The 72089-nt window shown below is 37.9% G+C and overlaps 1 protein-coding gene across 2 annotated transcripts; it reads left to right on the top strand.

Annotated features, from left to right (window-relative positions):
* Nucleotides 1–29306: 29306 nt before the first annotated feature.
* On the top strand, nucleotides 29307–61456 carry MRPS30 (mitochondrial ribosomal protein S30). Of its 2 annotated transcripts, none has more exons than XM_045903617.3 (5): nucleotides 29307–30144; nucleotides 31508–31653; nucleotides 32814–32919; nucleotides 34224–34400; nucleotides 36272–39297. In XM_045903617.3, exons 1-5 carry the CDS (start codon nucleotides 29550–29552, stop codon nucleotides 36541–36543), a joined length of 1296 nt encoding a protein of 431 aa, XP_045759573.1. In that variant the 5' UTR covers nucleotides 29307–29549; the 3' UTR covers nucleotides 36544–39297. The 2 variants fall into 2 exon arrangements, with proteins under 2 accessions (XP_045759573.1, XP_064452778.1); XM_064596708.1 differs by lacking the exon at nucleotides 36272–39297 and adding an exon at nucleotides 60363–61456 and having other exon boundaries at nucleotides 29325–30144.
* Nucleotides 61457–72089: the final 10633 nt, after the last annotated feature.

Genomic DNA, 72089 nt, shown 5'->3' with positions numbered 1-72089 from the left:
GACCAGGCTTCACAAATCAAGGCCTGGACTTTGACAACAGGAGTAGTTTCAAAAGGTGTTTTCCCTACCTTTAAGAGAAAAGGACTAAGACCTTTTCTAGAGGATTCCTTTTTTCTCTTCTAAAGCTAAACACTGGGAGTGTAGGGGGTTTGATAGGATCAGGGACTTGGTAGATCCCCTTTGTCCAGAAGTAACTGTTGAGCCTAAAGCCTTGAGGTCCTGCGGGTGGAATACTATCAGAGCAATTACGCTTGTTGCTTTTCTATTGGTAAATCAATCCCTATTCTTGGAAGGGAAAAATTAACTGGAGGTCTCCATGAGGCACTTCGGACTGTGCGTCAGAAGATGGAGGGAAGCTATTATTGCTCTGAGGCTCACTTCTCACACACGTAAAATAATAGCAACAACAGCTACCATTTATTGAACAATTAAGAGTGTGAGATCCTTCTCAACTCTATTTCTAATCCCCACAATAGCCCACTTGAGATTCTGAAAGAATTAATTTAGTGAAATGTGTATAAAAATGCCTGCCATGTTATCTAATTTCTTGTGAAAATCAAATGGGACAATTGATATAAAAACCATCTGAAAAATTGAAGTTACCACTCCCACTGGAAAAGATTCTTGGCTACTTTTCTTGAAATCAATTTCATAGCCATTTTTTTTTCATAATTCAGTTGCTCTCAGAGGAAAAAGAAACTGTGTAAAGACTGTAAGTCTTAACAAGGAATGAGTCAAAATAAGAACGTATAGATATACATTTTCCCCTGAGTAACAACTTGGAAAGAGTCTATGTAATCCCTTTGATGGATATTATTAACAGGAAATTGTGGAATTAAGACACTTAAGTCAGGTGAGAAAAATTTTACATTTGTCTCTGGAACTCATTAGATACATCACTAATTCAAGAAAAGTAGCCAAGAATCCTTTCCAGGATACTTCCAAGTCTTGGCTATAGTAAATAATGCTGCGATAAACACGGGGTGCATTTTTTTTTTTGAGCTAATGTTTTCATTTCCTTCAGATAAATACCCAGATGTGGAATTAGTGGATCAAATAATAGTTCTATTTTTAATTTTTTGAGGGACCTCCATACTGTCTTCCAGAGTGGCTGCACCAGTCTGCATTCCCATCACCAGTGCACAAACATTCCCTTCTCTCCACATCTCCTGATATACACACCCTTGTGTATTCCCTATCAAGAACCATAAGAAATGAGATCAGTTAGCCTGCCACAGTTTCACTGATAGTGGTAGAAGGCACAAGAGTCCTTAGAACTAAAAGATAGATTATTATTACTCTTAATGATAGTAGTTGACAGAGAATTATCATTTTTATGCTAGTTGCTTAAGTGTCAATTCTCACAGGGTGACATAACAAGGACCGTATTGCACCTGCACACATAGTAGGTTATGTTACAGGAGAGGAACTCCAAGCTAATAGAACCCAAATTGTTTATTATGGGCAGTAAACTTGCTTACTGTGCTCTAAAGGGAGACATTAGTTTTATAATACTGGCCTTTTGCTTCAGGAGACACTGTATCTGTCTTCTGTGCTATACATTATACAGCTATCCTTGAAAAGGCAGTGCAGAAATGCAAGAGACCCATGGGGAATTTTCTCCCAGAAATGATTTCCAGTTATTAGCCAAGATTCCTCTTTGTTTATTGTGGTACTGGATATATTCCTTTTCGTCATAAAAACTTTAATGTCAGTTCAGTTCAAAGATCATCCCCTTTCCTGATCCACCACAGGCTAAAACCTTGCTTCCACAACACTTGGAGTAAGATGGCAGGTTCTAGCTCAAAGAAACCTCATCCTTTTCCCTTTCTAGGCACTTACTCTCTGCTCTTGGGGACAAGGTGGAACAATAGTGTGGGTGGGAGAGAAATGTCTCTGGCCTCACTCTGGTATTGACTGGTCTCTCTTCTCTTACTATCTTCTGTTAATATGATGCTTAGGTGATGTGCGGGTATATTTTTTTTTCACCTTGTCTCAGAAGACTTCTTTCCTTTTCCAAAGGACAACCCTGACTCCCTTTGACAAGCCAAAGGTACAGAATCATCAATCTTTTCTCTGGTATGGATGCCTAATCACTGGACCTCTATGACCTCTTGAGCAGCCCACCACTAACCTTCATGCTCCTTTGCTTGGAACATCAAGAACCATTGCGATCCTCTCTTACACTCTTAAAAAGCTGCAGAGAACTGAGTCAGCAATAAAGTTGTCCCATCTTCTTCCCAGACACATTTTGCCATGGCCCCTTGAAGACCAGAAGCCATAGCCCATTCCACTAGACCTCCAGGCCTTAGAAATCTCTCTACCAGAAGAGGAAACATGTCTCTATTTTCAAATTTCAGAAGATGCATCTCAGGTATCTCTAATTTTTCCTCATACTTGAAGGAAAACAACTGAAGAGAATGGTATAACATACTCTAAGCTTTTCGGAATGTTATCCTGAGAATTTTCTCTCTGGAATCTTCTCTAATAGTGGTTTGAGTTGGGCCTTTTGTCTCTGTATCTCAGAAAGTCTTGAATTGGGAAAGACAAGATGCCAGGCATCTCTTTGGGCAGGCACTCTCCAGTCTTTATGAAAGATTTTCAGGGCCTAACATGGCTTTTGGATGGAAAAGCAACACTGCTCCTATGTATGTTAGCTAAGCAGTGGTAGTAAGACTGCTTCCAGCTCTTCTCAGCAAGCAGCTTAGAGACTGGGGCCCACTGTAGACATCTTCCTGAACCTGGGAAATGGAATGCCAATAACGACTGGTCTAGCTTTAGTCCTTTACTGAAACTTCTAAAAAAAAGAAAAGTCATATTCAACATTTTGAATAAAAAAAAATTCACAATATAGATATACACTAAGATAATCTATTTTTCCTACATTAATGTTGTATCATGTTTTTTGTTGTGGTTAGAACCTGCCCCAAATGCTTTTTGGAAAAGTGGGTTATTAGAAAATTCCATTCATAAAACAGACATTTGTGTATATAGAGCATGCAGACATTGCCCTGTCCTCCCAAGTTTTCTACTGAACTGAATTACTTCTGGATTGGAGACTCATATGAGAATCATAATTAACCAAAGTAGAACCAACTGAGGAAGGGCTGGAATACAATGTATTCCAGGTATATTTTAGACAACTTCAAATGAAGGTCTTAGTTCTCCTTAGTAGTCCTTTATTTCCCCCTGCCTCATTGATTCTCAGTTTACTGCCATAATGATGTGAAGTTTTTCCAACTGTCCTCAATTCTAGTAGCTTTTGTTCCTTCTTTTTAGTGTGCATGGATCACTTATGTCATTTGTTAAGATTTCCAAGTCTTAAGCATAGAGTTTGTTTCAAGGGCTTCAATTTTTAACAAATTTTTCACATGACTTGATGTAAGTGATACATTGGTCCCTCTGTTTTCCCTCCCATATCAGAATAGATAGAATTTTTTTAAAGTAGTGCAAATACTGTGGACATGGTGTGGAATGCTGGAAAAAGCATTGGCTTTGGAGTCAGCCAGATATGCACTGAGATCCTGGTTCTGTTAGGAAGTAAAGCTTTCTTTTTTTTGAGAGAAGATAATCTTTGGTGATATCTAAGAGGAATTAAGTGGTTGGTACATGCCTTTAATATGATAAGCAGAAGTTTCTAGTTTTCTGTAAAGGGTGAAAGAGTGAATATTTTCAGCTTTTCAGTAAATATTTCAGCTGGCAATATGATCTCTATCTCAACTGTTCAACTAGGCAAGTCAACCATAAACAATAAGCAAATGAGAGTGGCTGTGTTCCAATAAAACTTTATTTACAAAATCAGGCAGTTGGCCAGATTTGGCCTGCAGGCTGTAGTTTATTGAACCCTCTATAGAACATGAAAGTAATTTAATCAAATTAATAAATGTGTAAATTGTGAAACATAATTTGGTGATTAATTTTACAATTATAAATAACTTTTTCTAAAAGAAAAATCAAAAAAGGACTTGATTATGGGGACATGTTATGGAAAGATTAACCACCACTGGGCCACATTTTGCATCTCTAATTGTTACTAATTGCTAGTGCTTTATGATGTGGGGTCAGCTATTTTGAAAAGGGGATTTGTGTTGAAGTGGATTACTTTTTCATTCCATCCACAGTAATTGAATTATAAATCCATATTCTTTAGCATGTAACTTTCAGTGCTTTTCTGTAATTGGAGGAGCAGACTTTCCCACCCCTTGACAAAGGATGTTTTCATGTGACTGACTATCTTTGGTCATATAGGACATAAATTAGCATATTTGGCATAAATAGGTTTGTAAAGCTATAGCGTGATTGACTCTGTAGTTTAGAACTTCTGCCAGCACAATGAGAAGGACATGCTTAAGGTAGCCTCTGGTCTCATGAGGAAGCTATCAACTGTGGGGTAGAAGCACCCCTAGGCTAAACAAGCTGGCTTCAGAAGCATAAGTGAGTCCAGTTATGACCAGTAGTCCATCCAAACAAGCCCAGCTGAGAAAATCTTCAGCCAATGTGCAGATAAGTGAGTACAAGGGATTTAGTGTTTTAAGTCAATTTTGTTTCAAGAATTTGAATTTTTAACAAATTTTTCATATGATTCTGATGTAAGTTATATATTTGGCTCTCTATTTTCCCTCTTATTTAGTTTTGGGATGATTTTTTTAATGCACTGTTATGTTGGTCAGGGTTAACTGGTAAAGGAGTAACATTGTCATATGTATTACAGTCAGACAGACAGACACACAAACATACACACATGCTCACCAATATAGGTCTAACTGGCTTAGAACTTGCATAGACATTTCCCTCTATATCTTTGACACTTCTTTTTTCCAAACTCCATTGCTGGTTTCAGGAAGTGATGCTAGAGAGGTAGGCAAGAACCAAATTAAATTGTATGTGCCAAGTTATAATTTCTAATTTCATAGCCATAGGAGGTCACTGAAGGATTTTTTAAATAACATTTATTTATTTATTTATTTAGAGAGAGCATGCAAGTGGCAGGAGACAGAAGGAGAGAGAGAATCTTAAGCAGGCTCCACACCCAGCTTAGAGCCCAACATGGGGTTCAATCTCATGACCCTGAGATCATGACTTGAGCGGAAACCAAGAGCTGGCCGCTTAACCAACTGAGCCACCCAGGCACCCCTTGAAGTCACTGAAGGATTTTAAGCAAAGATATCTCTTGTTTATATTGTGGTTTAAAATTTGTCATATTATTAATCAGATGTACAGAAGTACAATTTTATTTTCCATAAAAGAATTATTATTGCTCATAGCCCTTATCTGCTAGTAGAGAAAAAACTTGTAAACTTGACCCTGCAAGGCAACCCAGTTTCTTCCAGTTTAGAACTGAGTCTCTTTCAGGTTAGCTGGCTAAATCAAAGACTCTCCCCATACGCTGATTCTCCAATTCCACATCACCCTTCTTTCTTACCTCTCCCTGGAGGATATCTGGGCATAAGGAAAAACTTCTAAGACTGAGATAGAAGGGACTTCTGTTCCATGAGCTGCTCTCTTGACCCTTTCTGGTCTCCACTGTTGATGTATCTGTTCCCTTTGGTCCAGAGCCTGGGCTGCTGTTGCCAACAGTCATGGTCATGTCACGATCCCCAGGAAAAGACCCATGTCCTGACTACTTTCCCTGTCCTAATCCCCTGTAGGCTTCAGATCCCCAGGCTTCTTACTATCACTCTCACATGCCCCCGGCAAACAGGGACTTGTGAACCATTCACATTCACACAGAATCAAGGGTTATCTTGGACCCATGCTCATTGCTTGAAATATACTGCATGACTCGAGGTGCTCTTTGAGAGGTGTCTTCCCAAAGTTCAAACACAGAGGGAAATACAAAACTTCTGCTTTCTACTGGGTTTGAAAGTTATTAGGAAGACAGAATCTAGGACAGTGATTCTCAAACTTTAATATACATATGAATTGCCTAGTAATCTCTTTAAAATGCAGGCTCTTATTCAGTAGGTCTGGATTGGGGTCCCAAAATTCTGCATATCAACAAGCTTCCAGAAAATGCCAATAATGCCAGTCTATGGACCACACTATGAGAAACAAGGATCTCGTTAAATTCCAGAGCATGTGAGGACTGACTGGAAAAAGTTTGGGGTAGCTTACCATCATCTAAACTGACCTTGCCAACTGTCCAGAACTGTTATAACGTTCTTCTCCAGCTCTCTCCAAGCCCTGAAAATTTACTTTCAAGGCACCATTCAACACCCTGAATTGAAATTACTTTCTGTTCCCCTCAATTTCTTGAAACAACTCTCTATTTGTGTCTAAATCTTTGGTGCTGCTTTTGCCTAATCCAGTGGGACATAGAATATTCTCAATAAATGTGTGATGAATGACTTGTGCTCTCAAGTTAGGTGTGCAAAATATGCCAGTATCTTTGCCAAACCGCTAAGAACAAAAAAACAAAAAACAAGACAAATCTTCATCAGCTTGTTTCCTTTCATTTATAACATAGAGTGAACAGCCTGGCCCGTTGCACTTTCTGATTACTGGATTTTAAACAAATATGAAAAAAATGTATACATAATACATAAAATGGAAAGGATTTTTCACCTTCCTCTTCTCTGCCCTCATCCTGCGCCCCCTGCCTCATAATGTCTATTGGCTAAGTGTTAAAGAGCAAGAACTAAAATATTATAATTAATCTGTGATTGAATTTTATTATAGCATATGTTTATAAGATCATAATTCATCTCAAAGTTTTACGTGCTTACTGTTTTTCCTAAAGGATGAAGAGAAGTATGATATAATGGAAAATTCTGGAGTCTGTACTACTTCTAGAAATAGTCTTTTTCAAAATATGAAAATAATTATTATATTCTAGATTTTCTGTACAGCATTCAAACAGCCAGTTGATGAGGTAGTAAGTCAAGTGAGAGAGGAAGAACTGATCAAGAGTGCATTTCCAAAGTAAAATTTGCAACAGAACATGTATAGAGCATGGTTTTAATCTGTGAATGACATTATTATCATTAAACTGTGATTTTCCAATAATGTATGTAAGCTCCCTTTGACTTCTCTCATGCTACATTTGATTTTAAGGTCTAATCCAAAATATAAAATTCTTTTTGCTTTACATAGAAACATCAGTGGCTTTCAAATTATCCCAGACAAATCACCAAAATTCAAACTTGTCTGAATAATTTTTAAGTGATTCCAAGCTACTAATATATAGAATATAGAAAGTTTTAGCTTCAAATTATGAACTTGCAAAAAAATTTGTAAAGGACTAAATATAAATGAGGGTTTATGGAAAATATTTGGTCAGTTTAATTATAGGTTTAAATGCCACAAATGCTATAATAATACTTTGTACTTTATTTTTTTGAAAAATTCTAGGCAAACAAGCCACTTTGCAAACATTAAACCCAGTACCTCCTTAAAGTAGGACTTCTCTTTTTCCTCCTGGGCATCATTTACAGATTGATAAAAGCAGGCAAAAAGTAAGTATGTTCTTGGAGGCAGGTAAGGTCCTCTCCATGCTACAGTAGTTCTGAAAATGGTGACCAATTTTTTACTTTTTCTCTCTATAACTATTAATTATAGTAGGGCATACTGAAATGTTTTTCTTAAATGGTAGCCCTGGTCTGCTATTGTGTTTTTATGAATAGTTTTTCTATATTTCATTTATTATTTATGAGGGTGAAACAATTTGGGGGTCTCTTCCTCCACCACTCAATGTTATTTTCAGCAACAGATTGTTTTCTGTTATTTGACAGTATTCTGGAAATCACCTACTCATTCATGTTTGATGTGGTCAGACCACTGTGGTGAACTAAAGACCATCATTATTCTTTGTTTAGTGTTTACATTTTGTTTAGCAGGGGTTTCATATTAGTGGCTACTCTGGGAGATGTATCTCAGATAATTATGGCAGAAAACAGCAGAAGGACATCGGAATGATGCCACACTAACCTGGAATTCTCAAGCCTGCCTTCAAGTGAACAAGTATGTTCTCACTGCGTTCACATCTTCCTCTACACTGTCGCCTACGGACAGAAAATGTTTTCTCATGACAGACAAAAAATTATGCATGTAGTCTTTAGAGATTTTACTTTTATTAATTTCGCATGTTGTAAAGATATTTTGCCTGAAGACTTGGTTATATTATTCTTAGATTCCATTTGTTTGCAGGTCCCATTAATTTATTTATTTAAAAAAAATACTTTATGTAGACAGAGATGCTGTGGCTCCATCCCAAGATCCTGAGGCAGTTCTCCCATTAAAGTTATCTGTTCTGTGACATGATAGCTTAGCAGGACACAGTAGGCCATTAGGAAAATAAGCAAATTCTTATCTGGAAGTCATTAACTAGAATCACTCATTCTCTTTTTTCTCGTGCCTGGAAGTTGGTTCTTTTCTCATCCTGGAAAAATATTTTGATAGAGAATTAAGTGCTGGTGAAAAGTGACTATGTGGCAGATGGACGGGAAGGGGGAAGGGACTAAAACTACATTTGTCTCTGTAATCCCTGGGGGTTGGGGGGGCGGTAACGAAGATGAGGTCAGCGACTAGCTGCGGCATTACCATAGTTCAGTGCTTGCATTCTGATGTAGAAATAGATCCGTAGCCCATCCATTTTCCCTCATTGAAGGGCTTCTAATCCATGTCATGTAATAGATAGTGTTGATTAACAGAGTTTTAATGTACAGTTTTTGATGATGATCCGTGGAAAGCCTCTAGAACTGCAAATTAAAATGAGCCATTGCAAATCCAATAAGTCGTCTAAACTCAAGACATTAGCTGAAGATTATTCCCAGTTCCAATATCAATTTCAAGGAAATATCCTGATTCAAAGTCATTAATAGCAGAGAGTCCCTCAGCCAGATTCCCTACTGATGTCCATAGTGCATAAATGAGCAGAATCAGAGGGATCTCTGTTCAGCAGGAGGAAAAATATACTTTTCTTTGGAAAACCACATCAGTTTTCTAACATTACAGAGGCATGTGCACTTGAAGAACTTAATCATCATAACCCTTCACGTTCCCACAAATTTATCATTTATAAGCAAATTGTGATGTAATTACCCATTTTATATCCATATGTCAAAGTTTGTAGTTCTTTTGTTTCGCTATCTTATACAGAACAAACATGAAGTCAAGCTAGATCTGTCTCCCGGTTCTAAGTTGGTACACTGTTCCTGGTATTCACTGACCAAGTTTAGAAGCCAAGTTAACGTCATAATATAAATTGCTTAGTGATCCCTTGGATTGCAAAAGCATTGTGTTTAGAACCCATATTATTTCACTTATGTCAAAGAGGACCGATGGAGACTCTGGAGCCATGTAGCCCACAGGCCCAGTGCTCTGTGCTGTTTTCCTGGAATGTTTATGGTCTATAACCACACAGTTGAGTGATGGACTTCCACCAACTCCCACAGAGATTCTGTCCCAAGGCTCAGATTGTGCTGAGCTCCAGTGAAGATACACAGACTCAGAGCCAGCAACCACACTGGCAGATAACTCCCCCCACATCTCCAATTATAAGAAGACAAGTGAAGGGGATGGCTTTTAGAGGACCTTTTGCTCTTCTTGCTGACCATGTCCTGGAACATACATCATTGCTTACCTTAACTGTCCTCTGAGGGAAAAGGCCAGAGAGCGAGGTTTACAGTAATTTGTATTCAGAAAAATCACGAATAATATGTCCTTCAGATAAAATCAATATCATTGAAATTAAATTAAAGATACTTAATGAGGTTGTGCTTATTACTGATAAATGTACTCTTAAGTATTACTTCTCAAGTTAATGTGCAGATTCCTTTCAAAGGGAAAAATTGTTCTCACAGACTGGAGAGGAAGGGGACTATGAATCCAAATTTGAAATTCTCTGAGTTAAGAACATATCTTTCAGTGCAAAGTATCAATGCAAAAAAAAAAAAGTTTTGGCTTTATATATGATAAAATTGTCCTTTTACTAGAGTAAAATCAAAAGAAAAGCAGGGGAAAACTATAGATCTTATAGATCTCTAAGGCAGGACTCTAGTCTGGATATCCATATAAATAACTTGACAATATACTTGTGAATATGGAACTTCTTTAGTAAACTGCTAAAAGAATTCATAAATTTTCTAACATTGCCTAATTTAAACTTGGTAGTACCACAGAGCCTGTAAGTGAATATGGCTCAATCTGCTTTCCTAATAATTCAATAATGTACGTAATTCATAATAGCATATCTATATTGGAATTATGACATAGTCTGGTACCACCATTTTGACAGGAAATCAGTGGGAACAAATCACCAGATTATCAGTGAAGATGAAAGTGTCACTGTGCCAGAACCAAATTGTGTTGGGGCAACATATTGTAAGACCTGTGCCCAGATGATAATTTTCTGTGGAGAGATTGATAACAATGGATAGTGGACATGGGAGGAAAGTCAGTGAATCTTTAGTTTATAATACAGTATTGTGAAATTTATTGCCCGATTTCCTGTTGAGCTGGCCACTTAAAGGCACCCAGGGGATGGAAATGAGGTAATGGTGAAAGCCTTTTGAAATTCTCCAAACTGTCTTCATTTAAAGGAACTAATGCAGAGGCCTTAATTTCCCTGGAGTCATTTTCTAAAAGACTGAGGGCATAAAGTGTGGTATATTATAGGAAGGTTTTTATTTTCCTCCAGCAAGTCTCAGTTTTTGGAGAGCCCCAAGTTAAAAAGGAGATCCAGAATTTAAAGAGGTAGTGAGGAGAGAGACAAAGGAGACGTAGCCACCCTCTCTCTCAGAACCCTTTGCAGACTAATACTTGATGGTCAAATGAACCAGAGCTAAATGCTACTATTGGGCACACTGAGGAAAGGAGGAAGGCCAGTGGGTTAGATTGCTGATGGAGCTTCAGTTAAAAATCGATCCTGTGTGAGACAGTTCTAACCCATCCCAGGAAGCCAGTTCCCCAATTCTTGACAGGTTTTTCATAAGCAGTAACTGGATTACCGAGGGGGCCAGGTATTCTGGGATCTCTGTAAATCCATCAATGTGTTTCTTTAAATATATGTCAATTCTATGTGTACAGAAAGTATGAACGTATTTGAGAACTGTTTGTTATTAATCATAATAGCTGTATTTTACTGAGTGCACTCTATAGACCAGGTGCTATTCTAAGAGCCTATATACCTCAACTCAATTAACCCTTACACTAACACTGGGAGTCGATATCAAACCAAATACGAGGGCTGCCCAGCATGTCGTAACTAGTAAATGGGAGACACAAGGCCTGAAACCAGTCCATCTGTTTCTTATTCTTACATTCTAAGCCACTTTATTATCTTACGATCTCATTGTTTTCTGTTTACTGAGAGCCGTCAAGCCTAGGTGTTCTATTCCAAAAAAAGTTCATTAATCCATAGGTTTATTTAAATCTAGATGACAATTCAAACACGTGGGATTTCAAGTCCAGCTCCAGCTGGCCTGCTTTGGCTACATTATTACACGAAATCTAGCAAATAGAACTTTCCTCTTTTCTGTATTATTGATAATCACATGGAAAGATTCCACATGAATGATTATAAAAACCCATTGAATACACACACACACACAGATAATTGTATCTCAAACATACACATTGCGGCTTGTGTTATTAAAAGAGGAAATGAAGCTGAGAGGACAGACATCTTCTACTTAGTCAGCCGTAGCCTAGATGTAAGAAGCAGTAAGGTTCAGGATAAGGCTAGAGAGGTAGGTGGGGCTCAGACACATGCACACACTCACACACGTGCACACTCACCAGACCACCAGGAACCTAGTGGCAGAGGGTTTACAAAGGGTTGATAAAGTAATAAAGTGAGTGACGTCATTAGGCTACCAAAATGGTCCCGATGCCTTCTTGGCTCCTCCAGCTATGTCTGCCATATTAAATTTCAGTTCTGGGTGTCACATTTTAAGACTCTCGCAAGTCTATAATATCAGAGGGGAGTAGCCAGGATGATGAGGATCTAAAAGTAGTACTAATATTAAAATGGCCAAAAAGTCTGGGTGAGTTTAGGAAAACGAAAGAGAAGCATAGGGAAGTAAACGACAATTGTTACCAAGTATTACAAAGTCTGTTATGTAGAAGCAGGAAAAGATTTAGCTTTGTGTGCTTCCCAAGGACAAAAGTAGGACCAGTGGGTAAAAGCTACAGAGAAGTAGATAGCTAGCTTGACTGGAAGAACTTTCTAGTCATTATTGCTATTCAGCAAATGATGAGGCTAACCTAAATTCACAAAGAATGGAAAAAGTGAAAGGAACTGTCAGGGGCAGAAGAAAAACGGAGGGAGAGAGGATTCTGGAGAAAGCAGGGTGAGGAAGCGGCAAAACCATCAGAGAGTCAGAGTTATGGGATCTGCTTTGGAAATCAAAACTGTTCTATCCAGGAAAGTTTAAATATGAATATGCTGGAAATAGAGGGTTAAAAATAGACTTCTTTCCACTTTACCTGCAGTCACTTTTAAAATTACGTAGTGGAAAAGTAAACAATACAAATTTAATAATTTTGTTTCTAAGTTATTGTTTGGGGATAAGACCAATTCTAGTTATGTCAAGCATCCTGTATGATGCTCTCCTTTCATCTTCTATTGAATTTTTTCTCGAGGAAATGTTCATTAGTGAAAATAACACTATTGTTACTGGTCAAAAGGGTAATACAAACTAAGAGTGATTTCTGTGGATTTTTTTTCTATTTAAGAATAGAGCATTCAACTTCATTAGCTAACCCTATTTTTTAAATTAAATTTCCAAATAAATATACTTGGGTGTGAATTCAAGGAAAAATATTTTGTGAAACTCAAAGAACAAAAAAATGTAGTATCCCAAACGCAAAATATTCTAGTGGTTTTGTAAAACTGAAACATTTGGGGGGTTATTTATTACCAAAATTTTTAAAATAATGGTTTCTAACCACATAGGCCCTGCAAAACCTAACGGCTCTTTGAGGCAACCTTCTTGCTCAAACATTAGTTAACAGCGACATCTTGTGGTCAGTTTTTACTTTTAAAAAAGCCTGTATATGCATCCATATGTAAAGTACAAACATGTATTCTTTTGTGTGTATAACCGTGTGTGTGTGTGTGTGTGTGTGTGCGCGTATGCAAAGTACAGAAGTATATCCTTTTGCTTTACTGCAAAAATACCCAACTTCTCCTGGCACTTCCAAATGTTTTTGTGGTGCTTATCCCCTATGCAAATCTTCAATTGTTGTTAAATTCCTTGTTTAAAATCATCACAAAAATGTGTCATGTTGATAGCATGTGTGCTTGATGTTATTTGATAAGAATGGCACTTTACCTCTGTGGTGTTCTTCCCTGAGACCCATAACCCCAAACTAACCATGAAGAAAATATTAAACAAACCTATTTGAGAGGTACTTTCCAAATAAGCTGACCAGTACTTCTCCCAACTGTCAAGGTCATGAGAATGTAGGAAAATCTGGGAAGCTATCACAGACCAGGGGATGCTAAAGAGACATGAAGACTATGTAATGTAGTATCTTGGATGGGATCTTGGAACAGAAAAGGGACATTATGGAAAGACTATTGGATTCCAAATAGAGTGGAGTTTAGTTAATAGAAATGCACCAGGGCTGGTTTCTTAGCTGTGACATACGCAGCACAGTAACGTAAAATGTTGAAAACAGGAGAACCTGGTTGAGGGGAATACGGAAATAGAGTTCTATAATATCTTTGCAACTGTTCTATAAATCTAAAACTACTCTAAAATGTTTTGAAGTTTATTTAAATTTTAAAATACTCTCAAATTATGAAATATCATTGGATTTATTGGATGGGACATATCACCCTTTCCCAAAATAAGAGACAAATAACAAAAACAAAGATTTACAGAAAGAAAAAGATCTTAGCCCTTTCTAAATGTTCCAGATTTTATGCAGTGAATTTGTATTGCTGTAAATATGCAATTAATAAAAACCTTACTTCTTTACAGAAAGAAGGCTTAGGGCTTAACCCTGGACACCAACCATAAACAAGATGATTTCATTATGGAATTATGAATACAATGGAAGTAATTCCTGCTACCTTTGATATTGTCTCCTGCCCCTCCTCCTTCGTCCTTCTCCTATTCAGGTGAGAACCTTTGCACTTGCTCCTTTGTCTGCCTAGGAACTCCTTCCTTGGATACCTTCAAGGCTCACTCCTTCATTCCCTTCAGTGCTCTGTTCAGCTGTCCCTTAGCAAAGTTTTTCCTGATCAACTTAGATAAAAAAAAGCAACGTCCACCATCGTTCCCTGTTCCCGTGTCTTATATTTTATTATCCTCTGGAGTGTTTATCCACCACGTGAACTATTACACATTTGTTGATTTCCGATCTCCCTGGCTTCAGGACCTAAGCTTCGGGAGAGCAAGAGTTTTATTTTAGTCACAGCTGACTCGCCCGTGCCTAATACAGTGTCAAGCACATGACATGCACTCGGTATTTGTTCGATGAGGCCAAAATTTTCTCATCTGAAACTAGTGTCTACTATTCCAGTCCTTCTAACTAACTGCACGTACAAAGAGGAGACACTGAGGAGATACCTGATCTGTCTTTCCAATTACAGCCTCTATTAGTGACGCCCTCACCTCCCATTTCTCTTCGCACAGGCTTCCCAATATATGCACTGGTCATTCTCCATCTGCACCCGGCTTCCAAATCTATTCTCTGCCCTTCTCTGCCATGCTCCCTGCACTGGGAAGCTGAGTCCTGAGAACTGCCTTCCCCCTGGGGGTCCTTTTCTGACTGGTTTCTAGCTGGCTTGGGTAAAGAGTCTGAAGAGAGAAGTTAGGGTGTTTCTTCCTTATGTCCTCCCTGCTTTGTACCTGGATTTCCCATGATGACAGTTCCCATCAAGTGGTTCCTCCTTCAGAGGACAGGTCTCTCTGGGCTCTGGTAATGAGCCTTCTTTTTTTGCCCCTTCAGAACTTGAGGTGGGCATGTTCGCCTACTGTTGCTAGTCTCTGAGTATTTCACCATCCCTCGTTTGCTCACTTAACCCTGCCCACACCTCTGTAAGTAGCCTGTTAACTGAAATCTATGTGTACCATATGGGGTAAATTCTTTTTCCAACCATGACCCAGAATGACACCCCAAAGCAGTGGTTCTCAAATTTTAGCATGCATCAGAATGAACTAAGGCATTTGCTAAAATATGGATTGCTGGGCATCACCCCCCAGAGTTTCTGTTTTAGTAGATCTAGGGTGAGACTCCCAAATATACATTTCTCATGAGTTCCTAGGTCATGCTAATACTGTTAGTTTGAGGACCATATGTTATAGCAATGTTATCACTGCTCTACCGAATATTTATTATAATCCTAAGTGGCATATGTTGGGGTGTTATAAATGAAAACTTCCCACAAACATAAAATAGATATTGTGTGAGTGTCAGAGGATGAGGAGTTGAGGGCAGGCTCAGGAAAAATAGTGTGGTTTATCTCATTAAGATGTCTGGACTAGTTCATCTTCCTGATCCCTCTCCCAAAGATGACAGGGCGCTAGATAATCATGATAATGGCTAAAATTTATTGAACACTCACAATGTGCTTATCACTCTTTTAAGCATGTTGAAGTATTATTTAAACATAATAATATCATTATCAGGTAGAAATGCTATTGTTTCCATTTTAAAGATGAACTGGATAATTCACATAATTTAAGTCCCTCAATGAAATATACTGATCCTCATAGATTTCTAAGTGCTACCAATTCTAAGGATCTTTGCCATCTACTTTTTGAACTAAAGGTTGAAGTCTCCTCTTTTCTGATGCATTAAAGTTCAAATTCATTGTACAAAAGACAATTTGAGGAATATTAATATTTCCTGAATAATGTACAAAAACCAAAATGAGAATGTTGAGTGTTGCCTGTGTGTACACACACGTGTGTGCTCACGTGGGCGTGTATGAACAGACACCTTCTTCCTGTCCAATCTGGACCCCGTGGTGCATTATTCTAATCACTCAGTCTATAAACCTTAATGTCCCATCGTCTCTTGAAGCTTGCATACCCTTCTGCACTGTCCCCAGCTATCTATTTTACTCCATTGCTTGGGAAAAAATTTAGAATCATCTGGATTATTGCTAGCAAATTCAAGTTTTTACCCTTGACTATTCCCTCAGCGATCTTGTAACACTCAGAGTTCAGCTTGACTGTTTAGAGCAGAATGTTTTAATGCAGAAAATTAGAGGCAGGAAGGTTGCTTTTAGGAAATCCAGAAATGCAGTTATTCATGGTGCAGGATGTCATCCCTGCTGGTCTCAGCTGCCTGTAGTATGGAGAGAAATGACTTCTTAGTCATAAGGAAACACATGGAAAGTGGATCCTTATCTCACACCATCCAGAAAAATCAACTCCAGATGAATTAAAGACTAAAATGTGAAAAAAAATCAATAAAACAGAGATAATATATCTATAACATCAGGGTTGAGAAGTATCTCTTCAATCAGATTTTTAAAATGAGCAAAACATAAAAATGACCACATTAAAGTTAAGAAATTATATTTATCAAATGATACAAAAAAGAAAGTGAAAAGTCAGGCCACAAACTGGAAAAACACTTATAAATCATTTAAAAATAGATGAATAACTCCTGAACAGGCATGTCATAGCAGAGGAAATATAAATGATCAATAAATATATCAAAGTATGTTCCAATTCACCAGTGGTCAGGGAGATGTAAATTAGAACCATACCTAAAAATACCATTTTACACACACCAAATGAGCAAATATTTAAGTCTGACAATATCAAGTGTTGCTGATGATAAACTTCTAGTAAGTGAAAATAATTTCTGTGAAAAAATATTTGACACTTCATAAAGTTGAAGATGACCCAACCATTCCACTTCCAGCATATACCATTGAGAACGTACATTCAAGGAGGATTATTTAGCCAAAAATGAGAAACAATGTGTTGAACAACAGGAGGATTACCCTATTTAAGTCCTTCCATAAAAGATAATACTATATAACATAAAAGCAAACTACAATTATCATATTCAAAATGGATAAATCTCAGAAACATAAAGTTAAATGGTTAGGCTCATCACAGATGAAAATACATATAGTGTGACTCCATTTATAAAAAGTTCCAAACCATCAAAACTAAACAATATAGAACTAGGACTACCTTGAACAGTCACACAAGTTGTTCACCGCACAAGTCCAGGGCTGACATTCAGAAAGTAAATATTTAAACGTGTCCACTCATGATAAAACCATATAGACAAACAAAAGAACTGCAAACACAAAGTTCAGGATAGTTGCTACCTCTGGGTGAGGAGAAGGAGGGATGAGATTGGGGTGTCAGTGGAGGGGGAATTCTTCAAAGCTACTGGTAATGTTCTATTTCCTGAACTGAGTGATGGATACCTGGCTGTTTATTTTGTTTTATTCTTTAAATTTTAGAAAAATATTATCAATATCATCTTGCATGTATTCGTTATTAAATTCAGTTTTTGAAAAGGACTTACAGACTCCACTTCCTCACCTATACAACCCAGAGCAAAGTAGTTTTCAGTTCACCCCATAATTGTGTTCTGACTAATGTCACTCATAGCTTCTTTGTTCTCAAATCAATGGGAATGATCTGTTTCTCATTGGGGTTCTCTTCATGGTTCAACACTACTTGGGATTCTCTAGTATGATTTCTACCAAACTACTCTTTCTAGGCCTTCTCCCTACCTTTGAAGATGTTTCTCTTCCTTTGCCTTGGCAAAGTTTCTCTAATCTGTCAACTCCTAAAATACTGGTGTCCATCAAGGTCCAAACTATTCTCTTCTCATTCTCAATAATGTCTCAAAGCAGTCTCACTGATGCCCATGGTTTCAACCCACCACATATTTATTGACACCAACATCTATATTTCTAGCCTAGTCCTATGTCCTGAGTTCCATTGTCATATATCAAATAGTTGGTAAGAGGCTATCCAAAACTGGATGCATCATCTCCCCCCACAAATACCTTCTTTCCTTCACATTTGGAAAATGATGCTACCATTTGTGTTGTTTCCCTTATGATTGTTCTAGAAGATGTCTCATTTTCCTTTATTTCCCACATACAAGTTTAGTCCATTATACATGCAAAATATCTCTCCTATAGATGGCTCTTTCCACCATCACTTCAGCCAGCTTTGTTCAGAGTCTCAACATTTTTTTCTTGACAATTCTTACACCTCCACTCTGACCCCTTATGTTTACTCTTTGCTACCAGCACTTACTGTTCCATAAGGCATAATGTCCCTGCTCATAGTTCTCCCATAGTTGAACATCACCTCAAAAATCATAGGCAAAATTTACGTTGCATACAAGCCTCTACACAGAAGATATGGTTGTTACAATATAAAGGATAAACTCAGGTCCAAAATCAGCCCACATCAAAGATTTCGTGTTCTGATGACTGCTGGGCTCAGGGAGTCATGGAGGTGAAGCTATAAAAGAAGAAATTCTTCTGCCAAGGGCATCACTTTCTAGTTCATGACGTGTTGTGGGCACAGGTCTAAGATTCTCTTTACTCTCCCACTGATGTAGAGCAGACATGACACTGTGCCTTCTATCTTGGTCTTCTTCCTGCTACCTGTCTTCTTGTGATACCCCTGCAACTGTTCTGTTGTGGTTGTTTGTTTTTGTCAGCTCAAGGTGTAGGCCAGAATTCTACTTTGGGTGAGAATTTTACTATATGATCCAATATATTTAGCAGGTAGTTGGCCATCTGATGGAATAATATGTGAGGCATCTATTGAGATTCTGGTAATATCTTACTTTTTTTCTTAACTTCTTCTAAGTTAAATCTTGTTCTGATTTGTAAAAGAAAGAAAGAGTAAAGAAACATCCCAGTAAAGATAAATTAGAAATTACAGGGAAGAAAAATGCCAATAATTTCATTGCCTGCTTTCAACTTCTGTCAACATTTTAATTGTACTTCTTTCCTGGATTTCTCTATGTGTCTTTGTGTGCATATATTTCTTATTAGATCATGCTGTTTCTGCAGGGTTTTTTTAATTTTGGTTTTTAAATGTGTCTTTATTTCAAAAGCATTTTATTATTTTTATAAATTTTATTTTAATGGTTTCATAGGATTTTTTAATGTAAATATACTACAACTTACCTAAACAGTCCCCTGTTGTTCGATATTGTGTGTATGAGTGCTATTTGCTATTAGAAATGTCTACTATTTACAATCACAAATTTCCTATTACAAATAATGAAGATTATATTGCCAAGTGCCAAGCAAGTTATTCTTGACATCTTTCTCTCATCCCCTCTTTCACTTTTACCTGGAGACCATTTGCTCCACCTCAGAGTTTACTGAAAGATAAACAGTGATTGGATTCCTGTAACCCCCAAGTAAAGGCCGTGTTTTCAGGGCTGTTTTCCCCTCTCACACATGACTATATAAAATAGAGGAAGGAGAAGAGGCAAACTCAAATGCAGGAGAGAAAGGGCAGAAGGCACACTATTTGGGAAGAGAAGGGAAAAGTGACGTTAGTGGAGAACCAGGGAATTGGGTGGAAGGATTCACAGACTAGCTGTCCTAGAAGAAGGAATGTTCCTATATGCAGTTCAATGGTTCTGGGATCTTTAAATATTCTGATAAGAAAGCAGGGACTTAGATCTGCTGTGGGGAGGGGTGGGGCTAATGGTGCAATGAGAGGTGAGTCTCTGGCCCCACCTGGGCAAGGCTGAACTTTTTCCTGGGAGTGGGCAGCAGTTGACCTATGGTCATCCTTACAAGTTGTGTGTGTATATATATATATATATATTTTTTTTAATTTCTGAAATTATATTGAGTCATTGTCTTTGAATTATGTTATTTCCTCAACGTCAGAAGTAATAGATATTTTACGAGGCTGAACTATATCACCAAAATCCTCTCCCAAAAAGAGGTAACCATTTACTTTCCCACTGTGAATAACACACTTTGATTGTTGTTTATAAGTTGTTTAAGACTGTTTTAACAGTCTCGAGTTATTTTAGGAAAAATTAATTTTTAGACCAACTCATATTGATGTGAATATGAAAAAAAAAATAATGTATAATGAGAGGAAAGTCATTGTTTTCCCCCTATGTCATATTGCAGACAAGTTTCCATAAAACTGGGATGATGACTTCACTTGCAAAAGACATTTGATATATCAAATGCAGCCATATGTTCTAAATATAACAGATTACTGCCATGTGCATAAGTTAAGGAACATTGTGTTGTGTAAGTTGAAAGAACATTTGAAATATATGTTTGGATTTCAGAGTTCACATTGCAGACATGTTCATATTTCAATGATAAAGAAATAGGAAAATATATAGCCTCATGCTTAGGGTATAATCAGTTTGGTGGAGTACTAAGCCATATTAAAATCTGGCCCTGTATATAAAACAAACAAACAAACATATATTCATGGAGCGCCTGGGTGGCTCAGTCGGTTGAGCAACCAACACTTGATTTCAGCTCAGGTCATGATCTCAGGGTCATGAGATTGAATCCCCTGGCCTGCTTAAGATTCTCCCTCTCCCTCTCCCCCCCAACAAAAGTATATTCAATTTCATTGGTGTCCTCCTAAGAAGTCCTTGTTGGGGATGAAGGACCAGAAACAGCAGGCAGAGAATAGGATGAAGGGAAACTCACCAGTTTAGCATTTTAGGAAGCAAGGGGCTCACTTCTAGACTCACTCTGAGTAGATTGTGAGTACATCAGTGCTTCTGCTGATCCTGTCTTTATTTAAAATGTTCACAGTTTGTTCCTCATGGACTTTTTGATATTAATTTTGATTGGTTTAAAGATGTTTCATTAAAATATTATGTATATTGATTACTGAGTGTTGTGAGCCCCTTAAGAGTTTGTCCTGGAGATGAGTGAGACACCTCACTACTGGTCGCAGGCTTGCCCCACTTACTGTTTTCTCCCCTGTAGTCCTGTCTCTGCTCAGGAGGGCAGCATATTCATGTGGCCACCAAAAGAATCAGAAGCTCCTGCTATATTCTCCAACCAGATCTTTCCTCCTTGGGCTGTTTTTCATGTTTCCAAAGGTTTCCATCTTTCTTACCTCACCCACCACCAAATAAGTCTTAAATACATTGTATTCCTAGATGTTCTTCTCCTAGCTAGTTGTAGACAAGATATGGCACGTGAATGTTGAAGGGTAATTACATTATTATTCTTAGGGTATACGCATGTGTTTAAAAAGAATACACCCAGAGATAAGATCTCTTCTTAGTTGTTTACAATGGAAATATATATTCTCCAGGTGCTAGGGAGATAACTGTGAAAAAGACAAGATTTTGGCTCTTGTGGAATTTACATTATGGGAGATATATATAGGTATGATAAAGAATGGTGACGTTTCAGGGCCCCTGGGTGACTCAGTCGGTTAAGCATCTGCCTTTGGCTGAGGTCATGATCTCCCGGTCCGAGAAGGAGCCCCACGTCAGGCTCCCTGCTCAGCGGGGGGTCTGCTTCCCCCTCTGCCCCTCCCCCTGCTCGTGCTCTCTCTCACTCTCTCTCTCAAATAAATAGATAAAATCTTTAAAAAAAAAAAAAAAGAATGACATTTCAAAGATTTTATTTATTTGACACAGAGAAAGTGCACAAGCAGGGGGAGCAATAGACAGAGAGAGGCAGGCTCCCTGCTCAACGGGGAGCCCATCCCAGGACCCCGGGATCATGACGTGAGCTGAAGGTAGACGCTTAACCAACTGAGCCACCCAGGCACCCCAAATGGTGACATTTCATATACCTTGGCAAACACGGTGAGAAGGTGAGAAAATGTGTACTCTATACACTATCGTAGGAGCATAAATTGTTGGTAATACGTCTAAAAATATAAATTCATTTTACCTGTGTCACAGAAACTCCACTCTTCGAGTCTAGCCCACAAAAATAAAAACATCAGTACTTTAAAATATTTATTACAGTATTACTTGTTACGTTAAAAAAAAGAAGAAGAAAAAAGAAATTAGAAAAAAATGAGTTAACCTGAATGTTCATCCAAGAGATTGCCTAAATAAATTATGGCAAATGCGTACCATGGACTATAATGCAGCTACAGAAAAAAAGTGAGTTACATTTTTATCTGTTGCCCTAGAGGACTGTTCATGGTATGTATGAGATTAATTCTCTTTTTATTTAAAACAAATCCTTCTCAAACAGGAAAAGAAATCATATGTTTTCTCTCTATATAAGCATCAATATAAAATATTTATAGCTTTATGAGCTTTGTGGGAGGCAGTGATCAGGTCTGCTGCTCTGAAGCCAAGAGTAAAAGAAAGCAGATTGCAGATAAACATATCTACAGCATAGCAATAAACCAGTATTGCTCATTTTTTCCCCTCCCATAACAAAAAGTCTGGAGGCAAGCATCTGGATTAGTGAATGACTTAAAGAAGATATTAATGTCCCCGACACACCTCTTTCTGCCTCTTATCCATTCTTATGGGGCTTTTATCCTGATGGTTTATGTCTTCCTACATCTTCATTCCAGGAAGGAAAAAAAAAAAAAGAGCAAGGGGCAGGGAGCCTCTCCTTGTGAAGTTTGCCTTTATGTTCTGGAAAGATTGCTTTCCCCAGGGACTTTCTTAGTAAGGCAAAAGTTGGGGAACGGGTGATTTGATTAATCAAATGTGTTTATTCTTAGGAAATGACCATACATACCAGTGGGTGATCAATGCTTGTATTAGACTGTAATAAAATTCAAAAATTATGTTGAGTATATTTGGTTCCTTGATGATATACCTAAAATGATTTCAAAAAAGAGGACAAAGCTCTCTTTCTCTCTCTCCCTTCCACCCCATTTCTCTCTCATTTTCTCTTATATACACACATACATACATAACATTAGAGCATATACTATTATATATTACACTATAGTATAATACATACTATACTAATTATATACTATATGTAATAATAATATCATATATATGTATATATGTGTGTATATATGACTATTTCTTATTTTCAGCTGAAGCCCCCGAACATGAGGTACCAACTAGTTCCATATTAAGTAAATTACCAGGCTATCCATGCAGGAATTGCAAAGAAGTTTATGAAACATGATTTTGTATTTTTTGACCCCTCCCCTCAACCCAAAAGACAGGAGAGACTGAGAGGGTATGCCAAGAGTCTCCCCCACCCAACTTCATCATTGAGAGGGTAGGAGAGGTGCATTTCCCTTATCCCCAGCTTAGCTAGAAAATGACCTTGTACTGAGACTCTTTGGAGGAGCTTAGTATTGGTCTTCTGGTGTTTGAGAGCATAGTGGACTGGTGCCTGGTTCACAACCTGGCAGCCCAGTGAGCTGGGGGAGAAGCTGCTGTGGGGAGACAGAAGCCCACCCTAGCCCCCTCCTATAGCAAGCAGACAGCATAGGCAGACTGAGATAGGGGTGGAGAGAACATAGAACTTTAAATAAAGCTGACAGCATTTTTTTTTCTGTTTCTTATTGCATTGAGCTGAACATGGAATTACAGAACTAAGATATTTTTGTGCCTAGAAGCAACTGGAGAACTTATCTAAGATCAATTAGAAAAATAATAGAACTTGCCTTAAATTTTTTCCAAGATGCAGGAAAGAAATAGCTTTTCAGAGCAAGTTTGAATAGGCAGTCAGTAACAAGAATAAATAGCATCTCACATGTCCTTTTGAGTGTGTGCGTGTATATATATGTAGATATTCTTACACAGGAATATAATGCTTTAGAAGAATGTACAGGAGGCTCCTCTGGAGAAGGAAAAGGAGGGACTGGGAGTGAAGAAGGAAGAGAGATTTTCACTGCCCATCCCTTGGACTCTGAATTGTTTTCCTTGAGCATTTATTATTTAAGAAAAATTGATTTCGAAAGGGCCACTGAACCTCTGCAGCAGCTCTGATTTACCTTTGTAAACATCAATTATAAATTATGTAAACATGCTGAAAAGCAGCAAGTTCTTTTTTTTTTTTTTTTTTAAGATTTTATTTATTTATTTGAGAGAGAGAAGGAGAGAGCACACTAGACGGGGGAGGGTCAGAGGGAGAAGCAGACTCCCCGCTGAGCAGGGAGCCCGACACGGGACTCGATCCCAGGACTCCGGGATCATGACCTGAGCCGAAGGCAGTCGGAAAAGCAGCAAGTTCTGATCAATAGGATACCAACAGAAGACGCTAACCAATAAGTTTGAGAATCCTGAATTAGCAGTTTCTTGTAAATCTGAAATGTTTATCTACTTGTTAATCAAACTTATCTTGAGAAGTGAAAATCACAGAAGTGTTCTCATTTTAGTTATTTTTGAAATTGAAATTTTCAGTTATGAATATGACCAACATATATACTTTGTCAGAGCAAGAGTTAAACCTCTATCAATATGTGTACTGCTTAACCACCACTACCAACAACTCCAACACCAACAACAGCAACAATAAATACATACTTGTACTTTTCAGGTTCTTACGAAGGTACTTTGCAGGTTATTTTTCAACTCACCCTTTTAAGACAAACCATTATAATGTGAAAGCTCAGTGCCATGTTATAATCATGATCCAAAATATCAGTCAGTAAGAAAAGCAGTCCCAATTTATTCCTACAAATTTTGGTAGTGCTTGGGGTAAAAATTTTCTCTGGAATCTGATAAATTTTGTGGGTTTTTTTAAATTGATGTATTAACCTTAATTTCTGTGGGAAACTGCCACATTATGCTATTGATATGGACTATAGAAGTTGATCCCAATTACTACTTTTTATTTAGTGAATCATCCTCTGTTATGATCATATTTGCTTGTTGTTATGTAGATTTTCAGGACACTAAAGCCTGAGTTGTTCACCCACAGTGGAGGACTCTATCCTCCACTAATGAAAGTTGAAATGATTATATTAATTATAATAAAAGTTGAAATGCTTTTATTTCATGGGAGCAAAATTAGATAAATAATTATTTGCTGTGGCAGTTAACTTTCTCCACTCATCCACACAATCTATATCTTCTTTTTTTTTAAGATTTTATTTATTTGAGAGAGAGAGAGAGAGGGAACACAAGCAGGGAGAGAGGGGCAGGGAGAAGCAGGCTTCCCACTGAGCAGGGAGCTGGATGAGGGACTCCATCCAAGGACCCTAGGGTTATGACCTGAGCTGAAGACAGACGCTTAAAGACCAAGCCACCCAGGCACCCCAATCTATATCATTTTGAGTTGACTTAGGTTTGCCTCTGGTATCATGTCACATTATTCATAAAAATTCCATCGTGATCTCCTGTGTTCAGTACCTTAGCAAACTTAAAACTGTCTGACCATTGCTGTGCTGTCCTATTATCCCTGTATTTCTGATAAGATTTTTGAGGCCAAGAGAAAATATTTCAGTTTCCCTCATGTTGCTTATTTCTTGGATAGGAAGAATCATGAACTAGTCAAAATAACATACAAGAAATTCTGAAATATTTTCTTTTATGCTAAGTAGTTATAGATGACTTTCATATTATTCCAATTTCCTATTATCACTAAATTGTGCATACGGTCTTAGGAAGTTGACTTACTACCTTTTAAGAATTCCTGGATCTCTTCCAGAAGAATCATTCTAATTTACAAAACCATTGGTGTAAAGAGCACAGGCGAGATCATGGTCAGAGATCATGGTCAGAGATCATGGTCAGAGATCATGGTTTAATGCTGGTTCTGGAGCTTATGAGCTTGAGCAAATCCCTTACCTCTCAGGAAAATCGGCGCTCTGATTTAAAGTATGTTGCTGAGGAAATTGAAACCATTGGCATATATAAAGTATTTGGTACTCAGCAAATGTTGTTCTGCGTCATTTACATATGTCACCTCATATATCGCTGTAGCAAACTTGTAAAGTGGGTGTTATTAATCTGGTCTAAATAAGGAAAGTGAAAGTGACAAAGCCAGATACCAGTTGTTTGTCAGGTATATGGTTTGCAATTATTTTCACTTACTCTGTAGCTTATCTTTTAGATCCCTTAACAGAGTGTTTTTACTTAATTTTTTTCAAATTTTTATTTAAATTCTAGTTAGCTAACATACAGCGCAATATTGGTTTCAGGAGAACTCAGTGGTTCATCACTTACATACAACACCCAGTGCTCATCACAAGTGCACTCCTTACTAACGGTATTAATGGGGTGTTTTGCAAAGTAAAAGCTTTAATCTGATGATGCCCGATTTATTAATTTTTCCTTTTATGGATCATACTTTCGGTCAACTCTAAGAATTCTTTGCCTAGCTCTAGCACCTACAGATGTTTTCTCTTGTTTTTTTCTAATAATTTTATGTTTAAATTTAAGCCTTTGATCCACTTCAAGTTAATTTTTCCAAAAGATGGAAGAGATAGGTCAAGGTTTTTTATATTGTTTCATTTTTGGCCTGTCCATGTCCAATTGCTCCAGCACCATTTGTTGAAAAGGCTAGCTTTCCTCCCTTGATTATGGTCTCAAAAGCCTTGAAATCAAGTAAACTGATCCTCCCCCTTTATTCTTCTTTTTCAAAATTGTTTTAGGTAGGGGCATCTGGGTGGCTCTGTTGGTTAAGCTTCTTACTTGGGCTCAGGTCATGATCTCAGGGTCCTGGGATCCTGCCCTGCATTGGGCTCCCTGCTTAGCGGGGAGTCTGCTTCTCCCTCTCCCTGGGCCCCTCCCTCCCCTCGTGTTCACGCTCTGTCTCTCATAAATGAATAAAATTCTTAAAAAAATGTTTTAGCTATTCTTTATCTGTTGTGAGCAAGAGTTCTGTGATTTTGCAAAAAAAAAAAAAAAAATCAGAAGAAAAATAATATTCTCTTTGGAGAATGATTGTGAGATTATGGGAGATGACCTGTATGAAGTATTTAATATAGTACCTGGCATAAGATGTAAACACTTAGCTTCCTTCCTGTTGATTCTAAACCAAATTGTTCACACACACACACACACACACACACTCATACACACCTCTCCCCTAGTGGTACTTTATATTATGTTTTCAGTTTTATGTAAATGTGTTATATATGCAACCAGGTAAGAAATATGCCTTGGGTAAAAAAAAAGTGTGTGTGTATGTGTGTGTGTGTGTGTGTGTGTGTGTGAAGGAAATAGCTGAAAAGGACCAGCTGTCACTCTCATCCACATCTGTACATAGAAAATATCCTGTTGCCATTTCTTTCCCATATCCTCAATTTTAGATATAAGAAGCTCTGGTAAGGACTACAATCACCTGGGCAGCTTTCATTTCATCCAAACATCAACAGAACTGTTCTGATGCCCAACCACAATAGGGAAAAAAATAAAAACAAAAAACAAAAAAACAAACCTGTGATTATAAACATCACGCAACTCATCAGAACTTGTTTCTGAATAACATATTGGCTATCACTGACAAAATGCCAGTGTCCCTTTCCACGTTAGCCCACTGCCCTCCTTGCTGTTCCTCCCACTTTCCAGATATACTGTGGCTTTTGCCCTGGCTCAGATTTGTCCTCTAGATATCCACATGGCTCTATCCTTCATCTCCTTCAGATGTTATTCAAATGTCGCCTTCTCTGCCCTGTCTATTGAAATCACTCCACTCCACCCAATACAATTTAGTCTCCTTCCCTGCTGTATTTTCCTATTGTCTCCTATCACTGCCTAACATAGAACATCTATATCTGATCATTTGATATGTTTGATTATTTTATCCAATAGCATGTAAGCTCCATGAAGGCCATTTTCACTGCTGTTTCCTTTGTACCTAGAATGGTGCTGGCATATAGCAGTCACTTGATAAATACTTATTGAAGAAGGAAGTAGAGAGGGTTCCAAAATCCTTGGTGAATGTCATAGCTTTTGACTATAATATTTAAATCTAAGACCAGCGGCAACTTTAATAGGGATATTAAATCTTTACTATCTATTTTCTTCTAGGAGAATGTCAATCAAATAAACAGATATAAATAAATTCATATTTCACAAATTCTCCTATTTCCTTCCCCAAATCACCTCCCTCTCCAACGCCCACCCCAGAAAAAGATGAGATTAAAGGAAAAATGCAGCTCTTGTCCACAGGCCTTCTCTTATTTGACTGTTCAGGCCCAAAATTTTGGAGACTTTCTCCTACCTACACTCAACTGAGAATCTGTAACCACTCCCACTATCTTTACTGCTATTGTCCCTTCTGGCCACAATCAGCTCTTGCCTGAAATATGGCAAATTGTCTTCTAACTGGTTTCCCTCCTTCCAAATTTGACCCTCCACAATCATTACTTCCCAATCAGCCATAGTGTTCTGGACTGAATTGTGTCCTAAAATTCATATGTGACTATATTTGGAGACAGAGCCTTTATGGAAGTCATTAAGGTATCATAAGGTTAGGACACTAATCTGATAGGCCTTTTTCCTTATACTAAGGGATATGAGTGAGCTCAGTCTCTCTCTGCCATGTGAGGACACTGCAAAAAGGCAGCTGTCTTCAAGCCAGGAAGAGAGCTCTCCCCAGACCCCACCATGCTGGCACCCTGATCTCAAGCTAGCAACTTCTCACAGAAGATATTATTGTAATGAATTTGAAGTATGTATTGCTAAATGTCAGTTTAATAGACTTGCAACTTCATAAATTGCATCATCACTTCTAACATAAAGATATACATGTTATAACTTCCTTTTAGAAACAAAATGTTTGGTGTTCAGTACCCTCAAGAATTATTGCAATAAATCCAAATAAGTATTTTTCCAGTTCCTACCTGTAATAGGAGTGTGAGTTAATAAATTAGATCACCTGAAATGAGCTTAAATTTTCAGTAATTTTAACAATTGACTTTTTCAGCAGGTATTTAGTGATGACCCACTATGCATAGGTATTGATTGATTGCTGAGGATTAAAAATAAAAATAAAACAGTTCCTTTCTTCAGGTTGCTGAAAGATTAATAGGAATCGACTCATGTTGAAATAATAATGAGTTTTAATACAAAGCAAAATTTAAACACAATTCTTCAGTGGTTTTTATTGTTATTTCCTTTTTTTCCCAGTTAAATCCAACTAAACGTATATTCCCCGTTTTGTAAATTAGGGGAATTAAAACAAATTATATATCAATTAACATAGAGAAACATATGGAATTATTTTTCCACAGATTAGCAGTGGCCATCTATGAGTTATGCTTGCGTCACTTTAAAAGTAAGCAAGTATTAGCCATAAAACATTTAGAACAATATTTTCCATTAAATTTCAACTCTAAGAACTAAGACAAGAGGTGGGATGTGGCACACACAAATGAAGCCAATAAATGCTAGAGGTTCCGGTGCAGAAAGTTCCTAAATGATATTTGGCAGGGGGTTCGTGCCGCGGTCGGAAGAGCAACCTAGGTGCTGGCAACTCCTACTTAAAACTTTCACTCCTCCCAGCCCGGCCCGCGGAAAACCTACAGGCAGCAAGTTCTGCCTCGGGTCTACGAACGCTCCGGGGCGCTGGAAACGAAGACGGAGAAGTGATCTGATTGGCTAAGAAATGAATGACGCAACGTATCTCAGGCCCACTGAGAATCCGCCTCCCCCAGCCTGGCTCAAATGCCGCTTTCGATTGGTCCTTACGTCAAGAGCGCAGCGACATTTCCCGAAATTAACCTCTGGGTCCGGAACCTTGGGCAAAGATGGCGGCGGCCAGGTGCTGCCGGCTAGCCCTCCGCGGGCCGGGGCTGTCACTGCACACTGCGGCAGAGGCCGCCGTCACGGCTCCAGAAGTGACCGGCCCCGATGTCACGGCGGCCCCCGTCGCGCGCTACCCGCCGATTGTGGCCTCCCTGACTGCCAAGAGCAAGGCGGCACGGCAGCGGCGAGTGGAGCGGTGGCAGGCGACGGTGCACGCGGCCGTGTCGGTGGACGAGAAGCTGCGAATCCTCACCAAGATGCAGTTCATGAAGTACGTGGTTTATCCGCAGACTTTCGCTCTGAACGCTGACCGCTGGTATCAGAGTTTCACCAAGACCGCGTTCCTGTCGGGCCTGCCGCCGCCGCCAGCCGAGCCCGCGGAGCCCGCGGAGCCCGCGCCCGTCCTGGACCTGGCGGCCTTGCGCGCCGCCGCGTGTGACTGCCTCCTGCAGGAGCACTTCTACCTGCGGCGCAAGCGGCGCCCTCCCCTCTACCAGGACCGCGAGGCTATCGCCTCGCCCTTCCTGGATCAGCTGGTGGCCACCCTCGTGGGCCTGCTCAGCGCGCACAACCCCGCCTTGGCCACCGCCACCCTCGGTGAGCCTTGGGGCGCCACGCCGGGCGGGGGCGGGGGGCACTGTTCCTTTCTTTCTTTCTGCACTGTTAATTATATTTCTAGTCCTTCCGCGCCTCGCTGGGCGCCGCCAGGTTTAATAGCAGTCACTGCGCCAAGAATCTGGAGACTGGGTTCCCTTCCGGCCCTGGGCTGCCACCTCCCAGCTGTCCAGCCTTCCACGATTCCAGTGTTTGGTTCTGCTTTGTGAAGGTCCAGCCAAATGGAATGGAAGAACAGTGTTGGTTAAGAGAAGGGGCTCTTAGAGGGCGGGGCAGACCCTTCCACCAAAAAGTTACATGACTGCATGTCAGTTCATTAACCTCTTTTGGGTTGAAGTAGTTTTTCTCATTCTCAAGATGAGAATTACGGTAATAGTACGTTTTCGTAGAAGTGTGAACATTAAAGGCGATACTGAGTAAAATTAACATTTACTCAGTACTTAACTATGTACCAAGCCCTGTTCTAAATTTTTATGTGCCAACCAATTTAATCTTCACGATGACCGTTTATAGGAGGGTAGCATTGTTTTATGAATGGGAAAACCACCCTGAGGTATACAGAACGGTAAAACGAACCTAGTCGGAGAGCCTGTAGCTGGTAGATTTGAGTTCAGGATTCAAACCTAGCCATTTGGGGTTCCCAGGAAACAATCAGAAACTTCTTTTAACTGCTCAGTGCAGACATGAAAAATTAACGGACAGTTTTTAAAAATCAGTGTTTTTGAGGTATTCATTACTTTATATTTACTGCCTGGTAGGTGTCTTAATAAATATTTATTGACTTAATGTCGTTGTAACTGTAGACGTGTGTTCAACTGAGTCCTGTAGTGTGCATGTTACTTCTGTCTCAGTTGGGAAGGAAGTGGTCTTGAGAGAAGCCTTGGGGATTTTGACTACTGACTGTTGGCCTAGGAGAACTTGACTTTGTCAAGACCCAGATCCCTCTTCTATAAAGTGGAGGTGATGACAACTGTATGCATACCTTTGAGAGTTACTGTGAAGATTGATTTAGTAATTCTGACTCCTATAAAAACTTTTTATTTCTGGTGAGTGATACTCCTTTTGGTCTTATTTTCTTTATGTTTATTCTTAACCGACAAACCTCTTCCATTACAGTGTTTAGTGTATGATGGATGGCACAAGTAGACACTAAATGTTTGAGCATTATATTTAAGTCACAGTCATTTAAGTTAAATCATCATATAACCCAGACTCTATCTTACAACAAAGAGTAATTTTTGATAATTTTTAATTTCCACAGTTACTAAGTTCTGTATTGCTGGTATTCTAATAATAACCAAATTGATCTAAATGATTAAATAAAATTTTGAATATCTTTTGATAGATTGTAAACGCCCAGTTCACTTTTACTGGTTGCGAGGTGAAGAAATTATTCCTAGTGGTCATCGGAAAGGTCGAGTTGATGCTTTGCGATACCAAATAAATGATAAACCACACAACCAGATTCGAATATCCAAACAACTCCCACAGGTAAGGATTTATTGTATATATATCTACTGACATCTGATGAGGAAATGTCATAGGCAGCCTAGGTAATGGGCTTAGTAGAATAAAAAGTTTTAGATGGATCCCTTTCGAGTTTCTTTCACATACTTATCATGAAATTCTTTTTCAGCTTTTTAACCTGTTATGGTATGTATAGTGCTCAAAGGTCAAATAATAATTTTTAAGCAGGATTAAGGCATCAGTTTTCAGGATCATACAAATCTTTTCTTTTTCTTACTATAAAAAACTTTGGGCTGCCTGGGTGGCTCAGTCAGTAAGGGTCCTGGGATCAAGTCCCCATCTGGCTCCCTGTTCAGCGGGGGAGTCTGCTTCTCCCTCTTCCTTTGCCTCCCCCCCACCCCCCCGCCGCTTGTGTGTGTGCACATTCTCTCTCTCTCTCTCTCAAATAAATAAAATCTTTAAAAATACCTATAAACAATTGATAATAGTTTATGATTGTAATTTATGATAGACTACACTACCTAATCATAAATCAAGGCATTTTTATAATTATAAGCTGGTCATTTTTTTTTATTTATAGTTCTTGTGGAGAAAATAAGTATATTCTGAGTGTTGTCTGTGTGTCTGAATACACACGCACGTGCACATTTTTTCTGTAAAAGTCCAGACAGTAAATATCTTAGGCTTTGGGGGGCCACAAGTCTGTGTTGCAACTATTCATCTTAGTTCTTAAATAATGTAAAAGCAGTTATGTACCATATGTAAATGAATGTGCCTGACTGTGTTGCAGTTAAACTTTATTTGTACAGTCAGGTGGCTGGCTGGATTTGGCCCATCACAAGATGGTGGTGTTACCAAATCATTTTGTAAAAAACATCTCATCTTAAGATTTTTAAGTCTATTAAGAATGTGAGTTGGGACGCCTGGGTGGCTCAGTCGGTTAAACGTCCGCCTTCGGCTCAGGTCATGATCCCAGAGTCCTGGGATTGAGTCCTGTATCAGGCTCCTTGTTCAGCAGGGAGCCTCCTTCCCCTTCTCCCTGCCGCTCTCCCTGCTTGTGCGCTCTCTCTCTCTGACAAATAAATAAATAAAATCTTAAAAAAAAAAAAAAAAAAGTGAGTAAAATTTATACATTAGTACTAGTGTTGCTGTGAATTCATTTATGACTTTTCTTTTTCTTGAAGTTTGTGCCGCTGGATTATTCTATACCTGTCGAAATCCCTGTTATAACTTGTAAGCCAGACAAACTTCCCTTATTCAAACGACAATATGAAAATACCATATTTATTGGTAAGTTTTTCTTTTGAAATATTTTGCCATCAATGTGTCCGAAGTATCCTGTGCAGATTTACATAATTAATTCTTGATGACCAAGAAGTTCAGGTAGTTTACAAGCAATATAATTCATAATCTCAGGTTGTTGTAATATGCATGAAAATTGGGGGGAAAATATTCTTTCAGCTCACCATTTAAAATTTTACTTGTTTCTACTGAACTAGCAGCATTTAACTTTAAAAAATAGTTTTACGTATTTTTATTGATTCATTATGTAGAAAAAGTAATTTGTCCTTTTTCAAGAGTAAACCAGTAGAGCCAGACTTGAGGCAGTGATTGACTTTTTTATAAAAGTCTTCTGTTTGTGCCACACTCTGTGATAACCATTAGGAATATAAAAATTAATAAGGCCTGATGTCTGCCCTTGTGTAGCTTATACTTTTGCTATCTTTTTGTCTATTAATTCCAAGTTGAATTAATAGACAAAAGTTGAAGATTTTAAGAAACCAGCTTTATACTAGTCCTCCAGACGTATTTTATCAGCCCCTTCAGTGTCACTGTGGTCTTAGAGTGTGAACTGTGGAACTTTTGGTTGAAAAAAGTTTACTACTAAAGTCAAGAATATCAACACATCATGAAATATTGGCTCTCATTTTCCTTACTTGGAAATATAGTATAAAAATCATTTTTAAAAAAAAAATTAGGAGCAAGGTATGTAATTATTACACTAAAATGATAAAGGAGACTTTTTTTTTTTAAAGATTTTATTTATTTATTTATTTGACAGAGAGATAGAGAGCACAAGTAGACAGAGACACAGGCAGAGGGAGAGGGAGAAACAGACTCTCCACTGAGCTGGGAGCCCGATGTGGGACTCGATCCCAGGACCCTGGGATCATGACCTGAGCCGAAGGCAGATGCTGAACCGACTGAGCCACCCAAGCTCCCCTAAAGGAGACTTTTTAATGAAATGTTGGTATCATGTGGAGAGTAAGACAAAGAAAATAACGTAGCTCCCAATGATGAATGAAAGGTTTGAAAAAACCAAATAGGGAATTTCAAATAAACTTCACATACATTCTTTTGACTTATCCTGTGTCATCAGAGTGGGCTTGATGATAGCTAGCAGATTGTACTTTCATGTGAAGTTTAACTTCATTATGATCAATGAAATAAATCAACCTTCCCACTTGTGTATTTCGGATCCTGATCACAGGATGTGTGGAGGAGAAAGATGGGTTTGAAGCAGAGACTAAGGATGTGTGCTCCAGATGTTCACATGTACATTTCATCTGAAATGTTTTTATTTTGCTCTTCAGGCTCAAAGACAGCAGACCCATACTGTTACGGTCACACACAGTTTCATCTGTTACCTGACAAATTAAAAAGGGAAAGGCTTTTGAAACAGAACTGTGCTGATCAGATAGAAGTTGTTTTTAGAGCTAATGCTATCGCAAGCCTCTTTGCTTGGACTGGAGCACAAGCTCTGTATCAAGGTAAAACTGATTTTATGGCATTGTTCTCGGAAGATACCTGTGACATTTTAAGAATTTAATTGTTTCTTTGGGTTAAGTGTTGTAGGTTGAATCTTAACACTTTGAAAACTTGCAGTGACACAAAGCACGGTTGTTTTAAAATTCATAATTAAATATTTTACATTTGCAATTGGCAGGTGGTGTGTAGATAGTTACTTTGATCTTTTACTCTGACCACTTTCGTGTGAATGAATTATTTTCTGATGTTCTCAAGTAGGTGAAAGACTGTAGCCAACTAAGCCAACTCTGTAGATGATAGCAGCTTGCTGAAGCTGGAAAAGGAAATGCTTTGGTGGATTAAATTTTAGATTAAATCACAACTGTTCTGTATAATATCTTTGAAGGCTATATCCAGGATGTGGATTAAGAGATTGTTTATTCATCCAGTAAATAGTGAATGCTTTTTAGGAACCAGGCGGTGTGGGCCTTGGAGATGCGGTGTTGAATGCGGCAGGCAGATCCTACTGTCTTGGAGCTTATAGTGAGGAGAGTAAAAGATAATAAACATGTAGTATTTTTAACTAGTGGTAATAGTAGGGAGGAAATATACTACATAAGGAATAGAATGGCTTACCGGGTGCAGGTATAAATGAGATACGGGGCCGATTCCATTTAAATGGAGTAATTCAGGGGGTGGTCTCTAAAAAATGACATTTGAACGAAGACCTGACTGTTGAGGAGCTGCCTGAGCACAAATTTGGGGGAAAGACACTTCCAGGCAAAAGAAATACAAGTCTCTGAGGTAGAAACAGACTTGAGGTGTTTAAAGAACAATGAAGAAAGGGGAGGGGGAGAATGATGGAGGACGAGATAAAGGAAGCCAGACGCCAGATCTCAGAGCTCATTGTGAGGCATTGGGATTTTATTACAGAACCTGAAGTAGTAAACTGTAATATGTAACCAGATTGATCCTATATGAGTTCCCAGGAGGAATTTAATACAGATTTAATTATTTCTCGGCTCACCTGTTTTCTTCATACATATATATAATTTAGTCTTTTACTCATAATTTTTGACTTAAATGGAGAGAATAGGAATAGGATTAGACAGAAGCAGAAACAGGAATCTTTCTCAAAGGCATTAGAATGGCACTGTTTACGCTTTAAAAGTAAAGTGCTTCTTTTTTCCAGTATTTAATTACAAATGCTAACAATATTATTCATTGGCTGTCTTCATGAAGGCTGATAGAAAATATGTATGAGGAAAGAACATTACTGCTTGGCCCTAGGTTAAAGCCAGTCAGTCTAGAACAAGAAGCCAGAAAATATGAGTAGTAAAGGTATTAAAGGCATCCTGGAACCTATGACACAAGATAACACAAGGTGAAATAACAGCAGCTCATAAAACCAATTTCAAAATATGTAAAGGAAGAATAGAATTTGTCTAAGGACATGATCGAAGTCCTTAGAAAGTCCGTTTTTTTCTGAAGGTATTTTTTTTGTAGATTCTGGTGAAGTAAATGGCCGTAATGGTTATTGGGTGCTAGATGCTACTGGTACTGGGAAAGTGAACGAAGTTAGTACTAGATGTAGGGGAGATCTGCATCGATAGAGCTTGCTGCTTTTTTTAGATGAAGCGAGTTAAGGTTGAAAGCTGTTGAAGAGTGAAGTTGAGAATGTGTCATGAGTTTGGGGATATCAGAAAGGAGGAAATAATTTTTGATGCAGAAATAGAATATAGGATTAGAATGGAGAAGAGGAAACTTTGAGATCTTCAGGAATTTGCTAGGTAAAATAATTTAGGTTTTAGGGGATATTTGATACCCTCTAATGTGCAAATGTTTTGGTAAACTATATTCTATGTGTAAATTTCAGTATAACTTTTCTCTGTAGGATTTTGGAGTGAAGCAGATGTTACTCGGCCTTTTGTCTCTCAGGGCGTGATCACAGATGGAAAATACTTTTCCTTTTTCTGCTACCAGTTAAATACTTTGGCACTGACTGCACAAGCTGATCGAAATAACCCTCGTAAAAATATATGTTGGGGGACACAAAGTAAGCCTCTTTATGAAACAATTGAAGATAATAATGTGAAAGGTTTTAATGATGATGTCCTGCTCCAGCTAGTTCACTTTCTACTGAACAGACCAAAAGAAGACAAATGACAGCTGTTGGAAAACTAAGAAGAAATAATTGATTCAGGACTTCGGGAATACCTGAGTTTCACTGAAGGAAAAATAAAGGGAATTTTAATGATGAGACTTGTCAAATGCATTATTTTGAGACAAATATTTCTTTCTTTTTTTTTTTTTTTTAAAGATTTTATTTATTTATTTGACGGAGAGAGAGATAGCGAGAGCAGGAACACAAGCAGGGGGAGCGGGAGAGGGAGAAGGAGAAGCAGGCTTCCCACCAAGCAAGGAGCCCGATGTGGGGCTCGATCCCAGGACCCTGGGATCATGACCTGAGCCGAAGGCAGAGGCTTAACGACTGAGCCACCCAGGCGCCCCGAGACAAATATTTCTTATGTTAACTTGTGATTAGACCTCTCATTTTGCTCAGAGTACACACTGAAGGATTTAATTTTAGATAGAATATGTTGTTTTAAGGTGATTTTATTCATAGATAGCTAATTGATGAGACCAATTGAGCTATCTGCAATACCTGGTATTAGTGGCATGTGATTTTGAAAGTAATGGAAGGACAGTAATTCAAAAGTTTGAGAATAGGTAGATGTGCTATATTTTTATTTTTTGTTTTTAATTTTTTCATTGATAAATAATTCAGAGTTTCAGAGTCCTACTCAAACTGCTTTAAAATTGGAACAATATTTTGCAAGTATAGGAAACTGAGGCCCAGAGGAGTTAAGTGACTTTTCCACAATTTCACAGTTGATTAATAATATAACTGATGAATTATATGCAACTTAGGTTCTTAGCACTCAGAAGTAACGTTAACAAGTGCAGGACTGTTATTTAATGCCAGCACCTAACACATGGCGCAGGGTACTCGATAAATATTTGACCCAGGGGCACTGGGCTGGCTCATTCAGTAGAACATGCGACTCCTGATCTCAGGATTGTAAGTTCAAGCCCCATGTTGGGTGTAGAGATTACTTAAAAATAAAATCTTTATATTAAAAAAAAAAAAGGATGAAGAAGAAGTAATGTTAACGTATTCTGTTCGTGTTTTGCTCTATCCCAAAGATGAGGAAACTAGGTTTGCTATGTTTCAGAATCAGTTGTCAGTTAGTAAAATTGTTAATCTTGTTGAGAATTAAGATTTCCTTCAAAACATTTTTAGTGAGAAAAAGGAATTACCTTTGTATAATCATGCTTACTGTTTTTATTTTAGAACCTCCTGTTGTGAATTTTTAAAACACCCAATTAGGTACTGTAGTCATATGACAGATTCCTCCCTTCCTCCCTTCTTTCCTTCCTTCCCTACCTTTCTCCCTCCCTCCCTCCCTCCCTCTCTTGCTCTCTCTCTTTCAAGACAGAGGCCACAGTTATATTGATCGATTCCTCAGCTAGAAGCCTAGGGATTATTGCCATAGATGATTGCAAAACTGAAGGAATAGCACCTGAAAGATGTTACTCAGTTCAGTTGAAGGCTTGCTTTGCAAGGCTTTGTGCTGTGTTCCATCTTTAGCACATTATTTTCAGTTTACCCAGAAAGCCATGTCATTTCACACCACCATTTGTTTATTTAAGCAGTTTACAAAGCTTGGAATACTGTTCTCTACCTTTGGTCCTGTCTGTTCAATCCATATATTGCGTCCCCATTCATCCTTGATGGAAAAATGCAGATGTATAGAGAGCAACCTTACCAAGCTCCAAGTACAGTGATATTTCTCTTAATGTTAGCTTTCACTTTCTAACTCTTTGCGTCTTGGGCAATTTGAGTTGCCATCCTTTATTTCTGCCCCCATAAAACAAAATTACCTTACAGAGTTTAAGGATTAAATGAACTAGTGCATGCAAAAGTGCTTTTAGAATTCTATGTAATTAAAATACTTAGGATTCAGTTGAAATGCCATTGCTTTCCCTAAGCTGATTATATTTAATTCATGTTTAGTTGTCCCATCCTTTGAATACTTAAACCTTTCGTAGCACCTGTTTCATTCTCTCGTAATAATTTTTCTCATCCCAAATGGAGAACACATACCACATACATACCATAAAACATATCAGGACCTCACCTAACACTTATATATTCTAGAGAGTGGTCTAGATATTTTACATATATTAGCTTATTTAATCCTCACAAACATTCCATGAGCTAGGCACTATTTTGCAGATGAGTTAACGGCACAGAATACCCAATAACTTACTGAAGAACATAACACTACAATGTGGCAGGTTTGAAATTTCAGCCCTGGTGATCTGACTCCAGAACCTACCTATAACCACTCTGGTGTATATTCTTTAATAATACACTGTAGATGTCAGTGCTACAGAAGTACAACAGTGACATAAATTTAGATAAAGGATGGGTTAATTCTGACTAGTATGAATCCTGGAAATGTGTTTTGGAGCAAGTGGTATTTGAATTGGCTCTTGAGAGAGGGTATTTTCCAACAAGAGGACAATAAGTGGATGGAACTGTGAGTGAAGGTGGGAAGCTGCAGGACGGACTTGGGAAATAGGCAGTAACTTCATTTACGCAAGTTAGATGTGGCCTAAAAGCAGTTGGGGAGAAAAATTACTTACCAAGAAACAAAAATCTAACTGGTCTCAGACTTCTGTATAACACTGAGCATTAGGAAACAGTGCAGCAGTGTCCTAGACTTCCAGAGGAAAAGCTACAACAAGAAGTCTAGGACCAGCCAAGATAATAGACAATGTAGGACAACTGAAAAAAAAAATGTCAGGATGCCCAAGTCACTTACAAAATCAGTTTATGGAAGTGTACTATAGTTGATTAGCAAATGATAGGAGGAACTAATGAATGGAGAATCAAAATGAATATAATGAGTACACAAAGTCATATCAGGCAAAATTAAGCATAAAGCAGAGCTAGTAATATTAATTTCAAGCAATTTAAGGCAAAAACAAAACTCCAGTGTTAAAAGGTCATTAATATGTTGTAAATTGTTATCAGTATATGAAATTTAATGTAAATCAAGTTGGAGTAACTAAAAATAAGGAATAACTAGTAAAATTAAAGTTTGGTACTTTTTTTTTTTTTTAAAGATTTATTTATTTATTTGTCAGAGAGAGCACAAGCAGGGGGAGCTCCAGGCAGAGGGAGAAGCAGGCTCCCCACTGAGCAAAGAGCCCGATATGGGACTTGATCCCAGGACTCTGGGATCATGACCTGAGCCAAAGGCAGACACTCAACTGACTGAGCCACCCAGGTGTCCCTAAAGTTTGGTACTTCAGAAAAAAGTTTTAAAAATGTGATAGAACTTTTTTTTTTTTTTTAAGATTTTATTTACTTGACAGCAACAGTGAGCGAGAGAGGGAACACAAGCAGGAGGAGTGGGAGAGGGAGAAGCAGGCTTCCCGCTGAGCAGGGAGCCCGATGCGGGGCTCGATCCCAGGACCCTGGGATCATGACCTGAGCCGAAGGCAGATGCTTAACGACTGAGCCACGCAGGCACCCCAAAAATGTCATAGAACTTGTATACAAAATCATTGATTAGACTATAGGAAGTCTCAGGAAATTTTTTTTTTTTTTTAAAGATTTCATCTACTTATTTGTCAGAGAGAGAGCACAAAAGCAGAGGAAGAAGCAGGCTCCCTGCTGAGCAGGGAGCCCGATGCAGGACATGAGCCCAGGACTCTGGGATCATGACCTGAGCTGAAGGGGAACGCTTAACCTACTGAGCCACCCAGGCGCCACTTCAGGGAATTCTTTTTTTTTTTTTTTTTTAAAGATTTTATTTATTTATTTGAGACCAAGAGAATGAGAGAGACAGAGAGCACATGAGGGGGAGGAGGGTCAGAGGGAGAAGCAGGCTCCCTGCCAAGCAGGGAGCCCGATGCGGGACTCGATCCCGGGACTCCAGGATCATGACCTGAGCCGAAGGCAGTCGCTTAACCAACTGAGCCACCCAGGCGCCCCACTTCAGGGAATTCTTAAAAGCCAGAATTATATAGGTCATGAACTCTATCCACACCACAGCATATCTAAAAGTTACAGTTTTATAATCAGAAACGTAATCATTTGAAAAAAGTGTCTTTCTAAATAACTATAGAGTTGCTATTAGTTTGCCTGGACAGAATATTCAATATAGAATCAAACATTCCCAGAGCTATATCGCAGTCTAAAAATGAAAGCTATCAAGGGGTGCCTGGGTGGCTCAGTCGTAAGCGTCTGCCTTTGGCTTAGGTCATGATCCCAGGGTTCTGGGATCAAGCCCCGCATCGGGCTCCCTGCTCCGCAGGAAGCCTGCTTCTCCCTCTCCCACTCCCCCTGCTTGTGTTCCTGCTCTCGCTATCTCTCTCTGTCGAATAAATAAATAAAATCTTTAAAAAAAATTAAAATAAAAATGAAAGCTATCTTACTTGCCTTTTCATTTTTAATCAGATATATTTTTATATAATCTAGACATTTGTACATTTCCTATGCTTGACAAATTTATTTCTTTGACCAAGAAAGCATTTTATTAATGTAAAAATAAAAATTTTAAATTTTAAAATGTAATAAATTACATATAAAGTTAGTAGGTTATAGCAAAAGTTATTCTGAACACGTTTACTCTTAGGGATACGTGAAGATGCTGCAGGATATAACCACTAAATAAATATAATCCATCTTCCCTCTGCAGCTGTCAACCAACCTGCTTTAATACCCTGAGAAAAATGATATTTCTATTAAAACACATGGAATAGAATGTAAAAAGCCACATTTTTTAAGAGATAAAGCGTGAAGTTCAAAGAAATTTTCACTAATCTCAGAATTCTGGTGCCAGGAATGGCCAGCAATCCCTGTACCGACAGATGAAAGATGACTCCAAACTTTGCCGTGAAAGAGAGGAGAAGGCAAGGGGGTCAACGGTCAGAGACGAAGACCCTTTGCTCTTCTTTGCTCTCACCTTTATTCGTGCTTCAGGATAATCCTAAATCTTTATTACTCTGTTTCTCAAGCAAGTGATGTGTGGCAAGGAGTCTTGCAGAAAATAGAACACTGATTACGGGAAAGATACAATGCGCTGATCAGCCTGTTCAAGGAGTTCTGCTAAACATAGCTTTAGGGGACAATGCATACATCTCTTAGATCACAGGGTGGCTGTTTGGGCTAAGCTAGCTTCAGGGAAGGTAACTCCCCAGGGCATGCCTCGGGCAGAGTGATTTGCAGGCCCCAGCATTCCAAGGCCTAGGCCCTTCTCAGAAACCTTCCCTGCCCCCAGCGGCTTCTGTGTTACATTTTAGCAAGCCAGGTACTATGGATGATTTCATATTCTACATTAACCCCAACACTCTAGAAGAGCTTCAGATCTTTGGCTCTTTAGTCTTAGATTTGAGACCCATTTGTCAGTTTACTTAATGGCAAATTTATAATGCTATGTGTTTATATAAAATAAGAAAATCAGCATTTGCCAGAGAGTTAAAAAAAAAATAAGGAAAATTAGAACAAAAATATAAATGTAGAAGGTGATTACACAGAAAAGAAAACAGAATTGACAAATAGATCGGTAACTGGTTCCATATTCTAGCCTTTCCCGTGTCAGTAAAAGATAATATTCTGGCAAATCTAATCAAGAGGGAAAAGAAAACACTTAAAATTGGAAAAGGTGATGTAATATACATGATGGAGACTCTGGATAAGAAAATACAAAAATAGAAAATTTGGACATTTTTCACTGAGAAATGTACATAAAATTAAAGCAAGTAAAGATAGAAAAATTGGCCATGGAAGAAACTGAAAATGTTTCCGAGAAACTTCCTGCAAGGGCCCAGAGTGACAGAGTTTACCCATAGATTCTTTTTTTTTAAAGATTTTATTTATTTATTCATGAGAGATAGAGAGAGAGAGAGAGACAGAGGGAGAAGCAGACTCCCAAGGAGCAGGGAGCCCGATGCAGGACTCGATCCCAGAACCCTGAGATCATGACCTGAGCCAAAGGCAGACGCTTAACCATCTGAGCCACCCAGGTACCCTACCCATAGATTCTTAAGAATTTCCAGGAGGGCGCCTGGGTGGCTCAGTTGGTTAAGCGACTGCCTTTGGCTCAGGTCATGATCCTGGAGTCCCTGGATTGAGTCCCGCATCGGGCTCCCTGCTCGGCAGGGAGCCTGCTTCTCCCTCTGACCCTCCCCCCTCTCGTGTGCTGTCTGTCTCTCTCATTCTCTCTGTCTCAAATAAATAAATAAAATCTTTAAAAAAAAAAAAAAGAATTTCCAGGAAACAACCTAAATTTTGGAACACTACTCAGTTCATTTTATTGTTCATTTTTCCAGTTAAAAAAAAATCACTAAGAAATGTCTAAGTTAAGTGCACATTTCATTATAAATGCTGAAATCCCAAATAAAATGTTTACATACCAAATTCAACAGTTATTAAAAGAATCCATCCTATAAGGTAGATTTAATCATGGAAATTCGGTAATGGATGGATGTTAGGATGTTAGGAAATAGCATATGCTAATAGAGGACATTAGTGGTTCAAAGGAGAAAAATAAGGCTTTTGATAAAATTCTTACTCTTGTTTAAAAAAGGAAAGAAACATAGGTAAGTATTAATAGAAAGATATTTTAATGAGAGCCTTATATTAGTTAACTCCTGACTTAATTTAATGGTGAAACATAAGTGTTATTCCCACTGAAGTCAAGTAAGACTACCAACTTTGACCTTTATGTGTTTTGTTTTCTGATCCAGTCTAAGTGCTAGAATCATAGAAGTAGGTATTAACTTAAGGTTTGTTGAATGGATGTAAACTAATGAACTAATGAACTTTCTAGTTTGATATTTGGTGTATCTCCTTATTTATTTGCACCTTTTATACCTCAGCAAAATTTAGGGTTTTCTTTATAAAGATTGCCACACATTTATTTATGACTAGATTTTGTGTAATTGTGAATGAATATTTTCTTTCCAATTATGTTATTTATAGTTTTTAAAAATGGCTTTTGTACTACTATTGATATATGTTTATTTTGTAAAAGTCTAATTAGCTCATTAAATCAATAATTTTTTAGTTGAGGGGTGCCTGGGTGGCTCAGTCAGTTGAGCGGCTGACTTGGTTTCAGCTCAGGTCGTGATCTCAGGGTCATGGGATCAAGCCCGAGTCAGGCTTTACACTCAGTACAGAGTCCTCTTGAAGATTCTCACCCTCTGCCCCTACCCCAATGTAGGCGCACCCTCTCTCTCTCTCAAATAAATAATAAATCTTAAAAAAATGTTAAAACCTTAAAAAAAAAAAGAATGTTTTAGTTGATTCTCTCGAGATGTATAGGTCCAATCTGATTTGGGTTCCTCTAAAACTGCTTATTAGCATAGTCATTAACCTTCATGTAGCAAAATCCACTGGTCAGTTAGTTCTATGACCTTATTTTACTCAGTATATCTGACTCATTTGGCGTGGTTGACCACTCCTTCATTCTTCATGTAGTGTTGCAGTGTCTCCTATTGCCTCCAATGAAAAATACTCTCGGTTTTCCTCCTTTCTCATTGACCATTCTTTCAAATTCCCCCTTTCTGTTCTTCCTCTAATCTTCGTTCAAATATTGGTATACCTCCAGGTTCTGTCTAGGCTCCATCTTTTCCCTAAATAACCTTACCAAGTCCCATGGATTTAAATATATTTATAAACACATTCAGAATTATAATTTGATTTCAACTTTGTTTCTTATTTGAACTGTATACATCACCATTGTAATTGAACAAGTGTGAGTGATTATATTACTGGTGATTTTTTCCCTAATTTTTCAATTTTCTGAATTCCTAGAAAATACATACTATTTTTATAATCAGAAAAAATAATTTCATTTTAATTGAAATTAGTTATCTTTCTTAAATGGACTCTAATATGGATCAAACATTTTATGTCAGATTCCACTCCATCATAAACAACCTCATTGTGAAATTGTATTTGAAAAAGTATTTCTTGATTATATAAGTTATTTGAGAAAATGTTTATTCAACAAAATTCACCATATAAAACCAACAATAGCAATTAAAAAAAAAAAAAAACAACCCAAACTGGGGAAGAATAAGTAATTCCACAAAGAATGAGAATGTATAGGTAATTATATTCCAAATATATAGACATGGTTACTGTCTTGGAATAATAAGTAGACTATTTGGCAGTAGTTACTATCTAAATAAGCTTATCTTTGCATTAAATGTAGCTTATATAAGTAGATAACTTTAGGAGTACTTTCATAATTAGCCTGCTTTAAATGCTTCTGTAAGCCATTCTTTTTAGTACAAATTAATCTCCATTTCTCAACCACATTTCTGTTTGTTCTTTTCCTCTGTGTAAAAAATACTGAATTCTGTCTCAGATCTTGATTGCATTTTGTGTTCGTTGTCATCCTACAGAATTCTGCATGTCTCTTTGTAAAATTGTTGTAAATAGTATTTGACACTTGAAACTGGCTTCTGAAACTTGTATAATAGTTGTTAAGTCTGAGGTTTAATGTACAGGTTGTGATTTTGGCTTTCTACATTTTTAAAAGAAAGTTATGGTTATAGTAATTTGATTTGTTTCTAAAATTATGTAAAGGAACTGCCATTGGATTTAAAATGCAATATTCTCTAGAAATGAATTAAATTGATGGGAATTCCAAGTTGATTAATGCAAATGGGATCTCATTAGGTTTTGTTTTTGTTTTTGTTTTACCTTTTTAGTTTTGGGACAAAATAAATGAAGTTTTACCTTAGTGCTCGCTTGGCAACATATATACTTAATCAGCAAAAGCCAATACATCAGCCAGTTTAGAAAAATTCTGAAGACAGAAGAAACTAACCATCTTTATTTTTGAATTAGATAACAGTGTAAATGGTTATAAACTTGATGCTTTAATATTTTAATTCAAAATACACCCTCAGAATATTTTTATGGTAATTGTGTGTGATATAAAGATGCAAATTTAGCATTTTTAGATGTGCTACATATATACAAAATGAGGATCATCATATTCATTTTTGCTATGGCCTTATGTCTTTTTTCATATTGTAGAGATATTTCATAATGCAGCAATATGTACCCCAAATAGCTTTAGAATGAACTAGCTGTACTTTTTAATTATCATTTTAATTCCAGGTTTGAATTACTAAAAACTGTCCTGATCTTAGGAAAAGGAAAGCTTGCATGATACTTAGCCACTTAGGAAATATTTCTTTGGGTGTTCTGCCCATGTAAAACAGTGCTTTTATTTGTAAACTAACAATATTTATGTTATAAGCACTTTATTAGGATTTTCTGAAGTCTTTCAAGAAGTGTTGTTTCGCAGTCATAAGTAGTACTAATAAAGAAGGTGGCCAGGATTTAAAGCTGAAATAGGCAGCAGGGACAATTTAGTTTAGCAATTGAGCTTTGTTTATGCTATTTATCTTTGCCCCACACAGTATGGGTTTTTGTTTTAATTGTCAACAATAAAAGAGAGAAGGGTTATAAAACATCCAGTTTTCAGATTCTTTTGAAAAATTGTAAGATCTGGTGGCTCCAGGTTCCCATTCTACGCCAGGTCTACATACACTCTGCGTGTTAACAATAGACAGGAGCTGGAAATTATCTGCTCTGGGTCCCTTGAGAGGGGACATAATCTCTGCAGGGTATCACAGTTCCCCCCCCCCCCCACCTACTTATTTCTTCTCTTTACTTGGCCAACATCATCGGGCATACCTCACTAATTTCAGTTAAATGTTTTGTGCCTGAGGCATTGAGATGATGATCCGTGAAGTCCAGATTGCTCTTAAGAATTTGTATTATTGATGGCAAAAGTTAACCTTTACAATTACATTTTAGGCTTTAGAAATCTCAGTTTTTTAACAACAGATGTAATAGTAATGATAAATTCAGAGGAATTCAGTTTCATTTGAGAAAATTAAACAAAACCTGGTCTTTGAGTTGAAGGATGATATATATAGTTACTCAGCAAAACATACGAACTTCTGTTCCCTTCCTCTTCTGCTAAATGAATGGCAAAGTGAATCCAGAATTGTTTTGTTTTGACAGTTATCACAAAGTTGGGAGGAATTTTGTCCATTTTCATAGAATCAGAATTGGCAACCAAAGAATATTCAGACACTACACTGAGTATTAGTTTCCTTGTCTAACCTAAATTGGGTTGTCTCTAGCATTGACCTCCCCTGTTGTAGAATAGTTAGGATGCTCTTACAGAGTTGAGCACTCAGAGGAGGTGCCCAAATGGTGACTCAAACACAGGCTGGCTAGAAAACTGTGAGGTAACCCATTAAAAAAGAAAAAACCCAAAACTTCAACTTCTACTTCCAGAAATGGTGGACTAGATTATTCTGATCTTTCTGCTATAACATCTGACCCAATATAACACCCTCTTGAGGCATTAGAGAGCTAATAAGGTAGTGAATCATTGTCAAGCTGATATCTGGAAGAAAATGGAAATCCAGAAAGATGAGCCTGGTCTTGAGAATACATTTGCTCTGGAGAGGGGGATTTGTTAATCAAGAAGAGGAAGCTAAGAGGAGGATTACCATTTTAATAGCTTTCGAGACCAGAAGGACAAAAGTTAGAGTATAAGACCTCTAAATTTGAGACTGGTAGAATTCTTTGGTGTGAAAATTGAAGGACCACATCCTAGCAGTAAGGGTGAGCCAGAAAGAAGTAGTCCATTCACGCAGAATATAGTTTACAATTGAGTCATCTAGACATCTCAGAAAAATCTGAACTTTTGAAAGTGGATTGATACGACCTGTGATTTCTAGTGTCCTTAGGAATCTGAAAGATGCAAATCTGGAGAAAGAGAACATTTTCTTAGGCCTCAAATTATTTTTACAAATAATTATTCAAATTTCAAATTAACAGTATCTCCATATAATAACTGGGCACAGGAGGAGGAAGACAACAGGAATGCAAACAAACAGAAACAGTAGACAATAGAAACAGACTCAAAGTGGCGGCAAATATTTGGATGATGAGATAGACTTTAAAATTAATATGGTTATTGTGTTCAAGGAGATAAAAGATTGAAAATTTCAGTAGAGAACTGAAAATTATAAAAAAATATTACTGAAGACTTGCAAAAGAGTCAAATATTTGAGAATTAAAAAAAAAGGAAATAAAATCAAGAACTCAAAACACTGTATTAGTTATCCAATCTGCATAATTAATTGCAGACTTAACTTCTTAAAACAACACACATTTATTGTTTTAGTTTCTGTGGGTAAGGAGTCCAGGCATGGCTTACCTGGACCTGCTTCAGAGTCTCTCTCTCGCAAAGCTGCAATCAAGGTATTTATTGGCCAGGGGGAAGGTCTCATCTCAAGGCTCAGCTAGGGAGAGATCTGCTTCACATGTATGTAGTCACTAGCAGATTGTTGCACTGAAGGCCTCAGTCCTTTCCTGGCCATTGGAAGGAGGCATCCTTCAGTTTTTTTGCCATTTGGGCCTCTCCATTACAGCAGCTTACAACATGGCAGCTTGCCAGAGAGAACCTATAGAGAGAGTCTGCTAACGACTATTGGTCAGAAGCCAAGTCACTATGTCCAGTCCATAAACAAGGAGAGGGGATTACACAAGGGCATGATTGGAGGAGGAATCATTGGGGACCATCTTAGGATCTGCCCACCGAAAGATTATAAACACATCTGGAGAGAACTACTGAATTGGAAAGTCAGAATAAAATACACATAATAAATGTCTTCATAAGCTTTGTTACTCTGCCATCACCTGTAAGGTGGGGTTGGTATTTACCCATGGCCAGAAACAATGACAGCAGTAGTGTGGAGAGAGGATAAATAGGGATATACGTTAATTGAATGTAGGAGTTTAGAAGTACGGAGACTAGGGACACCTGGCTGGCTCGGTAGAGCATGAGACCCTTGATCTCAGGCTTGTGAGTTCAAGCCCCATGTTGGGCATGGAGCCTACTTAAAAAAAATTAAGTTAAAAAAAAGAAGTAAGGAGACTATTAGGGAAAGAAATGAGGGATCAAATGAGGCATTTAGGAATGCCATTTATTCTTGTTCTGGACACCAGTGGATACCCAATCTATAGTACTCTTTATAATGAAGTCTACATAATTTGCAACTTAGCTGATATTTTTGATATTGATTAATAATATGCCAGTGCATAATCAGTGGACATATGTGTCTATAAACTACTAGCTATAGCACATGATATTTTATCTTCCCTATTTTTTTTTTTTTGCACATGATTTTCAAGGTGTACACATAGTTATTTCTGAGAAGTATATGGTCCTCATGGGAGGATAATATTTGTAAATATATTTTAAATTAGCATACATTTCAGTAAATTGTTTAAATTGTTTAAATGTCAAAAAAAAGAACCCAACAAACCTTGATACAACTGCAGGTTAAGAACCAGTTTTAGTTTATCTCATAGGTGTTCTTTCTTTCTTTGGTTTAATTATAATGGAAAATCTCTTTAATGTTGATAGGATTTCTTTAGAATAAACCAGTGCTATATCTGAAAGACCAATTATAACTGACAAAATTGGATGAGAAACAGTAATATGGAAAATCAAGTTACCTGTAACCATTGATAAACAAAGACCTCTAAACTAAGTCATTATAATTTTTTAAAGAATTTATAAATTTAATGTTCAATCAGTTGCATATTAATTTGAAAATGATCTCCAGCTGGATTCATGCTGAATAAGATCCAGAAGCTTTCTTCATCATCTGAATAGATGCACAGGAGGCTAAGGAGGAAAAGGAAAGCATATGGTGAGCAAATTTTTTAATGCCAGGTACTGCATTAACATTAAAGCATTCTACATTCAGCATTCATATTCATTTGAAACTTGATGAGATTGTTCAGTTAACTTATCATGAACTACTCAAGGGAACATATAGATAAATACTTATTTACAACAACCCTCTGTAGAAGCACTCTAAGATTTAAAAATGTATTTGTAGGGGTGCCTGGGTGGCTCAGTCAGTTAAACGTCTGCCTTCGTCTCAGGTCATGATTCCAGGGTGCTTGGATCCAGCCCCGCATCCGGTTCCCCGCTCAGCTGGGAGCCTGCTTCTCCCTCTCCACCCCACCCATGCTCTCTCTTGCTATCTCTGTCACTATCTCTGTCTCTCTCAAATAAATAAAATCTTTAAAAAAAATAAGAAAATGTATTTGTATATATCAAGTCATATCTTATGTATTAATGAATTTTTATCCCTTTAGGTGGAGAATAGATGAGCTTTATGATTTAGTTTAGAAATCAGATTTTCATACTGTTTTGTTTTTTAGGTTCATTTTAATCTGTAGAATATATTATTTTTATTATTGCTGTGAGATACGTGATCATTATAGAAAATTTGAAAAACACAGAAGAGTGGATAATCTCATGCTATTAGCATTTTGATCTATTGCCTTATATCCATGCAATTTTGTTGATATTTTGTGTTTTTGAGATCATACATTTTTTTTTTAAAGATTTTATTTATTTATTTTAGAGAGAGTGAGAGAGAGAGAGAGCACAAGAGGGAGGAGCGGGAGAGGGAGAAGCAGACTCCCTGCCGAGCAGGGAGCCCGATGCGGGACTCAATCCAGGGACTCCAGGATCATGACCTGAGCCGAAGGCAGTCGCTTAACCAACTGAGCCACCCAGGCGCCCGAGATCATACGTGTTTTTATATTCTTATTTCATAATCACTTTCCCAAGTTACTATAAGTTTCTGTATTATATAAATAGTCTTTTGGGGTATTTTGGAGGTGGTTGACTAATAGCAGTATTACGCACTAAAGGAGAAATAAACATGACATTTGCATAATATTCAGTTCACATTCATTTACAAGGGGAAAAAGAATCACACATTTTTTTTATTATAAAAACTTCAGCATGATAATTATATAAGATTAGCTAATGTGGGTGTAAATATATTTAATGTTGGAATAGTTGACAAGCACGCAGATGCTTAAATTCTGACTTTCAACATATTTGCAAGATTTCTGTATCTCACCACCTGCGTGTGATTCATAATTGGAAAATAAAGGTTCTGTGTATTTGGAAAGCCCTAAAAGAAGTGAAAATATCTATACAGTTATCCTCTGGTAGAGTGTAATTTGTTACAACCTTTGGAACCTAAAGTTTTAAATGTCAGTTGAAAGAACAATGCCAGAAAAATGCTTTCAGGCTAATTCTGTCACCTAAAAATGTAAAGAAGTTTTAAAATCAGTTTGGCAGTTGGATCTGAAAGTCGAGATTGAAGTCTTGCTTCTGTCATTAACTAGCTAAGTGATTTAGGACCAATCACTCTTTCTTTTCTTTTCTTTATCTTTTTTTTTTTTTTAAGATTTATTTATTCATTTGGAAGAGAGAGTGCTAGCAAGTGTGGGAGTGGGGGAGGGGTGAAAGGATGGAAGGAGAGAGAGAGAGAGAGAGGCAGAGAGGCAGACTCCCTGCTGAGCGCAAAGCCCTTGCCTGGCTCCATCCCAAGACCCTGAGATCATGACCTGAGCCAAAATCAAGAGTCGATGCTTAACCAACTGAGCCACCCAGGTGCCCCCCCACCCAATCACTCTTTCTTAAATTGAGTTTCTGCATCTCATCCATTGAGGGGATTGGATAAGATGGTCTGCAAAATCCCCCCTAAAATGATGCATGATGAATCAGTCTTTCTAAGCCTGTCATGGGCAGGTGTAATTTGCCATTAACATTATTTTTTAAAATTTCTTTTTTAAACCTCCTGTTTCTAAATGACAAAGTGGTAATGTTCTTCTGCACTAGAGAGTTGTGTGGAGTTTGGCTTGTTCTTTCAATGGATTTCCTCCATTGTGATATTAGTCGTTCCTACTTTTCTTCCTCATAGCACTATCTCCCGAGGCTAGACTCATAAACTTTTAGAATAAAAGGAAATTTAATGGTCATCAAGTCCAACTCACTATTCAATGCCCAAATAGCCCCTAAACATTCACACCAAATACTCACTCCTCTCTGGGCCTAAAGGATGAAGATGTATCCTCTCTCCCAAGGCTGCCATTTTCCCAGTTTGAATGGTACTGATTACTAAACAATGTTTATTTTGAGTTGAAATTGTTTTCTTGTAGCTTCTTCCCATTCATCTTGGCTCTAATTCAATGGTTATTTGGGTATCTCCTCTATTCTTTTCAGCAGGTTCAAGTGTTTTTTAGCTTCCTGCTATGTTCTTATTTTTTCCCCATTGAGGGTTTGATGCCAATATTTTCTCTGAAATTTTGGATATTTAATTCTTAAAGTCTAAAATGTTACAATGCTCAGTTTCCCCCAACCTGGCCAACTTCCCAATCCATTTTGAGATTCTGTGGTCATTGTTTTACCAAGGAATTTGTCAATTTTGTTATGACAGTTATTTCCTTCTTACGAATTACAATCAGGCCTTTGTGTAGCTGTTCCCTTATTTCCTTTATCTTGTGAAAAAGAAGAGGAGAGTCACTAACAATCACTGAGTAACTACAATATGCAAAGTACTTAATCACATGCAGTAATGTCATTTACTCTTCCAAACAGCTCTTCTTCAAAGGAAATGTCACTGTTCCTGTTTTTTGCTTCTCAAATGCAGTTCTTTGTATTAATGACAATAGCTGTCAAATCTCAAACAATACTTAGTAAATACTTGGTATGTACATCCTAGAATGAAGGTAAAAGCATTGTTCAAGAAGGAAGGTGAGGTGTGCCTGGGTGGCTCAGTCATTAAGCGTCTGCCTTCGGCTCAGGTCATGATCCCAGGGTCCTGGGATCGAGCCCCGCATCGGGCTCCGCATCGGGCTCCCTGCTTGGCGGGAAGCCTGCTTCTCCCTCCCCCACTCCCCCCAGCTTGTGTTCCTTCTCTCGCTATGTCTCTCTGTCAAATAAATAAATAAAAATCTTAAAAAATATTAAAAAAAAAAGAAGGAAGGTGAATGTTTTTATTGACTTATTTTATGATAAGTTATTAAAGAAAATCATGCTGTTTATTCTCCTTTTTTGCTATATCTTCATGAATTAGTTATTTGTATGAATGCATCTGTTTTATTCTACATATGAAAATTCATTTGTTGTTTAGTAAAATTCCCAGGAATTTTAAGCAGTTTTTTTCGTCAATAGTTTTTTTCCCTCTGTGGAGAGTAGGGGGATTGGCATAAGTTTTAAATTGTCCATATGGAAGAAATGTCTTCATTATTATTCTTGTAGCTCAGTTTCAAATCAAACTTATACTGCTTGGTTTTGTACACAATTGTGTCAAACTCATATTGAAATAGAAAACTGAATGGCTCTTATTCTACATTTGATCTAACTTGAAAATTACTGAAACACATGTTTGATAAACAAAGATTTCTTCAAACTAAGCATTTCACATCTCAAAGAGGTCACTATGCTTTCTAAAGATTCAAAAAAATATGGAGTATGAACCCAAACAAACACACATTTCCTGTCTGAGACAAGGAAACTGAAAACTTCATAAAAATCTGTTGTTTTTTGTTTTTAAAAGATTTTATTTATTTATTTGAGAGAGGGAGAGAGCACGAGCTGGGGGGAGGGACAGAGAGAAGCAGACTCCCCGCTGAGCAGGGAGCCCAGATGTGGGGTTGCACTGATCTCAGGACCCTGAGCCAAAAGCAGATGCTTAACTGACTGAGCCACCCAGGCACCCCTAAAAATCTGCTTTTTAAACCTTTTCCTGCTTCTATTCTTTGCTAGGACCTGCACCCCTACCCCAGGTCTTTACACATGCCTTGTAATGTAACTTGCATATGTCCTCCCTGTAAGGGACAAGGAGTTAATGATTTCTCTAGAATTGGTAACATCTAAAGAAGTGATGAAGGAGCAGAAGGCAAGCTGAGGACATAGTACAAGCTGACACCCCGCAAACCACCCCTCCCCCCAATGGAATATGTGTGACATTTCTCCGTCACTCCTGGCTGTCCTAAAACAGGGAAGGAGAAACAAATGGTTAACTGATAGAGATCAAAGCCCTGCAGGACACAAGTCTCCATCAGTTTGCCAATGTCTTAGTCATTTATAAGGAAAAAGCATTCTTATCAATTGCCTAACTTTCAGAGACCCATAACTCAATTTCCTGGAGCCCTAACATCACCCTCCCCTCCATAGAGATGTGAGAAACAAAGTCAGAAGGAAATGTAAATAAAATTAAATTTCTTTATAACCTGCAGCCCATTGACAAATACTTGATATAGGCAGCCTAACATTCCTCCGGAAACTCCTGTCTTAATGTCAATGTTTTGCTAGAGGGAAAAACAACCTTAGCTTGACAATACAAGGCCTCTGGTATCCCGAGAGCCTTCTTTAGCTTACCAAAGTCCCTTTGGACACCTCCCTTTCTCCTTACCTGCCCCAGCTCCCAGGTATATAATCAGGCACCCCTCACCACCCCGCGCAGCAGCTCTATCAGCCCACGGGTTCTGTCCCTGTGCTTTAATAAAATCACCTTTTTGCACGAAAGACATCTCAAGAATTCTTTCTTGGCCGTCCACTCCAGACCTCACCAACAGGCCAAAACTACCTCAGAAGGACCGGGTGAGAATGACCAGACGAAGTCATCACACCCCACTGGCGCTAGACCATCTCCACGCCAAGACCCCCTGACTCCAAGGAATAACGCCGGGGCCCTCATCTTTATTCTGACCAGTTCCTGGATGCCTGAGAGGACATGTACACCAGACCACTGTCCTCAACCCTGAACAGAGATTCTCATTCACTGGATCAAAGATCCCTCCTTTCCTTTCTGAGTCTCCTGGACACTCTGTCTGTTGTCGCTGTTTTCTCTATCTCTTCAGTAAACTCTGCTTTCACGCCCTGCTGGCTTGCATTTGATTTTCCATCTTAAGTGCTGTCAGGGACCCTCTTGGCTAGTCCTGTGGGGACCCCTTCTGGGTCCCCGGAGCCCTCCTGCCTGCACCAGGTCCACATGGAACATGAATTTTGTCACTCTTGTTGAGAATGAAATACCACAATTTCACAGTGGTTTTCCTTCTGACTCAACCCCTTGCCCCTTCAAGTCATGAAAGGCTAAGATTCTTAATCACAGCACTCTTTTGGCTCCTTAAACTCTTTGGCCCCTGTGCTGCATTTACTACTGCTGGCTCTCCCTCCTTGGTCCTGAAGGGCCGTGCTCCATTTCTTCTTCTAGTCTACCTTCTCATCACCTTTCCACCTTTTTGATTATTCCTCACACACTCCCTCCTTGGTTCTCTTTCCTGGACTATGTTAAGTGTCATTAGCTCTTTGGTGTTTTATTCAGGTCCATAGCTTTACTTCTATAAAAACATATCTCACAAAGAACCACAACCCTCTATCAGTACCTCCTGGATCACTGGACGAAGATGATTCCTGGCCCTCACCCTTGGCCCAATGAATGAGAATGTCTGTGAGTGGAGCCTGTATTTTTTTTATCTAGATCTCCAAATGATTATTATGTGCAATGAAGTTTGAGAACTCCTGCTTTATGTCTTTTCCTTGGGAAATTATGTCCATTGTCATGATTCTAAAAAACACATTCTTAATCAAGACCCTTGAGTTCTGATTACCAGCCCTGAGCTTAACCCTGTAAGTCACAATCATACACTTTGATGCTTAATGAGTATTTTTGCTTATAGGCACTTCAAGATAATTATATTAACAATGACATCTTATCTTTCTGCCCCAAAACTCATTTTAATAGTTAATAACATTACCATTTATTCAACTGCTTATGTAGAAAAAAGCAAAACAAAGTGAAAAACTTTATGTTCATCCTAGATGTTTCTCTTTCTTTCTTTATTCACCTCCCACACATCCAATTAAGCAAGACATCTTGCTGATTTTACTCCATAAATATTTCTAAAATCTATCCTTTTTTTCTGTCCTATGACTACTTCCCTAATTTAGGCCTTCATCATATGAACCATTGCAAAATACTCCCAACTGTTCCTCTTGCCTCAATTTCTCCCCTTTGATCCATTCTCCCAACATAATGTAAAACTACAAGTTAAAAAAAGACATTTCAGTGACATGAGAATAGATATTCTATAGAATATAATAGAAAGTCCATAAATAGATCTGATTACATATATGAATATAGTATATAATAAAGGATCATTTCAAATTAATGGGAAAGGATCGCAGCAAATAATATTGTCACATTGGCCAGCTAATTAGAATAAAAAGTAAAATTTGATATATAACATACAAGTTATAGCAGAGTAAAATACCTTGATTAAAATGTAAAAATAAAATTATGATAACACAAGAATGAGGTGATATAATTTATAAAACTTGAGGTAGATAAAGATAAAGAAGTCTAATCCCATAATCAGAAATGAAAACTATGCAGGGGATTTAGAAAATACTCATAAGCAAAATTTAAAGCATATCTCACAAATGTGTGAGATATATAAAAAAAAATTTTACAACATATATGACTTTAATGAATAGAATAATGACTTAAATGTATAAATAGGCAATTCACTTAGGGAGGACTGCAAATGGTGAAGGAATGTATAAAAAATATTCAATATTTTTGAAGATAAAGAATATACTAGTTAAAACAATGATTAAAAAATTTTCATCCGCTGCAAAGATGAAAAATAGTAATATCCAGTATCATGGGAATGAAAAAAAGAGGTACTTTTGAATATTCTAGAAACATGCATTGCTGTAGCCTTTTGTGGAGAGCTCCTTTGCTAAACATAGGAGTCTGAAAATCCTTTGAACAGCAATTCCATGTATAGAAATTTATCCTTAGTGAAAGTTCTAGATACCTGCACAAAGAAGTATGTACAGTTTTCACTTCGTTGTTTATCATAGTGAAAATAAAAACCCACACAAAAAAATAAAAAAAACCTAATTGTTATTTTCTAATTGGAAATCACCTGATTGTTCACCAGTAAGGGGTTGGCGAACTTAACTTTTCTCAATCTATATAAAAGGAATACTGCTTTAGTTTCTTAGAGCCGCCATGACAAATTACCACATACTTGATTGCTTCAAATGACAGAAATTTGTTCTTGCACACTTCTGGAGGCCACAAGTCTAAAGTCAGAGTTCCGGCAGAGTCCTGCTCCTTCTAAAGGTTCTAGGGGAGAATCTTCCCTTGTCTCTTCAAGCTCTTGGTGGCTCCTGGCATTCCTTGGTTTATGCCAGCATAACTCCGATTTTTGCTTTGTCTTCACACAGCCTCCCTCCCTGTGTCTGTGTGTGTTCTCTCTCTTAAGTATGCCAGTGATTGGATTTAAGGTTAACCTTTAATCCAGAATGATTTCATTTCAAGATCTTTAATTACATCTGCAAAGACCCTATTTCCAAATAAGGTCATATTCTGATGTTCCAGGTAGACATGAATTTTGGAGTGATACTATTCAATCCATGACAAATATTTATATAAAACTACTACTTAAAATGATGAAATGCATAAATACCCTTTTGGTCATATAATGTCTTTTTGGAGCAGACACTGGTTCTCACTGATGGTTCAGGAAAATCCTATTTTAACAAGTCTATGACCATTAAGCTCTTTCTTGCAAATTATCAAAATCGTGTAGTGTTATATGTTGAATTGAGTCCCCAAAAAGATATGTCCTAATTCCTAGTACCTCAGTATGTGACCTTATTTGGAAAAAGAGGCACTACAGATAAAATCAGTTAAGATGAGTTCATATTGGGGGTAGGGTAGGCTCTTAATCTAATATGACTGGTATCCTTGTAAGAAAAAGAGACCTGGAAATAGGAGGGAGAACACCATGTGACAACAAGGCAGAGATTAAAGAGTTGTAGCTATAGGCCAAAGAATGCCAAAGATTGCCAATAAACCACAAAGAGACCAGGAAGAAGCAAGGAAGGATTCTCCCCCACAGTGTTGTCAAATACTTTATAGAACCACATAGATTCTGGGCATAAGGGGCTGTATTTTTAGTAAAGGAATTATTTCCTCTGGGAAAAGTACTGAACATGGAAGCATTAAAATAAACGACAAGAGATGGAGGCCGTTTATTGTACCCATCCTTTTTGTCCTGTATTTGTAGTCACAAAGCATTTCCTAGGCATGGAACACAGAGCTGGGTATTAGGAAGTAAATTCTTGATATTCTGATAATTCCACTTATATCCGTTATTTGCCATATCTCATTTCTTCGCCAGAAAAGTGGGTTTTAATGCTAAATAATCCAGAGATACAACATGAGAAGTTATTAAGAAGTACTTATTAAACATAGTTATTATAAGTCTTTAGCGTTAATATTTGTTTGAAAATGGTAAAAGATCTGCAACATTGGACATGGAGAAAGTAACAAAACATCTAAATGGGGGCTGGCTTCAGCAGGGAGTTGGAATCAGTGTCGATCTTACACGTGGAGCAGTACTAGAGCTTACATGATATATTTGGAGGTCACAAGGCCCTGGCAGGAATGGTTTGGGTGTTTGGTTTTCACCTGCTAAGACTCAGCTGCTGGGAATGACTTAACACCTAGATGTTGGGATCATCTGGAGCCATCTTCACATACATGCCTGGCAATTAATGCTAGTGGTTGGCAGGGATCTTAGCTGGGGCTGGTTGACCAGAGCACATACACTTGGCCTCTCTATGTGGCCTGGGCCTCCTCACAGGATGGAGGTTTTAGGGTAGTTGGACTTTTTACATGATGGCTCAGGGCTCCATAAGCAAGTTCCTTAAAAGAACAAGTGGGGGCTGCATGGCCTTTTCTGACTGAGTCTCAGGTCCCACAGCATCATTTCACTGTAATCAATTGGTCAAAGCAGTTCTGAGTCCACCGATGGTCAAGAGAAGGGGGCATTGAAGGCAATTTGGATTCCTGTTTTGAGCCTGACATAGGCTTTGTGAATTAAAGGCCACCGAAAGCAGAAAAAAAGACCATGAAAGGAAAATCGTGATGAGAAACTCTGCCCTCTTTGCTCAAATCAGGCTGCTGTGAAGGTATGGCTGTAATTAAGCTGTAGCTACTGCTGCTTATCCACGGTTGCTTTGGAGATTTTTCTGAGGTGAGGTTCTCACTCTTGTTTCAGGAAGCCCTTGTTAGTAACGTTACATTAGCAGGGACAATAAGAACCCCTCACATCAGCCACATTAAGTGGTCTCTGTCACCTGCTAGAAGGGAGAAGCCAAAAATGGGAGCTCCCCACAAGCTTACTTGCTGGTCCTCACATCTGCCTACTTATTGTGCATTAGATGACTCAATTACTATTCACATATCAAGTCTGCTTTTTACTGCGATTTCAAGTACTCTTCTTCCTTACTGTAGGTCTTCTCAATATAATATTGTCTTCCGGGAGTACTACCTGGCTTTATGCCTACCACAGAACCTTGGGGGTACTTGGCTTCAGGATCCCTGCCTGACACAGATCCTATGTCCTCTCAGGTTCATGAAAACAAGGCATTTTTGCGAAGACGCCAACCTACCCTCCTAGTCAAGAATTTTCCCTCTGGGTCTCACAAAGCCTCACAAGTCTTGCCAAGACTCCACAGTGCTTCCAAACATTTTTTATATCATAGAACACAAGTAAATTTATATTTACATAGCACACTGTTGTAAATAGAACAGGACTATTTTGGTAGTGGCAACTGACTTACAGAGTCCTCCCATCCCAGGCTCCATCTGGCTGTGCAAAAGGATTCCTTTTGTAATTAATATTTCCTGTAATTTTTTAAATTCTTTTTTTTTTAATTTATTTATTTATTTAAGAGAGAGACAATGAGAAAGAGAGAGAGAGCATGAGAGGGGGGAGGGTCAGAGGGAGAAGCAGACTCCCTGCTGAATAGGGAGCCCGATGCAGGACTCGATCCCGGGACTCCAGGATCATGACCTGAGCTGAAGGCAGTCACTTAACCACTGAGCCACGCAGGCATTCCAATATTTCTTGTACTTATGGCTCATTCTTGACACTCTTAATAGAGGAAATAACTCTGGACTAAGGCTCTGGAGATTGGGATTCCAACCCTATCTTTATGACCACTGGTCATGTGATCTTGGGCAAATCAGTTGTCCCATTATTTAGTGCTTCCTCTGGTCTCACTTCCCTTTCTCCATTTACTCATGTATTCTTCTGCCATTCTTCTCCCTATGAAATAGTTTTTCATATTTTTCATTAATAATACTGACCTTAGTGTCCTTTTTATGTCAACGAAGCAGATCATCTTTAAGAGATGGTCCCTTCTTGCCTACAAGATGTTCTGAGTGAGGATTTAGGTGATTTCTATTTTGTCCGTCTTGCAATTTCTACAAGAAAATGCTGTTTGGGAGCCATCATAGAAAGAAACATGTCAGCTATTTAGAACAATTTCATGGGTTGAAATCCAAACCTAAATAAAAAGATTGCAGCTGCTCAACTGGTACCCCAAATCCTACAGTAAATTCACAAATACTTTTACTGCAACAGTGAGGGAAGGAAGCCTGAGAGAAACTTTCCTTTTAAGCAAAAATGTGTGACACAAACATGACATGATTCCACTTTGGTTATCTCTCCCTAAGCCCCACAGCTGAATATATACTATTCTTCTGGGTGAACAGAGATGAGAAATCAAAAAACAAAGTCTGAAGATGAAATTCTTAGAGTAAAGGAATCAAAAATAAGGTATGAGAAAGAATGATGTGGCTAAGTGTGAAGGTCAGTGCGGGGGTTATAGTGAGTGTAGGGGTCATGGTCAGTGGGTGGAATGGTGGCAGAAATCAGAGGAATTCTCTTAATACAGCATTCAAAGCTGAGCAAAAGCTTTCATTTTAGGGGGAAAAAAAAGTGAAAAAAACTTCCCTGACCGAAGATACTCAGTGTGATTTGCTGATTCATAGAAGAAAAGACTTTCTCCCAGTTTTAGAAAAGGATGTCACAGAAAGAAACCAGGACACAGATGAAGGCAGAACATGGGTTTTGACGGTGTGCCTTGGCTGACAGCAGTGTCTCTCTGCAGGGCCTTTTGTGGTCTACCCTTGAAGGAATGCCACACACTGGGTCTCCACTCAAGAGCTATGTCCCTGGAGGCGACAGCACTGGGTAAAGAGCCAGTTGCTGGCTGCTGTGGTTGGAAGAGTGAGGAAGACACAGAAAGAAGAAAAAGCCTGATGACACTGTACTGGGAAAAGGAACAAGACAGGCCCTAAGGATCAGAGGTACAAAGCCCCAGGACTAAAGAATCCATTGGTTACCTTCACTGTAACTGAGACCTCCATTGCTGATCTTGTCAATGTAGAAGGAAGTATGGACACGACGAGATGATTCATGATCATCATTCATGCATTTGCTTATTTATCGCATAGACATAGCATATTACTGGTGGGAAATACTGAGCTGATCATGGAAGATCCCGAGATAACAAGATGGACTGCATTTTCAAGGAGTTCTCAGACCAGAGTGAAAAGGAAAGACTGTATTTCTAGCTATGGGTCATGTACCACAAATAATAAAGATTCGTCTCATCATTTCAGGCTCAGCCTTTTTCCCAGAATGATCTAGTGCTTTGTGTCCAAAAACCTTTTCCAAGTTTTAACAACAGTGGAAGAGGAGTGGGTGTAACGGTGTGTTAATGGGTGTGGTAGGCTGAAAAAGAGCCCACCAAAGAGACCCACATCCCCTGGAACCTGTGAATGTTACATTATTTGTAAAAAAGAGACTTTGCTGACACCTTGATTTGGGCCCAGGGAAACAGATTTGGGACTTTTCGCCTCCCACACAGTCAGAATAAATTTCCATGTTGTAAGCCACAAAGTTTGTGGTAACTTGTTACAGGAGCCACACAAAATTAATATAGTGGGGAATAACCTGTAAAGATGTGAATATAGTCTTGTTGCTCTTAATTTTTTGATGACTACCATATTCTCAGTTATGTTTGGACATGTCTATTTATACTGTATCAATCCCTAAACAATTGTTCTTTTCCTCTCCTCTCTTTTCCTCCCTTCTACACCCCTTCATTTTTCTCCCCCGATCTTATTACCACACATTGCCCCCCTTCTCATTGACCACACGTCGCGTGTATCAGCATGCATAAATAAAAATGAAACGGTATTGGTGCAGTGAAACAAAAGGCCTTGGTGATTCATCTAAACCAAGACAAGTATTTATTTATATTATAATGAGCTTCAAAGTCCTGCTTTGAAGCATAGGTTCATTCAAGTACTTGGGGTTGGGAACAAAGTGTTGAAAACTATAGCAAAATGGTGACTTGATTTTATTTACAACATCTTTGCCATTTCTTCCACTTTTGAATTTTGGCATTTGTCAGAATTGGAGGCAAATCCTAACAAGTAACAAAGAGTGATATGTGATGCAAATAAAGGAAGGCTGATGTGTTAGCGGCAGCCCTTACATGGGAGAGTTGTTTGGACAACGGCCAGATGTAACAATTCTGTTGATATCACTGGCCAGTCTCTTCAAATTCAGTTATGTTCCTAAAAAGACACAATTTAAATTATTATCCATGAACCCAAAGGTAAAAATTGTATTATCTGTTGATTGTTGGAGCAATAGCATTGGATGGAGTTGGTTGCATAATCACTAAGCACTTCCAGAAAAGTTCAGCAGCGATTGTATGCAGATTATTGGAACAGATGTTGGCTTCTGCATTACAAGTTAATTATGCCAACAGTTGGAATCTCTTAAGATTCTTCATGGTCACTCAAATCGTCCTTTGTCAACCAAGTTGCTTAGTGCCAGAAATAATGCTAGTGACCAGTCTGATTTTGGCAGGCTATAAGCTGAGTGGTTAATCAAGGGTAGCATACTCACTTAGCCTCAAGGAAAAGGGAAGAAGTAAAATATCTTACTCTCTGGTCCCTGGGCCAACCAAAATAGAGCAAGGATTCGGGTTCTGAAAAGAGCATTCCATCATTGTCATTGTGGCTTCGGAGTGAATGCTGCCGTGAGGATTTTGGAGTTATCCAGCACCAGGGAAATGTGGGATGCAACTGAAATCACTGGAGTCAAATAATATGAGAAAAGATACTGGTTCCCTTCATGTCACCTGAATCACTGATGAACCTCTCCACAAGGTATCTTGCCATTCTTGTCTGAGAGTTTTGCACACTCTTACTTGTGGTTTCTCCACATAAAGCCCACATCTTTTAAAATAGTCCATTGATTAAATTATCCTAAATTGCCCAATTCAAAATCTGTTTCCTCCTAGACCCTGATCAGTTCATGCTGAGAATGTTCACCAGACAACATGGCCTTCTTATTATTTTGTTCACATTTATGTGAGGCTTTTCCTTGGCATGTAGTTCATATTTAAATTCCAGGACGTATTGCCCTAAGACATAAAAACTCTCCTACATTATCACCATGCAACCTTTCAAATTAGCAAATCAATAGTAAGGTGACCCTACCATACAATCCATAAATCCCATTCAAATTTTACCAAATATCATATCAACATCCTTTTCCTTCCTGGGTCAGGATCCAGTTCAGAAACACACATTGCATTTAGTTGCTAGGTGTCCTCAGTTTCCTGCAGTTGGAAATAGTTCCTCACTTCTCCTGTCTCCCCTTCCCTTGACAGTCTTAAAGAGTCCAGGCCATTCATTATGTAGGATGGCTCTTAACCTGAGTCTGACTGATGTTTTCTTGAGATCAGACTCTGAATCCAAGAATGTATTCCTGCATTCTTGGCAAGAATATTAAACAACAACAACAACAAGGAAAAACAAATGTTCTCATTCTCCATGTACCACATCAGGATGCCCACAATTTCAGCTAGTTTCCACCACTGGTTATCTGGTCAATTTGGTGTTTGCCAAATTTCATCAGTGTGAAGTCATCATTTTCCCTCTGAATTTGATTTGTATTTTGTGTCAAGTTATTCTGACACTACCCCAACACGCTGTCTTCATCAAATCTCATCAGTTTTAGGATTTATTGATAGTTTCCATCTTTATCAACTAGCACTGTAACAGTTGCCCCAAACTGATTATTCATTTGTATTATTTTTTATTTATTAGAAATAAGAAAATGTATTTATTTATTTCAGTATGGAACAATAGGTTCCTATTTTATTCAATAAGTTGTAATTCTATATCCTCATTATTTATTTTGACGTTCAAATTATATAAGTTTTGACACGCAAGAGATCCTTCAAACTGACTCTTTTCAAAATATTTTTATTTTATTGCATAAAAAATGCTCCAACTTTATTTTTTCTTCTTTCCCTGTTTCTCCCTTGAGTCAGCCATGTCTCCAGGAAGCCCAGGTTCCATTCAGTGGAAAACAGGAGCGAGAACATTAAATACATACTGCTATGACTATTTCTAAATCTATGTGAATATTTTAAAAACCCAATGAGTACATGTAGATACTTTCAATTCTAATTCAACCCCTCAGGACTGTTTAATAGTGTTAAAAGATTTTAAGAGTAAAATTAGAAGTCTCATACAGTTAAAAGATGAACACTTCCCAAATATTTTATTTAACTCAAATTAATGAGTGAATAGCATGATATAGCAACTGGCTAAAAAGAGAAGTCAAAGAACCACACATGTATATATGCAGATAAGGAAGGCTTAAATAACTTTAAAAGTAGATACAAAACTGGCTTATTCCATGGGTGGTCATTGGGGGAGGTATGAGGGGGAGATCAATTGTTTCCATTTGACAAAATTCCTTTACATGTTTACAAACAAGAAAATCTTCACTGATACTGTTATCTACAGCTTATAGAGCTGTAAAGTAGCTCAAAGTCAAAGAAAGGCACAAAGACCCCTTAGAAACTAAGTATTCCCAGAAGGGTGTACTTAGTGCTAGTTTTCCTCCAAAGACATTCATTGTAGTTTTGGTCCATTTCAAAGTCTTTCACAATTTTTTTTCTACAGTAGTCTTCCCCTCTTCTTTGTAAATCCTTTCTGAATGGTGAGAAAATTGGCTCTTCTTGTATAGAATACTTCTTTATTCTATAAATTACCTGATTTACTCAAGGAAACAACTGTTTTTCCAACTACTACCATTGCCTCCTCCACCTTTTCCCTCATCCATGCAGGCCTGGATCCCCTGATTCTTAGACCACCTGCCATGTCTATGCTAATTGCTCTCTTGAGTACCCCACCTCATACAACAGTCTGCTTCTTCAGACACTGAGAACTCTGTGTACCATCCTCTCTCCCCTCTCTCCCTTATACTCCAATGTCTTCAGGCTTGGATGTAGGGGGCAAGAAAGGGGAAGGGAAGGTGGGAAGGAAAAGGATGACAGTAAGGGAAGACATAGAGTTGTTTTGATTACTCTTAAATTAAATCTACAAAGATTAAATTTGGTGAAAGTGATGGGCCTGTTTGGAAACAGCTCAGACATGGGCTTTCAGAGGATAAGTGTTCATATTCTTGATATTCAGGTTTACTTTTCCTAATTAAAAAATAGTAAAGAAGTAAAATATTTTTAGATAGGTATAGATTTTGAGAATTTCAGTCCATTCCCTCCTTGTTTATTTCTGAGATCTACTTCCTTCTCATTTATATGAAGCAAATATAATTAAAATTTAAACATAAAATAGTGCTATTATTTTTGCCATAACACATTAAGTAAGCACAAATGTCTTAATAACAAAAACCCTGAAATAATCATCCTTCCAGCAAAGTAATTTAAAACAAATTATAGCCAGAGAGCTATAATTGATACTTCTAGCATTTGATACAAAATATGAATTAGAGGGCGCCTGGGTGGCTCAGTTGGTTAAGCGACTGCCTTCGGCTCAGGTCATGATCCTGGAGTCCCAGGATCAAGTCCCGCATCGGGCTCCCTGCTCGGCGGGGAGTCTCCTTCTCCCTCTCCCGCTCCTCCCTCTTGTGCTCTCTCTCTCTCTCACTCTCTCTCTCAAATAAATAAAATCTTAAAAAAATATATGAATTAGAATGTAAAAAGAAAAAAGGGAAATGTTTTGTTAATGCAAACTGTGTGTGTGTGTGTGTGTAGAATGAGAATTCATATAATAGAAACAAGGCCACAAAATTCTTCGAGTCTTAGAAATAATATTCGTAAAATACTTTTAATAAACTAACATAAACTTTGTGATCAAGAAGGACTAAATTTTTTTTAAGTTTTTAATTTTAATTCCAGTATAGTTAGCACACACTGTTATAATAGTTTCAGGTGTACAATATAGTCATTCAACAATTGTATATATTACTCAGTGCTCATCATTAGAAGTGTACTCTTTAATACCCATCATCTATTTCACCCATCACTCCCTGCATCCCCTCTGGTAACCATCAGTCTGCTCTATATAGCTAAGAGTCTGTTTCTTGGTTTGTCTCGCTCTCTTTCTTTTTCCTTTTGTTTCTTAAATTCCACATATGAGTGAAGTCATATGACATTTGTCTTTCTCTGGCAAATTTGACTACTGTAACTAATGCTGCAATAAACATAGAGGTGACTATAACCTTGCAAATTAGTGTTTTTGTAGTCTTTGGGTAAATACCCAGTAGTGCAATTACTGGATCATAAGGTAGATCTATTTTTAAGTTTTTGAGGAACCTCCACACTGTCTTGCACAGTGGCTGCACCAGTTTGCATTCCCACCAATAGTGCGCAAGTGTTCTTTTTTCTCCACGTCCTCACCAACACCTGTTGTTTCTTGTGTTATTGATTTTAGCCATTATGACAGGTGTGAGGTAATATCTCATTGTAGTTTTGATTTGCATTTCCCTGATGATGAGTGATGTTGAGCATCTTTTCGTGTGTTTGTTGGCCATCTTCGGAGAAATACCTGTTCATGTCTTCTGCCTACTTTTAATTGGATCATTTGGGATTTTTTTTGGCGTTTAATTGTGTATGTTCTTTATATATTTTGGATACTAACCCTTTATCAGATATGTCCTTTGCAAATGTCTTCTCCCATTCAGTAGGTCATCTTCTAGTTTTGTTGATTGCTTCCTTCGCTGTGCAGAAGCTTTTTATTTTGATGTAGTTCCAATAGTTTATTTTTGCTTTTATTTCCCTTGCCTCAGGAGGCATATCTAGAAAAATATTGCTATGGTTGATGTCAAAGAAGTTACTGCCTGTGTTCTCTTCCAGGATTTTATGGTGTCAGGTCTCACATTTAGGTCTTTAGTCCATTTTGAGTTTATTTTTGTGTGTAGTGTAAGAAAGTGTTCCAGTTTCGTTCTTTTGCATGTAGCTCTCCAGTTTTCCCAATATTATTTATTGAAGAGACTGTCTTTTTCCCATTGTATACTCTTGCCTCTTTTGTCAAAGATTAATTGGCCATATAATCATGGGTTTTTTTCTGGACTTCCTGTCCTGTTCTATTGATTTATGTGTCTGTTTTTGTGCCAGTACCATACTGTTTTGATTACTATAGATTTGTAATGTAACTTCAAATCTGGAATTGTAATACCTCCAGCTTTGCTTTTCTTTTTCAAGATTGCTTTGGCTATTTGGGGTATTTTGTGGTTTCATATAAACTTTAGGATTATTTGTTTTAGTTCTATGGAAATTCTGTTGGTATTTTGATAGGGATTGTATTAAATCTGTGGATTGCTTTGGGTAGTGTGGACATTTAAACAATATTTGTTCTTCCAATCCATGAGCATGGAATATCTTTCCATTTGTTTGTGTCATCTTCAATTTCTTTCATCACTATGTTTTAGTTTAGAGTACAGGTCTTTTACCTCCTTGGTAAAGTTTATTCCTAGGTATTTTATTATTTTTGATTAAATTGTAAGTTGAATTGCTTTCTTAATTTCTCTTTCTGTTGCTTTATTATTAGTGTATAGATGTGCAACAGATTTCTGTACATAGATTTTTTTATCCTGTGACCTTACTGAATTCATTTACCAGTTCTAGTAGTTTTTTGGTGGGGTCTTTAGGGTTTTCTATGTAGTCAATTTGGGAAGTTCTATGTTTCTAGTAATTTATCCATTTTTTTCTAGGTTGTCCAATTTATTGGCATATAATTTTTTATAATATTCTCTTATAATCCTTTGTATTTCTGTGATGGCAGTTGTTATTTCTCCTCTTTCATTTCTGATTTTGTTTATTTGAGTCCTATTTTTTTTTTATGAGTCTGGCTAAAGGTTTATCAATTTTGTTGATCTTTTCAAAGAACCAGCTCCTGATTTCATTGATCTGTTCTATTGTTTTTTTAGTTTCTATCTTGTTTCTGCTCTAATCTTTATTTTTTCCTTCCTTCTACTGGCTTTGCATTTTTTTCTTTTTCTAGCTCCTTTCAGTGTAAGATTAAGTTATTTATTTGAGATTTTTCTTGCTTTTGGGATAGGCCTGTATTGCTATGAACTTCTCTCTCTGAACTGCTTTTGCTGCATCCCAAAGATTTTTGCACCATTGTGTTCTTATTTTCATTTGTCTCCATGTATTTTTCTTTTTAAAAGCGTGGGGCTTAAACTCAAGACCCTGAGGTCAGGACCTGAGCTGAGATCAAGTGTTGGATGCTTAACCAACTGAGCCACCCAGGCACCCCATGGCTACATGTATTTTTTTATTTCCTCTTTGCTTTCTTGACTGACCCATTCATTGTTTAGTAGCAGATAATTTAACCTCCATGTATTTATGCTCTTTCCAGATTTTTTTCTTGTGGTTGATTTCTAATTTCATAGCATTGTGGTCAGAAAAGATGCATGGAATGACTCTGATCTTTCTGAATTTATTAGACTTGTTATGTGGCCTAATATATGATCTATTCTTGAAAATGTTCCATGTACACTTGAAATGAATATGTATTCTGCTGTTTCATGGTGGAGTTTTCTGAATATATCTGTTAAGTCCATCTGGCCCAATGTGTCATTCAGAGCCACTGTTTCCTTGTTGATTTTGTTTGGAAGATCTGTCCCTTGATGTAAGTGGGGTGTTAAAGTCCCCTACTATTATTGTATTACCATCATTTATTTCCTTTACATTTGGTATTAACTGCTTTAAGTATTTGTGTGTTCCCATGTTTGGTGAATAAATATTTACAATTGTTGTATCTTCTTGTTGGATTGTTCCCTGAATGATTATATAGTGTCCTTTTTCTCTGTTACAGTCTTTGTTTTACATCCATATGCATGATAAATGCTTCTCCATCCTTTTACTTTCAATCTGCATGTGTCTTTAGGTCTGAAATGTGTCTCTTGTAAGCAATGTATATAGATGGATTTTGTTTTTTAATCCATACCATCATGTCTTTTGGTTGGAGTGTTTAGTCCATTTACATCAAAGTTATTATTAATAGGTATGTATTTATTACCATCTTAATTGTTTTGTGGCTGTTTTGTATTTTTTAAAGATTTATTTATTTATTTGTTTGTTTGTTTGTTTGTTTATTTATGAGACAGAGAGAGAGCATGAGCGGGAGGCAAGGAGCAGAGCGAGAGGGAGAAGCAGACTCCCTGCTGAGCAGGGAGCCTGATGTGGGGCTCTATCCCAGGACCCTGAGATCACGACCTGAGCCAAAGGCAGATGCCCAACTGACTGAGCCACCCAGGCACCCCTGTAATTCTAGTCTATTTCTTCCTTTCCTTACTCTCTTCTCTCATGATAAATTGGCTTTCTTTAGTGATATACTTGGATTCCTTTCTCTCTCTCTCTCTCTTTTTTGCATATTTATTACTGGTTTTTTGATTTGTGGTTACCCTTCAGTTTCTATATAACATCTTCTTTATATAGCAGTCTATATTAAGTTGGTGGTCACTTAAGTTTGAACTCATTCTTTACTCCTCTCCTCCCCATGTTTTAGGTACATGGTGTCATACTTTATATTCTTTTATTTTGTGAGTCCCTTGACTGATTTTTACAGATATACTTTTTTCCCCCTGCTTTTCTGCTTCCTATTTCCTTACTCTTCTTTATAGTCTTTCATTTCTACTCAAAGAGTCTACTTCAGCATTTCTTGTAGGGCTGGTTTAGTGGTCATGATTTTCTTTAACTTTTGTTTGGGAAAATCCTGCTATACTAAGCTTCTAGTACTTGTTAAGAGTGTTTCACGTTTCCTGCATGTTTTGCAGTAGGAAACAAAAGTTTGTGAACCACTGTTTTCAACAAACCTTCATATATGAAAATCTAGATTTAGACTGTAGACAAATTGGAGGTAACACTTGTGGTGTTTTCTTAAGTCTTCAATGGCCATGTGGACCCAAAAAACTCTCAAATCTCTTTGTTCAGCCAGAAGTTTGCTCCTAAGCACATTTCTAGACATCACCACTTGGATGTCCCAAATATGCTCAAATTCAACATGGACTCATCGGCTTCCCGTCCTTTTCAGTATTCTCAGATCCAGGGCTTGGCATTGCTGTTTACACAGTCTCACATCGGGAAAGCTGGGAGTCATTTTTTACATTTGTTCCTCTCCCCACACCATCAGATACTAAGTCTTGCAAATATCTAAAGGTGTTCGCTACTCACCATTCATTTCTTCCCCTACCAATTCTGCCCTGTATCAGATCCTTATCACTCCTCCACTGGACAGTCTCACAGGTCCTCTAAGTCCCCCTGCCAACAGTCTCACACTCTCTAATCCATGTCCTTGGTTTCCTTTCTAGCCTCAAATCCCATCATTTTTCATTTCCTAAGGGCTAACAATACTGGAAAAATTGCCTTTCACTAAATACACTATGTTGGCCCTGAGCTCTCTGTCTTTACGTTTGTTTGTTTGTTTTCACCTTCATAGAGAATTGGTTCATGGCATAGCTTCAGATTTGCCTTTATCTGCGAGTCCTTCCCTGGCTCTTCCACAGACTGAGGCTCTCCTTTCATTTACCCCTTGGGCACTTCCATTATATTGTCATTGTATTGTATTTTATTGTTCCTCAGCATATGAATTGTGTCTGTTCCTTGTTCAGTCTCTAGTACATTGCACAGTGCCTGGTACATAATATTGCTCCATAAATATCTGGCTAACGAATGAATAAATTTCCTTAATTAAAACTCTTGACAAAGGCAATTAAAATATAATTTACCTTACAATAAAATTTAACTTACAAACTTTGGAGTTACAAATATATTGAATCTCTTACTGGCTTCACTCATAATCAATCAGTATATTTTAAGAATTTGTAACTATCTGACTTCAATATATTGACCTTTTGGGAAAAATATAGTTAGAAACTGTAGCGTGGGGCTTAATTACAATTATAGACATCAACACATTTATTATCTCTACTGTTTATTTTGTGTTTTCTCCCCCTTAGAATCAGTAAAATGCTTTCTATATCATATTTGTTTTCTTTTGCAAGGCACTGTGTGTGGCCGTTCTGTTGTGTAATTTGCTCATGCAAAAAGGAAAATCACTGCTGCAGAAAAATGTAGCCTGTTCTTACCTTTGGGGAAAAATATTGTTATGTAACTGATCCCAAACTTTGAAGAAATTTTCTTTTTTTTAAAAAAAAAGATTTTATTCATTTATTTGAGAGAGAGAGCAAGAGATCATGAGCAGGGAGAGGGCAGAGGGAGAAGCAGACTCCCCGCTGATCAGGGAGCCAAACGTGGGGCTCAATCCCAAGACCCTGGGATCATGACCTGAGCTGAGGCAGACGCTTAACAGATAAAACCATCCAGGCACCCCTTGAAGGACTTTTCTATCTTAAAACATTTTTTCTGCATGTTATTGTGACTGGAGTTGGTTTAAGACTTCCAGCCTCTTAACGCGGAGAAAGAGGAACCCTCTTACACTGTTGGTGGGAATGCAAGCTGGTGCAGCCGCTCTGGAAAACAGTATGGAGGTTCCTCAAAATGTTGAAAATAGAGCTACCCTATGACCCAGCAATTGCACTACTGGGTATTTACCACAAAGATACAAATGTAGTGATCTGAAGGGGTACATGCACCCCAGTGTTTATAGCAGCAATGTCCACAATAGCCAAACTTTGGAAAGAGCCTAGATGTCCATCAACAGAAGAATGGATTAAGAAGATGTGTCCTCCCCAAGAGGACAGGAATTCTGTCTTAATCATTTTTGTAACCCTGTCATCTAGAGCAATATCTGGTAAGTACTATGTGTTCAATGAACATTAATTAATGAATTGATAAGAGGCTGGAAGTCTTTTTTTTTCTTACTTTTTGTTTTTATTTTTATTTATTTTTTATTAACATATAATGTATTATTTGTTTCTGATGGAAAACTTCACAAAATTATGAATGTTTTAAATGGAAAAACCAGAATCCCTTTGATTTTATTAATATACGGTCTCAAACTTTAGTACTTATTCCCAGTGCTAGAGAAAAAGCCACCATAAAAGAATTACAGTTAAAATTTCACTAAAGCTCTTATACAAATGGTAGATAATCAAAGACAAAATATTATACTGATAATAAATTAAGGGACAATATTGGATTTGCATATTTTTCCCTTTGAAGTTTGCAGATTTATGCTTAACTGATTCTTTTGACAACATCTCTGGCAATATTATTTGTTTTTAGAAGTAGTTGGTGTTAACAAATTTTAATTCTACATTCCCAACATTTACTGTTTTGGAGTGTGTATTGAAATCAATAACTCTAAAGTACCCACAGGAAATAGGAGAAACATGAAGTCCCTTACATTTTAAGCAGTGCATCTGTGTCCAAGTAAGGCCGTGCCTTAGAAGACAATGGTCTCAATCACAGGACTTCCTTAACTTAGAGAGGGCGTGTGATTCTATTGAAATACATATGGATTACATACATCCTGCATCCTGCACAGAGCACTGGACCCGAACAGTGTCTAGCATATAAGGGGATCTCAATATT

Source organism: Mirounga angustirostris, unplaced genomic scaffold, assembly GCF_029215605.1.
Source record: "Mirounga angustirostris isolate CCGP_5_RB_7025 unplaced genomic scaffold, mMirAng1.0.hap1 SCAF_7, whole genome shotgun sequence".
In the NCBI taxonomy this organism is placed as follows: domain Eukaryota; kingdom Metazoa; phylum Chordata; class Mammalia; order Carnivora; family Phocidae; genus Mirounga; species Mirounga angustirostris.
The sequence above is the reverse complement of the archived record's forward strand: the minus strand, read 5'-3'. Positions and strand labels throughout refer to the sequence as shown.

Excerpts from the sequence above, each read along its gene's own strand:
- MRPS30 (XM_045903617.3), top strand. The coding sequence starts at position 29,550 with ATGGCGGCGGCCAGGTGCTGCCGGCTAGCCCTCCGCGGGCCGGGGCTG. Across the intron at positions 30,145-31,507 it reads CTTGGCCACCGCCACCCTCG|ATTGTAAACGCCCAGTTCAC; the intron begins GTGAGCCTTGGG and ends ATCTTTTGATAG. Across the intron at positions 32,920-34,223 it reads TGAAAATACCATATTTATTG|GCTCAAAGACAGCAGACCCA; the intron begins GTAAGTTTTTCT and ends TTTGCTCTTCAG.